General features: G+C 45.8%; 1 protein-coding gene and 1 pseudogene across 1 annotated transcript; both read left to right on the forward strand.

Annotated features, from left to right (window-relative positions):
* Nucleotides 1–6,192: 6,192 nt before the first annotated feature.
* Nucleotides 6,193–47,159, forward strand: E2f7 (E2F transcription factor 7). Its single transcript, XM_051139796.1, has 12 exons — nucleotides 6,193–6,338; nucleotides 13,668–13,946; nucleotides 18,669–18,837; nucleotides 25,117–25,407; nucleotides 26,868–27,026; nucleotides 28,336–28,470; nucleotides 37,777–37,962; nucleotides 38,478–38,547; nucleotides 40,444–40,927; nucleotides 42,207–42,456; nucleotides 44,191–44,615; nucleotides 46,809–47,159. The coding sequence occupies exons 1-12, from the start codon at nucleotides 6,246–6,248 to the stop codon at nucleotides 46,974–46,976; spliced, it is 2,709 nt and encodes a 902-aa protein (XP_050995753.1). The 5' UTR covers nucleotides 6,193–6,245; the 3' UTR covers nucleotides 46,977–47,159.
* On the forward strand, nucleotides 43,182–43,279 carry LOC127183817 (uncharacterized; annotated as a pseudogene).
* Nucleotides 47,160–72,089: the final 24,930 nt, after the last annotated feature.

A 72,089-nucleotide genomic window follows, 5' to 3' on the forward strand; every position in this document is an offset into this window, starting at 1 on the left:
CAGATGGTTGTGAGCCACCATGTGGTTGCTGGGAATTGAACTCAGGACGTCTGCAAGAGCAGTCTGAGCCATCTCTCCAGCCCTATTACTTTCTTTGTATTGTCCTGAGCCCGTCAGGGACGCATGCTCCTTATGTTGCGCACAGTCAGTCAGAAACAAATGTTTGCCTTCTCTGACCTGCTCCTAGTCAGAGAAGCTAAGGCACCAGGTTCTCAGGCCCATGAATGGCTGGTGACAAAGGCCTTTACATTTTTAAGATGTGTTCTCACTGTGTCGCCCCCAGATAACATGGAACTTGCTGTGTGCATCACGCCTGCCTCTGCCTCCCAAGTGCTGCGATTAAAGGCACGAGCCACCACGCCCGGCTCAAAGGCCATTTTAAACAGCAGTCCTCAGTTTAAGAAGAACAATTACCCCGGTCTAGTGATGCAGGCCTCTATCTCAGCTACCACAGAGGCTGCTAAAACAGGAAGGCTGCAATTTCAAGGCCATCAGGCTATAGACGAAGCTCATGTCCAACTTGGGCAACTTAGCAAGACCCTGTCTCAAAATTAAAATGTTGGGTCTGGAGAGATGGTTAAGAGCAGTGACTACTCTTCCAGAAAACCCAGGTTCGATTCCCCAGCACCCAAACGGTGGCTCACAACCATCTGTAAACTCCAGTTCCAGCAAGGCCAGTGCTTTTTCTGGACTCTGCAGGCACTAGGCATACAGCTGGTGCATAAACATGCACGCAAGCAAAACGCCCATACACACAAAATAAATGTTAAATGTCAGGAATGGAAGGTTGGTGGTGTATCTGAGTGGTGGAGTATTTTTCCAGCAGGCATGAGGCTCTGAGTTTAATCCCCTGTAGTGGGTACCAGGTTGGGAAGAGGAGGACTATTATACAGATGCATTGAGCGAGATTTGAGACTTGACAGGATGCAAAGCCAAGACCTCCCTGTGACTTGAAACCTGTGCTCCATCGCTCATGATAGTGAAAGAGGAGGCAACTGTAAGAGGAGGCTCATGCACTGACTGGACAACTCGGCGCCAGCTTGCTCTAGAGTCGGCCCTCATGAATTCTGTTTCCCTGCAGTGTATTCTTTCCGTAAGTTGTAATGAATACACTGTGTCTCTGATGATCTTGATGTTGAGGATTTAAATACAACAACAACAACGTAAAAGATAATTGTCAGGTTTGGGAAGGAACGCAGCAGTTCTCAACCTGTGGGTCTCGACCCCTTTGTGGGGGGCGCGTGTCAAACAACCCTTTTACAGGGCTCCTTTATGACCATCAGAAGATACAGATATTTACATTATGACTCATAACAGCAGCAAAATTAGTTTATGAAGCAGCAATGAAAATAACTTTATGGTTAGGAGGTCACCATACCACAAGGAACTGTATCCAAGGGTCACAGCATTAGGAAGGTTGAGAACTGCTAGAACGGAACGCGGTGTGACAGAGGACTGTCGTCGGCACCACCGACTGCAGGAACTCAGCTCCTCTGGCCCTCTCACCCTCCCTCTCACCCCTCTCACTCATCAAAGGTTTTCGCTCACAGCCACAACTCTTTCATCCATGACCCAGAAAGACCTCAAAACCCCTGCATCTGCCTCAGAGTAGCACATCAACCCAACTGCCGCTGTCACTGATGGGATCTGTGCATCTGCTTCTGAAGTACAGGATCAGAGGAATCCACCGGAACTGACAAAGAAGCGCGCAGCTGGCGTGAAGGGAAATCTAAGCATTGGGCGCCTTTAAATCCTCAATACGCAAACCCAACATGAGATCAAATGAATGGGGGGCAAGGTCGGGGGAGGGGGGGACACAAACACTTGGGGGTGGGGTTCAGGCATCTCCTGAAGTGAAGCTAAAGCACACACAAGTTTGAGGACTACAAGGTTGGCCTAACCCATAACGGTTAGCTGGGACTGGTGCCAGACATGTGGTTCTAGGTCTTTCTAGTCAGTGACTTTAAGACGGCCATGAAGTCGGACGTATCCGTTTTAGAGTGGTCCCAGGTTCCTCAGTCCTTCTTCCATTGTCAAGTAGTGTGTGTGTGTGTGTGTGTGTGTGTGTGTGTGTGTGTGTGTGTGTGTCCTCCCTCCTGGGATAGGGATGAACTTTAGCCCACTGCATAGGAAAAGGAATTACAACGGTGATGCTCTCCTCCTCCTTGGGCTTACTGTGATAGGCTGTCCGCTTTGCCAGCTGAGACTCACTTTAGCTCCCCGAGGCCATCACTCAAGTCCAACTTCCTGGATCTCCCAAGCTACAGGGAAGATCAGGACACACGCAGGAGCCATGTGTAGGGGCCTGTCACAGCCTGCTTCCCATCTGAACATCCAAGACACCGGAGAGTGGGAACTCGAGAACTTAAAAGGAGCCGTTCAATAAGTTTGTTAGAACAGTGTCTCTGAACATGTCTATCCAACTGTGATTTTCTTTTCCAATTGTTCTCTAAATCTGAGATCATTCTTACTTAAACGTATAAATCTAAAACTGCCTATCAAGTTTTTCTTAACTCAATAGAGGCCACTCTTGAAACTGATAGGAAGGCTATGCCACAAAACTCTGTAATCTCAACAAAACAAGCACATAAGTTTTGAAATATCAGAGAAACGAATGGACTTTGTTTTAATTTTAGTGTGTAGGTTTTGAACGGTGCCCCTGAAACTGTATATCTGTGTCCTAAACTCTGGAACCCATGGGCATTCCCTTATTTAGATGACTTTTTTTATTTTCATGATAAATAAAAGTACTTACGTTATATATATGGATGAACTTCAGGGTTTTGTTTTGGTTTTTTTTTTGTTTTTTTTTTTTTTTATTAATTTATTCTTGTTACATCTCAATGTTTATCCCATCCCTTGTATCCTCCCATTCCTCCCCCCCCCATTTTCCCATTATTCCCCTCCCCTATGACTGTTCCTGAGGGGGATTACGTCCCCCTATATATTCTCATAGGGTATCAAGTCTCTTCTTGGCTACTTGCTGTTCTTCCTCTGAGTGCCACCAGGTCTCCCCCTCCAGGGGACATGATTAAATGTGAGGCACCAGAGTACGTGAGAAAGTCGTATCACACTCTCCACTCAACTGTGGAGAATATTCTGACCATTGGCTAGATCTGGGAAGGGGTTTAAAGTTTACCTCCTGTATTGTCCTTGGCTGGTGCCTTAGTTTGAACGGGACCCCTGGGCCCAAATCTGCCTATCATATTGTTCTACTTGTACTTCAGGGTTTTTTTAAAGACAGCCATTTTGTGGTTAAACTACTACACAGTCATAAATAATTTATCTCCTCATCTAAATTCTCTCCATCTACATGAGGGGAAATGCTGTAAATTCCAGCTTTACTCTTTCCATTTCTCTATGCATCTGTCTATAAGGTAGATTTCAGTTCAATTTTTTTCTTTTGGTGCGTGTGGGTGTGTGTGGAGTTGGAGGATATTGGGAGATGTACATTTAAATACCAACCAGAGTAAAGACCCGAGGTAAACACCGGATATCTTTTTTTTCAATAGCTCTCCACGTTTTACTTATTTTTTCATTAATTCTTTTCTTTGAGACAGAGACTGTCACTGGCCTGAAGCTCTTCAACAGGGATAGCTTGAATGGCCAATGAGCTTCTAGAATTAGGCCTTCTGGAATGGGTCTCCACAGCCTGGGTTACAGTCCGCGTGTGCGCGGGCGCACACACACACACACACACACACACACACACACACACACACAATCACCGCGGGTGCTGGGATTCCCAGTTCAGCCCTCACACTTGCACTGCAAGCATTTTACCGATTTCCCCACCCCTCCTTGCTTGGACTTGGTCTTTTCCTTTATCTGGAGCTCACTGGTTAGGCGAGACCAGCTCAGCCCTCCAGCCCGAGGGAGCAGCCTGCTCTTGCCTGTGCTGGGAATACAAACAGGCCCCACCACACCCAACTTTGTAACATGGGATCAAATGCAGACTCCTACGTGGCAAGCACGTTCCTAGCTGAGTCATCCCTACGCTATTTGTCACTGATTTTGCAACTATGGTTTACTTGTCCATGCGCATTGTTCTATACACTTTCTAGTCTTTTCTAGGGTATGGCCTAGTGGCCATTTTTAGGTTGTACTTGCCAACAGCCTGGGGTTAAAAATGAAGGACTTAGTTGAACATTTTGAATTCCTCGAATGGCTCGCTGTACATAGCTGAGGGGTGAAGGGTTGAGCAGGGAAAGGCTAAGAACGAATAACGAGAATGATAGTTTTGCAATGAAGCTACTGGGGCGGGGAGACGCAGGTAGGCAAGTGTTAAAGAGAGTCATTCTAAAGCCCAGTTGAGGTTACCCTATAAAATACTCCTGGAAAAGTGTCGGATCAATACAAGAAACTCAACCAAGACCTTAGGAGACATGAATAAAAGCCATGTCCTCGAACAGGGGAAAAAAAGCATTAGGTAAAAAGAAAACCTGAGTAAATAGTGACTTTAACAAATGTTCTGTACTTATATAGGTGGTTGAAATTGCGTGCTAGATGAGTGAACTTTTAAAGTATCTTTTTAAATTTTCTGCAAATCCAAAACCGATTCTAAACATGAGTTTCGGGGGGTGGGGAGGTGGGGGCTAAGACAACGGTCTTTCCTTCAGTTCATAGTTTAAATAAGAAACCCAAGGAAGTGAAACATCTAATACAAACCAGCAATATTCCGGGGATATTCTTGACCGGTTCCCCCCGCCCCCCCGAAAGCTTGTCCTTAAACAAGAAACTACCTAATAGCAGGTCCCCGACCATCTGTAATGCTCTGAGAAGGAAACACCACGAAACCTTTACAAAAAGCCTTTTGGTGTGGCTCCCGGGACTAACGGGCGTGCCATCTGCTCGCGCAGCCCAGGTGGTAACCAGGGTTCACGTGTCAGCCGGCGGAGCCCAGCGCCAAGGAGCCGCCCTGGCAGGTCCAGGCAACTCTGCTCCCGCAGGTTGCTGGGGGCAGGGCGGCGGCCAGCAGCATCCCGCTCGCGCGCTCGTGCGGATCGTTCCCCCCCCCCCACGCACCTCCCCCCCCCCATCTGCCGATCGGGGACCCCCGCGTGGGTCGGTCTCCTACAACAAAAGGGCGCCCCGCCCTTGGAGAGCCCGCCCCGCCCAGGCTTCCCGCGTCCGCGCCCGCGTCCCCGCGGGAACCGCTCCCGCGTCGCCGCCTCCAGGTACCCGGAAGGGGAGGGGGCGAGGCGACAACAATCCGGCGGGCCAGGGGGCGGAAAGGCGCGGTGCCGAGCGCCAATACAGCCGGGGGCGGGGCTTCTGGCCGTGCCGCCTCGCCATTGGCGGGCACCGCCCCTCCGGCCGCCGCTCATTGGTGAACGCTCAAATTCGGTCTCAAGGCGCCAGAGGAGGTGTTTTAGCGGGGACCGCCGTCGTCCCGGGCTGGAGCTTCGCTAAGGCGGGTAGGAAACGCTGTCGCTACGCGGACACCGCGGGCTGAAGCCGAGGGTCTGCCAGCCGTACTCTGCCCTGCCCATGTCGCCAGCCAGCTGCTGAGAACTACACGCCCTGCCCGCCCGCGCATGCCACGCGTGCGGCTGCCGGTGTCCCCGGAGACGAAAAGCCTTCATCGCACAGCGGCAGTAAGGAAGCGTGCTGGCCCCACGGATGGGGAGGCGGGAATGGGGGAGAAGGGATACCCACTGGCCCGGGATCCGAGTGCCCTGGCGGTTGTGCAGGCTGCGGCGCTGGATGGAGGAGGCTGGTCCCTCCCCCCACGACCTAGAGGTTTCCCCGGGAAGAGTTTAACTTTAGAGTGTGCATAGATGCCCGGGAGGGGTTGCGTGCATCCCACAGGGGTTGGTCTCGAGATCGGGTTTCAGTCTACCCACTAGTTCAAACCCACTCAGAGTTGAATTCCTCCCCGTTCTTTGCGCCAAAATTAACTGACCTGGGAGACCCTGTAACTTTCTTTCTTGACGTTTGTCTAACAGCCTCCTTGCTGGCTAACTATTTTGCCCACTGCTTTTTCGTAAGGGATTAGAGTTTGGGCCAGGTTTTTTTTTTTTTTTTTTTTTTTTTTCCCAGCTTTCTTCCCATATTTTCAGTGATTTCAAAATATATTATAGTGTTTGTTCATGTGAGTTTTACTGAGGATTGCAGGATGTCTGCATTCTTGGAAAAGCCCAAGAACCCTCTGGGAAATGGAAGTTGGTGTTCACAAATGGCATGTTGTTGTTGTTGTTGAAAATAAATGTAAAATCGTTTTCTGATATACTTGTGTGTTCCAGATGGAGGTAAATTGTTTAACACTAAAAGACTTGATCAGCCCCAGGCAGGCCAGACTAGATTTTGCCGTTGAAGATGCAGAAAATGCACAAAAGGTAAGCACATAGAAATGCTTTCATCTCTAATTTATTTTGGACGATGATGCGTATCCTTGTTTTTATATTCAGCATAATTTTGATGGCCATCAGAGAAGAGTTTTTAAAGAATGGGGTCACCAGAACCATTGTCTGGTGTCATTAGTGTTGGAACCAGCCCCTGGAGTCAAAGATAGAGACAGGGGGCAGCAATCGAAAGTTTGTAATGCTCAGGGTTGCCAAGGGTAATTAAGCTAATGCTTTGTGGAATGTCTCCAGGAGCAGACTTTTGCAGTTACAAATACCGGATTTAATGTTAAAATGCTGGAAAATACCGTCTTCTTCCTAGTGAACCAAGTACGGAGTTCTCCCGAGAGTTACAGTCTCGCCTACTGTACAGGGGTCCATGTGACTGGCCCTCGCCAGCTATTCCGAGTAGTTTACAGCCCCACTGTTTCTTATATGCTAAACCACATTCTTCCTTTCTGCTCTTGTGTATTTTCAACACATTAACCCGCTAAGCTGGCCATGGCAGTATCTAAACCATGGTCTGCATCAGCACAGATATACAGTTCGGTAGATGTCCTGTTGGTAGGTTTAACAGTGAAATCTGGTCATTGTTTAAAGCAAAAGCAAACAGCTATAACAGACCAGTTTTAGAAACTTTAAATACAGGTCTATAGTAGAGGCTTCCTTGGGCACTGAACCTCTGGATTCCTGGTTTTAGTTTCATGCCAAGAACATACTTTCATCCACTACTTGACAGTGATTATTTTGTTAGAGGGAGAAATGCATATTAAAACATTATTAATTTGAAGAGGGTATTTTAAAAATTACCTAAAAATATGACTTTCTGTTTACATTCGGTTTTGGGTTTTAGGAGTTGCAGAGTAAAGCTTTTCTGTTTTCCTTTGTAATTTGGATGGTGTGTGTGTGTGTGTGTGTGTGTGTGTGTGTGTGCATGTTGTGTGTGTGCCTGTATATGACTGTGCGTACATGCATATGACTGTGCGCACCTGTGTGTGTGTGTGTATGTGTGTCCGCGCGCCTGCATGAGACTGTGTGCATACCTGCATATGACCATGTGCACCTGTGTGTGTGTGTGTGTAATATATAAAGTCTGCCCAGTCAGCTCTCCACTTCTCTTTCTGGTCAGTGACTTAACGGACACTTTCTCCAGGGACTGACCACTCCCCTCTCCTAGTTGGCCTCCGCGAGTGTTATTGAGGTTTCTTGTGGGGGTGCAGAGAAACTCAAGAGATTGGCAAAGTGGCAAAATAGCTGAACCAAAGTGAAGAAGAAGGGGCTTAACCAGAGAGGAGGCAAGAGATGAGGCCTGTGTGGTTTTGTAGGGATAGCAGGAGGCTCTTTGTCCTCTTCCCCATGGCTGCAGGATAGGGCTTTTCTGTGGATGGTAGGACCATGGGGTTCACGGTCACAGAGACCTGGGTTTGATTTCCTGCTTGGCCATTTACTAGCTATATGGCCCCAAATATATTTTTAAGGTCTTTCAGCAAATATTTGTGTTCCAAAGGCTGGAGATGAGGAGGTTTAATATCGCCTAACCTTTCTTAGCTCATTGGTTACCTCTATAAATCGGAGCCAGTGCACGGCTCCTCGCCCAATTGGGGTTTTGTTAAGTTGCCTAGCTTTATACATTCTTCATGTGGTACCAAATTAAATGACAGTCCAATCATAACTTACCCTTTGGTTACCTTGGTTACCTTAGAGGCTTTCAGAGACCCAGGTGTAAACGTGGCCAATGATATTAGGCTTACAGAATAGAGGAAGAAGAAATAGGCATTGGAAAGCTCTGGAGGTGGTGGATGTAAGACTTAGGTTAAACCTCACTGGGTAAAGAAATTCAAAACTACACTAAAACAGTGAGAGAGAACATGGCAGACAAAAGAAACAATATCTGGGGCTTTGAGAAACCCAGAGTGGCCAGCGAGGTGAGGCAGTTTCTTTTGAGGATCCTTCTGTGGGAAACCAGGAGGGGTCCCTGGGTCAACTTGTCCTTTAGAGGGCCTCTTTCTTGATGTACAGACAGCTCCTGATCACTCATGGCGAAACTCATTTTGGAAAAAGAACTTTATAACGTTATCACCATGTTGTACTGTTCTCAGTTCTGGTAAGCTAAACAGACGGACCAGTGCACTGAATGGTGACAAAAGCAGGAAATGGACAGTTTGGGACAGTAAAGGCCTAAGGCTGGAGCTGTTGAGAGGACTTTGTGAAATTGCTGATTCATGCATTGGGCTTGAAGGGAAGGCATGCTAAGTCCCTGGAATATGGGGAATATGGGAAACATGTGGGGCCTGACGGTGGATGCCTATAATTCAGCACACAGAGGCCGAGGCAGGATAATTATGAAACTAGAACTAACAGGCTCATACCACCAGGCCTGGCTTCCATGTGTGTTCTTTCAAGGCCATTCGTGTCTTTGGGGGGGGGGGTAGCTAAGGAAGGCGATGGATTCATCATGCAATATGCTTATGCCTGTGTGATTTATAGACAGGTGACTGTGCAAGAGGCGCCTGGTTGCCTGATTTTAGGATTCTTGAAAAGTCACAGCCTTGGACCCAAACCTGGAATTGTGGGCGTGTGGGTTGACTTTAAAGCCGAGCATATGAGATTGGGTGAAGCAGTCCAGAGGTAGTGAAGAGGGCCGGAAGTCTGGATGTGAACTCTTGCAGCTTGACAGAGTAGGGGAGGGAGCCTGATGAAGGAGATTGAGAAGTGACCGTCAGGAATTCAGAGAGCTTAAAAAAAAAAAAAAAAAAAGAATGAGTAGAGTCTCAGAAGCTGAAGTCTAGATGTTATAGCGCCAAGAACCATGGCCAACCTTAATGACGTCAGTGGAAGAGGCAAGGTGGCTTCAGCACCAGTTTGGTTTGGTGACCAAGAGGTGACCTGAGTGAACACCATGGATTGGACAGATTAATGGTTGTAGAAACTCTCAGAGGGTGACAGGAGGACAGTCTCAATGTGGATTGCTCTTTCTAGAAAGTGTGTTCTGGCAGGAAGTGGAGTTGTCAGCCAGTAGCCTGGAGACACGTCCTAACCTCGAGTCTTTGCAGCGGTGAGCCTTTACCAACAGGTGGGGTCTCAACATGGCATCAGAAGGAAGGTGATGCTCAGAGGAAGAGCTCAGGTGTGATTGGAGGACAGCTCTGAAGAAAACCAATGGGACAAGGTGTGAGCGCCTATGAAGAGGAAACTAGAGGGTGACCAGATACCAGCAAGGCTCTTGACAAAGCTGGTGTGACTTAAGATTGCATGTATATAAAATCATAACCCAAGTTTGGAACCAGGGTCTTTTAGCTTCCAAGCCGTCTCTGGCCGTGTACAGCGTATTCCCATACCCGTAGTACCAGTGCTTATTAATAATTATGATAAACATTTACATAGCATTTCACAGATGGCAGCGTTTATTGTCTGAGCTGCTGTGCCAGCATTGTTGCAGATTCCCTCCTTTACATCTTAGAGCGGTGAGGCCATTCCATGGCTTGCACCTGTCCGAGCTCTCTGCTGGCCAGGATGTTGCAGGTTAGATTTCCTCGTAAGCAGACCCCACTTGAGTGTTGAGTGCAAGAGACTTGTGGATGCCCAGACTTGTAGCAGCGGAAGGAAGAGAGTGGAAAGGAGCAGAATTAAACAGAGAAAGAAATGGAGTCATGATGGAATTCTGAGATTGCATTACAGAGACTTCAGAGCGACCAGCCAGTAAGGACACCAGATGTTGGCGTGCCGGGTGGAACTTTTACCAGTCATTGAGTTCAGTGTTGGCCTCACGGGAATGGGTGTGGTCCTGGGCTCATGGGTTCTCTTGAGCCAAGGCAATGCAACGAAGGGCGTGCACTATTGGCATTTCTTCCAACAGCTGGGAGAATGACTCATTCATTCCTGGAGAGACTTGGTTGCATCCAGCATCTACCATATGAGCAGGCGGCCTTACTAGAAAGCCTTGACAATTGGTCTGAACCCCGTGTTTTGTATATCTTGGAAACATGGAATGAATAGCCAGGTCTGTAACTATTCTAATCCGTTTCCGCTCTGTTGCACGGTGTCTAGAAGACAGTACAGACAGGTAGGTGGCGCAGTGTGTAAATAAGCCATAGCTCACCACCCCACCGCATCCCCAGGACCGCTCAACACAATTTGTGTGCCGTTTTTAAACTTTGATGTATAGTTGTTGTCTTAGTTGGGGTTTCTATTGCTGCAATAGAGCCATGACCAAAGAGCAGGTTGGGGAGGAAAGGGTTAATTTGGCCTATATTGCCATATCACTGTTTCATGACAGAAGGAATTCAGGAAGGAACTCAAACAGAGTAGGAACCTGAGGCAGGAATTGACGTGGAGGGGTGCTGCTTACTGGCTTGCTCCCCACGATTTGCTCAGCCTGCTTTCTTACAGTGCCCAGGACCACCAGCCCAGGGATGTCACCACCCAGGATGGGCTGGGCCCTCCCCCATCAGTCACTAACTGAGAAAATGCTCCCTCCTTCCAGATGACTAGTTTGTGTGTCAAGTTGACTTAAGACCAGCCGGCCCAGGTATAACTACAGTCCTAAGGCAGCCACATTACCCAACTTCACTCCTGCTTTCTCACATAAATGAAACTGCAAATACATCTGTGTATGAAGAAATTGTTCATTCTGAATCGCTCCCTCACTGCAGAAAAACCCCAGGACTCATTCCTGTGTGGACACGTACCCTGGAAACGGGAGGGAGGGAGGGAGGGTGGGTGGGTAAACCCATCTTCTCGTGAGCCTGGGACACACCTTGTGCCCTGAGGGTACCTTTTGGCAAGATGTAGAGTTCACTCAATCCCTGAAATACGGCATGTGGCACTGGCTTCATGGACTCATTACTGAGACAGGCAGACATCCAGGAAGCTGAGGAGAATCGCCCTGTTCTACAGGGCTAAGTGCCGGGGCAGATTGGAGAAGGGGGAAGGGCAATAGCTAAAGTTTATTGGGAGCTCACTGTGCACTTGTGAACTAGTCTGAACCTATGAAGTTGGTGGGGTTTTTTTGTTTTGTTTTGTTTTGTTTTTTGGGGAGGGGGTTGTTTGTTTGTTTTTTTGTTTTTTGAGACAGGGTATCTCTGTGTAGCCTTGGCTGTCCTGGACTCACTTTGTAGACCACGCTGGTCTTGAACTCACAGCCATCCACCTATCTCTGGCTCCCGAGTGCTGGGATTAAAGGCATGTGCCACCACCGCCAGGCTTTTTTTTTTTTTTTTTTTTTTTTTTTAAATCAACTTTGTTTTTCAGTTGGATAAATGGAAATGCAATGAGGGGAGGAGGAGGAACTTGCCTGAGATTCTGCATATATAACCACTCCCCCGGGCTGCCTCTCTAAGTACTACTGGGTACCTTCCTAAAACTTAAAAAGACATAGTTTCCTCCTTATTTGTACCCAGAATGAGCTCACTTGAAGATGCACCATTTTAGAAACTGCGTTCGGCTGCCTTTTACGTGCTCAGATTTTTACATGGGCTGCTGCTGCGTACGACTTCGAGCATCTCTTTTTAACCTCTGTACCGAAGGTTATATAAGTTCATCAGTAAAATGGAATAAGCAATAATAGTACCTGTGCCACAGAATTAGATGAGGAATTGATACAGGTCCAGCAGAGAGGGTGTGTTGTGTGGTGTGTGTATTACGCACTCAGTCATCGCCCTTGGGGGCTCACTTGCGGATGCTGTCAAAATGGCTCACTGACAGGGACTTGTTAGCAGAAATGAACAACTTTCCCAGGATCGTTGCCTGCTCGCCTCTGCTAAAGCTTGAGACCTGATCACCTCCACCACGCCCTCCGTGCACATCACGGTACAACAGAGTGTCACCATAGCTGGCTGGCAGCTTCTGACTGAGAGTTGGTTGGCTTGTATCTTAAGGATTTCCAATGCTATGAAGAGACACCGTTGACTATGGCAGCTCTTAAAAAGGAAAGCACTTAATGGGGCTGCCTTACAGTTCCCTGGTCCATTGTCACCGTGAACATGGTGGTGTGCAGACAGACATGGTGCTGAGAGTTCTCCAACCAGCTCCTCAGGCAGCAGGAAGAGTAACACTGGGCTTGGCTTGAGCCTCCAAGACCTCAAAGCCCACCCAGGTGACACACGTCTTCCAACAAGGCCACACCACCATAATGCCGCTCCCTGTGAGTCTCTGGGGGCGGGCCATCCCAGACACAAATACCGCTCTCTCCCTGGCTTCTACCTCTGTCCAGAGCGGGGATGTCTTAACCTCTGAGCAGCAAGACCTGGAGCATACAGTAGCTGTAGGGTGGTAGATACAGGACAGGAAAAGTGCATGTTGACCCCTTCCTCTTATTGCATGAGTCACTATTGACAGGAAGAGAATTCCACTGGAGAAAAGGGAAAATCTTTCAGGTTTTGAATGGTATAAAACAACAGTTGAAAGACATTTGCTTCCGTTATTTGGTGGGTCCAAATGTGGGCTTTTTTTTTTTTTTTAAATCATGGGCTTCCTTATAATTGTCTAAGGCGGTACTCAGGAAGTATGGCGTGGGGCAGCTGCTGCTTCACAAACTATTTCAAGATTGCACAAGTTGACGAGCAAAACCTTGGCACTGAGCACTTAAAAACCCTTGCGAGCAATCTGATACCACCTTTGGGGCACCTAGGCTTATGACCTACTGGAGATGTCACATGTTGCAGAGGCCATACGTTGATTGAAGCGACACACTGAAGTGGTAAGTCAGGAAATTCCACCCTGGTCCTATGAGGTCAAGGGTCACCCAGCAGTATATGGTACTCAGGAGATGTGAAACAGACTAAGCAAGCCAAAACCTGGTCCTTCGCTCTGAAGGGTTGAAGAAACACTGCTCAGAAAACATCAGGCGGCTCTCAGGTTAGCCTGCTCTAGCTAGCGTTTGGTTGGCTGCTCGCCCTTTAATTTGCCCTGTTACTGGTTGCTTCTGAACCTTGAACTACAAAGGCCTAGCTGTTCTCCACTGGGAAATGCAAACTTGTAAGTATAACTTTGAAAAATAAGTCCCTGTGAAGCCAGAAAAGACTCACTTGGCCTTCTTCACTTCCAACTATGACAAGCATCCGTTGGTGACAGATGCATTTGTGACTGCTCTAACACTTCATGACAAATACGTGTGAGCCGAGTAGCAGATATAAGGGGGCTCCCTGGAGCCACTGTCCAGTGCCCTTGTAGCTCTCTAGTTTCCGTGTATCCGATCTCACTTCTCTCCGACCTTGAACGTGAGGTCTGTTTTGGATTCCCAAACCTAAGTGGAACATACTCTGCACTCTTAACTGACACCTGCCCCTTCTTGGCCTTGCTCAAAGTTTTCTTTGCCTTAAATAGGAAAATATATTTGTTGACCGATCAAGGATGACTCCAAAGACTCCAATGAAAAATGAGCCAATAGATCTTTCAAAGCAAAGACTCTTTACTCCAGAAAGAAATCCTATTACTCCGGTAAAGCTGATCGCGAGGCAGCAGCAGGTGGAGCCGTGGACACCCACAGCCAACCTGAAGATGCTCATCAGTGCAGCCAGCCCAGACATAAGAGACCGAGAGAAGAAAAAGGGGCTGTTCAGGCCCATCGAGAACAAAGAGGATGCATTTGTGAACTCCCTGCAGGTAAGGGCAGTGCTCACGGGGCTCTTGGAAGACCCCAGAGACTTCCGTGATTATTAGAAAGTCATGATACGCGTCCAGGCAAACACGGTGTTAATTAAACATGCCATCTTTTTGTTAACAGCTGAATTTTCCACTCATTCTCATTTTCATAATTAATTTCTTTCCTCTCTTAACCAGACCGCATTTTTAAAATAATTTATTAGTAGTTTGATCCAATAAAGATACTTGGATTTTTTTTTTTTTTAAGCACTGCTATTTTGTTGTTGTTTGATTGGTTGCGTGTGTGTGCTGTCTTAATCACTATTCTATTGCTACGAAGAGATACTATAAGTGACCTTTTTTGGCTGCCAGCCAGCTATAGTGGTGCTCTGTTGTGCTATAATGTGCAGGAAAGGAGTGGAGGAGGTGGTTTTCATCTTTCTCTTGTAAAAGCAAGCATTTGATTGGGGCCTGGCTTACACTTTGAGAGGTTTGGTCCAGTATCACCATGGGGAGTAAGGAGGCACACAGGGCACTGGGGCAGTGACTCAGAGCTAAATCCAATCTGCCAGCCAATAGGGAGGCCCTGGGCCTGGTGTGGGCTTTTGAAATCATAAAGCCCACCCCCAGAGACACACTCCCTCCAAATCCTTTTCAAAGAGTGCCACTCCTTGACGACCAAGCATTCAAATATCTGAGGCTACGGAGGCCTCAGCCACCACGGCCTAATGATTCAACCCCAGGGCTCTGTACCTAGTAGACAAGCCCTCTGCCACCAGGCCACATGCCCAACTGCCATTGTAGATGGCTCTTAGGCCATCTTTAAATTACATACTCTATGAAGAAGCAGGGCCGCTCACCAAACAGCACATTCATCCTTTCTAGAAAGACCCAACAGCCATTTTCACTCCCTCCCAAACTTCCTCTGAGACCTCCCAAGAAAAATGACTTGCAAATCGGAGTCTTTCCAGCTACCCCCCCCCCCCCCCCCCCCCCCCCCCCCCCCCGCCATTTATGGTAGATTCGAGGCCACAGTCTCCGAAGCTGAGCTTCCTGTCTGTGTCTCAGTTAAGTGTGCGCCACTACGCCTGGCATGGTTTGCTTTTTCAGATCATTCACGTGTTTTCACAGTCACGGCTCTTCTTCCACTGCTACACAAAGATCCGCTGCGTGACTATGACAACGTGCCTCTTCTGTCTGTGGCCACTAAGGTGGTTTCAGCTATTTGGGGCGGAAACAAATATACAGCTTGTCTCTATCTTCTCGTGTGCTTGACTAACATTTCCCAGAGCGGTGGTTCTCAAAATACTACCTGGGAACAGCTTTCTTCGCAGAGGATCCGTGGCCATGTGTATCTGCTTGTCTGTATGTGTGTTGCATTGGTGCAGTGCCCACAGTGGCCAGAAGGGGGCATCAGATCCCCTGGAACTGGAGTTACAGGCAGCTATGGCCTGCTCCATGTCGGTACTGGGAATTGAAGCCAGATTCACTGCAGGTGCTCTTAAACACTGAGGTCTCTCTCTGCCACCCACCCCCCGCCCCTAAGTTACTTTCTTAATAACACTAAGATTTTTGCCAGTTACATTCCCATTCTCTTAAGTTTGCGTGATTACAAGATGTAGATGTTGTAACACACTAAATACAGAAGTAAGCATGGAATCTAGCTTTCTGTGACGCCATCACTGCAGAGGTTAGAAACTAGTATGTAAATCCTGACCTTTGACCTCAGCATCGTGCCATCTCTGCTCATTTTCTACTATATTCAATATCAACAGAAAGAACTCATATGCCGACCACCAACTCTAGTCCCTGTGACCAGGAGGCAGAAACAGACAGATCGCTGCGAGATCAGAGCCAGCCTGGTCTACAGAATGCATTCCAAGACAGAGAAACCCTGTCTCAAAAACAACAAAGCCCTGAAAGATCATCATCAAAATACTCAGATAAACAGAAAGCTCTCTGGGGTCCTCAGTAGTTTTTTAGGAACACAGATCGACCCTCTGAGCGCAAAGTCTGAGAATTAGCGTATTCACCATTAGTGGAAGCGCTGTCATTGGCCGTGCACAAATCCACAGGGAGTTTGGTGCCACAATGCTCCCAAGCGCCTGCCTGTTTCCACCAGGCATGGGAAGCATTGATCCATGTGTCCTCTGAAGCTGTCACTAAACACGAGTTCAGTTCCCAGCATCCACGTGGTGGCTCACAACCCTCTGTTAACTCCTTTCTAGAGGGATACAGTGCCCTCTTCTGGCTTCCATGGGTAGTGCGTGCACGCACATACACACAAGTAAATAAATATGGATGGCCTTTTTGGGGGTTTTTGTTGTTTGGGGGTTTCTTTGTTGTTGTTGTTGTTTCAAGACAGGGTTTCTCTGTAGCCTTGGCTGTCCTGGACTCACTTTGTAGACCAGGCTGGCCTCGAACTTACAGCGATCTGCCTGCCTCTGCCTCCCAAGTGCTGGGATTAAAGGCGTGCGCCACCACGCCCAGCCCTTGATAACCTTTTTATATCTCTTTAACCTTTGTCTAGCCCAGGATTAGAAACACATTCTCCTATGCTTTACTATAATTTGCTTTCTATACATCTTGGGTCCATTTGGAATTGCTTTTTATATGTGACATGAGTCAAGAACACAGCTTTTTCTTTCTGTATGTTTGTCTGTACAATTTTCAGGCCCTCTCCCTCTTTCAGCTGACAATGCGACATCTGGCATATGTCACAGTTACTTGTGTGTATTTCTATTTCAAGAGCCTTTCCTTTTCTTCTGGCCTACTTGTCTGCTCGAGGCCAGGACCATTTATTTTCCAATAGGCAAAGAACAAACTTTGCCATATACTTAAAATGCCTGGCCTGTTTCTGGCTCTTTCTTCCACGTATGCTTCAGACTGGTTGTCTTATTTTGCTTTTTCAGACACAGTGTCACTGTGAAGCCCTTGCCCACCTTGAACTCCCTGTAGATGGGGCTGGCCTCGAACTGATGGAGAAGTGCCTGCCTCTGCCTCCTGAGTGCTGGGGTTAAAGGCATGCGCCGCGCTGCCTGGCTCTGGAAGGGATATTTGTAGTGACTGGAGACGCATTCATTTCTCCATGGTGCCACGCCTCCCATCCGTGAACTTGGTGCATGTGCCCAATTCTAAGTGCTAACACGGTGGTTCTCAGCCTTCTTAACACTGTGACCCTTTAATACAATTTGTGTTATAGTGACCCCCAGCCATAAGATTTCTGTGTTGCTACCACATTACTAATTTCGCTATTGTTACGAATCATAATGCAAATATTTTTGGACATAGAAGTTTGTCAGAGGGGTCGCGACCCACAGGTTGAGATCCATTGCTGTAAGATCTTGAATATTAGCTAGATTTACTCCTAAAAACCGTAGCATTTGAACTGACTTTTCTCTTGTTGTACAGGAGTGCAACTTGGGTTGTTTGGGTTTTATTTCTTGCTTTTTTTTTTTTTTTTTAGTTTTTTTTCCCCTTGGTTTTTCAAAACAGAGTTTCTCTGTGTACAGCCTTGACTGTCCTGGAACTACTCTGTAGACCAGGCTGGCCTTGAGCTCATAGAAATCTGCCTGTCTCTGCCTCCCACATGCTGGAATGAAAGGTGTGCAGCTTGGGTTTAAAACATATCTTCTTTTTGGGGGGGGCGGGGGTGTTTCGAGACAGGGTCTCTCTATGTTAGCCATGGCTGTCCTGGACTCGCTTTGTAGACCAGGCTGGCCTCGAACTCACAGCGATGCGCCTGCCTCTGCCTCCAGAGTGCTGGGATTAAAGGCATGCGCCACCACGCCCGGCCAAAACATATCTTCTTGTATTCAATTATCTTGCTAATGCCTCTTGTTTTTTGTAATTTTTCACTTTTTTTTTTTTTTTTTTTTTTTTTTTTTTTTGAGTGATCCATCATACCCTTTTCAGAATGAAAAGGTTTCGTCTGTGCTTTCCAGGCCTTTGCCTCAGTTTCTCCTCACGCCCTAACATGTCCATGCATGCTACGGAAGGGCCCGTGACTCTGGGCATCCGTGCTTTCCTGGCTTTCAGGGAACACTTCCACGGTTTCTCAGCTAGCCAGATAGTACCTCTTGTATTGTCATGAATGTGCAACATGAAACTCGTCAAGAGCCTTTTCTGAATCTTTTGAGATTGACTTTTCTCCTTGGGTCTGTTTATTGAAAAGCCTTTGATTGGCAGTGGAGACCTGTTCAAGTGTGGGTAGAGCCCAGAGTGCTATTTGAGTATACTTAGAACAGGAAAAGACTTCGGCTCACTGGCCCTTAAGGAGGTTTGTCAGGATTTGGTCCGTCTTGAAATATACAACAGTGCAACGGGTCCCTGCATCTCAGGCTTTGTCACTGACTGTCACCCAGAGTCGCAGAAAACAGATTGTGACGCCGCAGTGGGTCCAAAATGAGGCCTGGGATGCTGCACCTCCAGCAAGTGCCTGCTGTTGCTGCTGCTCCCAGGTCCACACACATGTGAGAGGGAGGCAAGGCTGGAGCAAGCTGCCCAGCACATCATTCCTGCTTTACTTAAACTTGTATCCATGAGTCCCAGCCTCATGTTCAAAATGAGAAACAGTTCAGTCCAGAGAAGATAACAGGAAAAGCATTCAGAAAGACTAGAAGTTGTTTTCACTGGGATGTCGAATGGTGTGGCTTGGGACCACTTTGCCAAGGGCTCGCCAGCACCAGCAATTAAGGTGGTAACCGTGGCATCTCCCCCCTCCCTTCTGTCTGCCCTCTGTAGCTTGACGTCGTTGGCGACAGTGCTATGGACGACTACGAAAAGCAGAGGCCAAGCAGGAAACAGAAAAGTTTAGGGCTGCTCTGCCAGAAGTTTCTAGCGCGCTATCCAAGTTACCCCGTGTCAACTGAGAAAACCACCATCTCTCTAGATGAAGTCGCCCTCAGTCTTGGTACGTATTGTTCGATTATCCAACCACCTGCCGCCTGCCATCTGTGGCAGTGGGAAGCTGTTTACCCTGGGCAGGCCAGAGGCATCGCATAGCCTCTTTTATTAACAGAGGGGTCCTGTGAGAGGGTGAGGACAGCAGACCTCCCTCCCCACCAAACCTCCCTTCACTGTGCATAGAATTCAAGGAAGCCTAGACCTAAAGGACCAAGCAGAAACTCTGGGCTTTTAACCTACATGGGGATTGGGGCTGTAGCTCAGCGGTAGAGGAGCTGCTCAGGAAGTACAGAGTGGGTTTAACCATTACGTCATACAGGGAAGAGAATGTGTTTATTGTAGAAGGTAGTGTTTTTATACGTATATCACAGATCAATGTCATTTTAAATTCTTATTTCAGGATCTAAAAGTATAAACTGGGTATGATGGCACATGCCTATAATCCCAGTACTTGTGAGACAAGGGTTAGGAGGACTGTAAATTTGGGGCCAGCCTAGGTTACACAGTGAGGCACTATCTCATAAAATTACAGATACCTTGCTCTTTGTTTTTAATATGCTTCAGAGAGCTTGGAATTGGGATTATTATTTATATTAGTATAAGAAGCAAAAACTTGAGTATTGCTGTTAATTGTATCTCTCTACGGCCCAGGAGCCAATAACTGACACAAAGAGACTGAAATGTAATTCAAAGCTACAAGCACTACGCCGGGCAGAATCTAAACTGCTACTAATGTACTAGTAAACCAAAGTTAAACTGATCTAATCCTATCCCAAGCACTTGTCAATCTGATGGTCCTGGGCAGCTTCCCTCCACCAACTCCCTCAGTCAACTGTCCACTCCAGGCTCCTCCTCCTCTCCTCAAAGCCCCGCCTTCCACTTTCTGTCCTTCTGCCCAGCTGATTGGCTAAATAGCGCTTTATTGACAACTGCTACATCCACTCAAGGCATTCCACACAATTCCCCTTTTTAGTCTAATTTAAAAAATAACAACTTTTACCTATACATTTATATTATTACACCAATAAACAATACACACACACAAGACCACGAAACTATCATTGTATTCATGTTATACTCATAGCATTTTGCTGTCTTCAGCCCCATTAGAGACGTGAGAAGGAATAAAATTAATTGCCTGAGTAAACAGGAAGTGCAGTATAGCAACTTCCAAGATGAAAAAATGACAGGGATACTTTGCTGCCTGAACAGTCACTCAAAACTCTCTCACACGTTGGAGCATCATCTTCAGCCTTCTGGTCCAGTATATCTGACAGACATATTTGTGAAGCAGGGACTGTTGAGGACTTGCCCACCCTGTCTTGGCAGAGTTTGGCCGTCAGCTTCACCTGCATCCAAGCTTGCCCATTTCAAGCAGAGTTCTGTCTGTGACAGAAAGGGAGGAAATTTTTGCCCGGTGGCTGATTTGCCACATCTGAAGCCTTCTCCATAAGGGGGTTCCTCGATACTCATTACCTTCTTTGAGGCGGGCTGGGTGTTGCCAGGAGTCAACCTGTCTCATTTTTAAAGAATCCTCAAAACAGTTTAAAAAAATAAATCTTTAAATGCCATATTCTGAGGTCTCTGAGGTTTTTGAAGACCTTATCTAGATATTTTACCTTATCTATTTAGTGAACCTAGGATTTATATTCTTGATAAAATTGAGTAGTGCAATGAATTAAAAATAAACTTACTTTACATCAAAATATAAAATACTATACCAATGAATTAAAAATAATGTTGTGAGTAATTAGGCCCTAAGTTGAAGAGTAGATTCAATAATCTACCTTTTGTCCTATCGTCCCTATATATTTCTGTATTTTTCAGAGAGAAATCCCTGAGTCCAATCTCTCTGAATAAGACCAATAATAACATAACCAACTCCCAATGAAGATAAACATCCATAGCCTTACCCCAAACCTTACCCAACCCCCTCCCTTAAGGGAAATGGGACATCTTTCTCTTTTTAAGGCTTCTTCTGGCTGATTTGGGATGAATAATACCTATGTAGGGGCCCAAATAAAAATGGGAAAATGGTTAAATAAGCTAGAGATAATATTTGTGGACCTGTCTCTAAATGTTGAGAAATCCCAGGCTTAATAAAAATCCTGTGTGGGACAGTCTGAAATCCTGGACCAATTGGAATCAGGAGCTTTCTTCGAAGCTGTCCTGGGAACTGTTTTGTTCTGATGCCAAACAGCATCTGCAGCACTTGTGAATGGAACATGAGGAATGCAGCATGTCAGCATCTCAGCATGCTAGAGGATGCATCCTGTCAGGTCTGACCCAGCATCAGTGTCTGGTTCTTTTGTTCTGAAAACATAATTTCTCACAAGCATTATACAGTTCTAAAACTATAAATGCATGAGGTGTGCAGGATGCCAGAACAATCCATGCTGGTTCTGTAGTTTGAATTCTTGTATGTATAGACTGACTTAAGTTAGCAGTCTCCCTTTCATCCAGGTCTGTTTTATTTTGACCTCTTTCAAAGAAGAAGTATAATATTGCCATCACCAAAGAACATACAATCATTATTTAATTGAAATCAAAACAAGATTGTATAGTTCTAAATGTCCTTCTTTAGGCTCTGTGATGCCTTTATGGTAGGCTAGGCTGCTACCTGTCCCCCGAGAAAATGTATCTCGTTTTAGAGACAAGCCGGTTGCCCTGAGCAAAAGAAAAGGCATTAAGCTTTAAATAAACTTATGCATACCCTAGGCATCTTGTGCCTGGGTTTTCACACTTACATAAACTCCCATTTTAGAGTTTATGCATACCATAGGCATCTTGTACCTGCGTCTCACCCCTTCTCTCTACAGGAGGTGGACACTTCCACCTTTTAGACTAAATGAGCAAGAACATGACACTTGAAAAAGGCCTACACCATAGCCTTTACAGCAAACCTGTCAGGATAGAAAATACACAGCTGGACCAGCCTCCTGACAAAGAGGGATGCACATGTTCACGTGGCAGGAGCGTGTGTGCCTGAGATGCCCACACAGCTGTAAATATGTATACCATTGCTTTGGAAGAGCGACCCCTAGTGGACAGGGACTACATTGGGTTTCAGGAAGATTGAACTGTTGAAAGTCATTAAACAGAAATCACGCTAACCTGGAGGCATAGGGGTATCCACTTAAAAACAGGAAGCTTTACCTGTGGGGAAATATTTGAAGGGATAAGCTAAATGAACAGTTAATAGCTTGTGTCTCATAGCTGTCTCTTCTGTAGCCCAGAGAAACGTGTCAGAATCGTGGGCTGTCGGGCTGAGCTTTTTGAGCTGAGAAGGCTCTGACTGTTGGAAAATGAGACATTGAAGAGACCGTGGGTTCTGCTGGGAAGACCATGGGCTAGGCTTTGGGGCAGATAGGGCCCGGCTCTGAACTTTGAGATGCTAACGTTTTCTCGCCTGTAACATAGTTGAGCTAATAAGAGTAACGTGCTTGGGGAGGGGTCCTGGCAGGGGTCTCAGAAACCAGTCTTGCAGAAAACGAGGGTTAACTGCCAGACCATCCAGAGCATAAAATCTCCCCCAGCCCTGCACGCCTGCCATGTATTCAATTTCCAGGTAGAAATTTTGTACTGGTTTTAGTGCAGAACACAAAAGTGAGACATTTGAGGCAAAATGTACCGTCCTGGGGCAGATGAAAGCTCTTATTCACCCAACCTATATATCACTCCATGTTATAGCTGTCTGGAACCAGACTCCAGAGTTTTCACAACAGCCTCCCAATACCCTATGACCACATAGACCTGCCAGTAAAACGAGCTGCCATCTCCTCTCATGTGAGATTGAAAACTAGTGTCTCTCCCTAGGAGCTGGTTTTCTCCATGACCATCTCGTGGCCTCGAGCCTGAACCCCTTGTCCCCTCCTAATTTCTAATGCTACCATATATCTAAAGATGTGCAGGCTTTCAAGCTCATTTCCAGAGTCTGCCGCCATGTAGATTGGGCTCCGGGTTTAATGAGTAATCATCTAAAGACTCGGAAATAACCTTAGTCACTAGAAAACAGAACAACCTTTGGTTCTTACACTGACCGGAATAACATTCTCGGTCAGTTCCTAGGGAAGTAGACTAAAGAAAATAGAGCAGGAATCATTAAGTCTTTGTGTGATACAACTAGGACCACGAGTAGACTTAGTAAGGTCACCTCAGTACAAAGGAAAAGGGTAGAATGCCAGGGGAAACCTCCCTCACAGCAAGCCCCAGGGCAGCCTCTAAGTCTTGAGGATGGAACTTTAGGGGCCCACCCCCACACACAGCGGAACCTGGGCAGGATTGAGATGCTGGGCATGGTAGAATTGATAATGGGTTAAGCTGACAAGTTGCCATCACGTTTGCTATTTACCGAAACAACCTACCAGGCGCCTGTTGGCACAGCCTTATCTTCCTCTCAAAGCAAGCCGAATGTCTTTCCTTTTCCTTCTCGGGACTCCCGGCCACTAGGTGGAGACTGAACAGCTTATCACCAAGCACAAAACAACACAACAGCCAGGCATATGGCCAGCCCCAGGGTGTCTCAGTTGCCTTCACTTGGCATTTCTAATGGGAAGGTTTATGGGATGGCACAGGCTAAGCAGGAGGTGTTATTATGTGGAAACAGGCTGGAGTAAAGAACCAGACAGCTCTGGATAAGAGGTGCCTGCCAGTACCTTCCAGCAGGGCAGCTGACGCTGAGCCTGGGGTGGGAGGCAAGCTGTTCAGGGTCATGAGTGGCAGCGTTCTGATTGACCGTGAAATTTCCCTTTGTGTGTGTGATAGAGCTCCCTTTGGGTCTAGAGTGTTGTTGATTATTTGGTGTCTTTCTCACATTCTATCTCTAAGGAGCCCAAAGCTACCTTCACTGAGGCTATCTCTGGCAAATGACACAAACAGAGCATCTTTATAGCCATTGGGTTTTCTACAGAGTACCTAGAGGCTTTTTGCGTGGGTACTTAGATGAGGGCAAAGCGAACAGTAGGCCCAGGGCCTGTTACCCAACAGCATGAGTCATGAACCAGAGATGTTTAAAATCTGCCTCTATTGTAACTCTTTATGTTAGTGGGGGCTTTAGGTAGCTCCAAGTGGTGTAACATAGATATCAAATTAGCATCTGTTGAGGACCCTTTTCAGTAATGCTCTTAATAATTATTTTATAAGGTTCGTACTATGAAAAGGTTTAGTGACTTCCTGGGGCAGGCCACTTATAAGGGATAGAGGTGAGGATTCCTCTCCAGGCAGTCTGATTCTAGGACATTCCATAGTTAATCAGCATACATATTTTCTGTAATTAGAAGGGAACTCCTACTTACAGGCGTGCAGGGAAAGGGGTGGTGAATTTCACGGCAGGCCTGCCCTGGGCTTTGGGCTGCCCTTTGGGCTGCTTGTTGGCAGACAGTGACTGAGAGGGCAAGAACAGTTAGTACAAACCACTGCAGACAGAGGATATGTGGTCCTCCAGCAACACCAGAAGGGAGCCCAAACCCTTGAATCTGGGGGTTCCAGTTTAAAACAGAAGGCGATATTTATCATCCATTTACCTTACCAGACTGGTCAGAGTTACTGTATTAATTGTTACATCATTCACACTCCCAAGAAAGGACAGTACTGTCCGGTGAGGAGATAGTTATGACAAAGCCTGTTTTATAGTTCTGTGGTAGTCCTTGCTGTCAGTGTGACAAGATTTGTCCTATGGGGTAGGATCCCAAACTGACTAAAAAGAGAAGGCAGAGCAAGCTGAACGCCAGCTTCGCCTCCTTCTGTTTCCTGAGTGAGTGTAGTAGCTGCCTCTTGACCGCCACCGTGGTAAGCTGTCTCCTCAAACCATAAGTCAGAAGAAGCCCTTTCTTACGTTGCTTCTGTCAAACGTTTTGTCATAACAAGAAGACAGGCAGCTAATACAAGCCCACCAGTTAGGAGTGTGGGTCACCACCAGCCAGCTACCGTGTCCAGTAGGCACGCTGTTCGTCTTACTGCATTCTGCCATAGTGCGTGAGCAGTGTGCTTATCAACAGGTCTAAAGAACGGGTGCTGTGCTGTCACTGCCACACAGAAGGTAGCCTGGCCATCTTAAGAGTATGCCACCCTAGATGTGTTTGAAGGTTGGATCCCAAGAAGGAAAAAAAAAAAAAAAAAAACAGGGTCTCTTTGAGTCTTCTTCCTCTGACGGCCTTCCTGATTAGCCACAGTCGCTGGGTGGGCATTAACTGGCACGGCGAGCACATAGTTCACGTCCCAGGCCCTTCCGGAGCTGAGACTCAGAAATGTCCGTTTACATGGTGCCCTTTGGCTTCTTCGCAAACAGGTGTCGAAAGGAGGCGCATCTATGACATTGTGAACGTGCTAGAGTCCCTGCATCTGGTCAGCCGGGTGGCTAAGAATCAGTACGGTTGGCACGGTCGGCACAGCCTACCCAAAACCCTGAGGACGCTGCAGAGGCTGGGAGAGGAGCAGAAATACGAAGAGCAGATGGCCTGCCTCCAACAGAAGGAGCTGGACCTGGTGGAGTATAGGTTCGGAGAACGCAGGAAGGATGGGTCTCCGGATCCCCAAGATCAACACCTACTCGATTTTTCTGAACCCGACTACCCCTCCTGTGAGTCTGTTATAAACTTGGGAATAATGGCAAAAGGAAGTGATTGTCTCTGACTGAGAGACTGACTACTAAGATGTGAGGTGCCAGAGTGACTGACTGCCCTGAGGGGAGATGCTCTCTTACCCTACTGAGGAAAGGCAGAGGGCTCCCGGCGGGGCTGCCCACTCCACCTTACCCGTGGCCGTTCTCCTAGTTAGAGCATGTGAGCCACACGTAGGCACATACTGCTTGCCTCTGAGACCTCACACTGAAGACATTTTCTTCTTAAAGCATTTCATTCAATTACTTGTTAGAGTAAATTACTAAGGAAAATAGCCCCAGTAGCTGAATCTGTTAAGAAAGATGGACAAGCCCTGCTTCCCCTTGGTGTCATTTAATTGTCTTGCTTTTTTTTTTCCCCCCATCTTGTTCTTCCTTTACCTCAACTTATTTGTCCTCGTCTTCGCACTGCAAACACTGGTACGCCATCAGTCCCACATCCTCCGTGTTGTGAGGATGGTACATACAGGCATCACTCACTACCTTGCCCTGTTAGACACTGAAGGAAGGGTAGGATGGTTTTCTTTAGAGCCACAGCTTTGTGCCTTTTAGCTCCGCCCCATGAGGAAGCACTTACCCATGTAGCCAGAGGAGAGAGGCATGTATCTGACTGTACCTGGCTTCCATGGGAGCACAGAAATAATCAGTATCCTATTTGTATAAAGGCAGGCACCTACTCTGTTAGGGTACATGCTAGCCACTGTGATAACAGAGAAAAATGGGATTCTTGGGCAAGAGAGGTAGCTAAGGACCTGAATTCAGGTCCCCACTATACAAAGTCAGGCACGATGGTGTGTGCCTGTGATCTTAGCACTGGGAAGGCAGAAGATGAGGGGCTCCCTGGGGCTCCCTGGCCAGCCAGTCTCACTGAATAAGTGAGGTCCAGGTTCTGTGAGAGACCCTGCCTCAAAAAATAAGATGGATAAGCAATTGAAGAAATATGAATATTGACCTCTGGGCTCCTCACACCCCCCTCCACAGGACCATGAACATAGACCACCCATGCACATCAACACAGACACACAGAGTTCTAGCTTTTGAGAGGTGAGTCAGAATTCAGACAACAATTCCGGATCCCTGCCTGTCTCCTTTTATCTGCCTGCATTAATCTTTTCAAAAAAGTTGCTTAAGGAGAACGGCCATGTGGCTTCTATCACGTGGTGTAAGCATGAAGCGTTAGGAGTGGGTAAAAAGCCACATCTTGGGGTCTGCGCCCACTGCAGTTATTTTCCAAGATGCAGGAAAATCCTTCCGACTCCTTTACGGGCTTATTTTTGTGATGTGCGTCCAGTGGGCTTCTTTCTGCCTGTTACCGGATGACCATTCCATATGCTGCCATTGTGAGAGCACTCTGGAAAACTGGGAGCAAAGTGTTTCTTGTGATAAACCTGTTTTGATGACTTTTTTTCCCTATTTTTTAGCATCTGTAAACAGTCGAAAAGATAAATCTCTAAGGATTATGAGCCAGAAGTTTGTCATGCTGTTCCTCGTCTCCAAAACCAAGATTGTTACCCTAGACGTGGCTGCCAAGATCCTCATAGAAGAAAGCCAAGATACCCCGGATCACAGTAAATTCAAAAGTAAGAGCCCTCACCTAATGCGTGCATCAGCACAAGAGGAGATTGCCTCTACGCTTAATATATACGGAGAGGGTTTTCTTGATGGTGGTGGTTTTGGAGAAATGTGCTCAGAAAAGCCCTCTGTGTCAGAAGAGGTCACTCACCAAACAGACACCCCTACACGCACACACCAATCCAAGGCAGAAGCCTTTTTCTCCGCAGTTACAGTGGACTCAGAATGAGAGGCTGAACGCACCCCAGGCCAGGGAGGGCGTGATGACTTTGCATTTCTCTTTGGTGATACTCCTGTCAGCGACTGAATGTCTGAGTCTTCTTTCCCCTTTTCTCCCCATACCCCGCCTACTTCTCTGAAGGGTGGAGATGAGAGTTGTCTACAGGTAAGTGCTAGAGAAATGGCTAGGGTTGGGGGCAGAGGGGGAGGGGACAGGGCTGCTCGGAAGGGAGAGAGTCTCTAGGTGTCACACCCACGCACCTTCCTTTGCCTTAGAGCTCTGCTCGCAAGCTATGCCCTGGTGAGGAGCCATGAGCTTGTCTCCTCCAGTTGCCTTTTGGGTTTTTTGCTAGAATAATAGCCACCCCATGGGTGAGATGGTTAAGAGAAATGCCAGCCCTGGCAGGCGCCGTGACATCAAGTAGACGCCTGACTCTTTATTCATTTCTTGAATAGAAAAGCAGGCGCGCCATCTCATCCTCCTTTTTTAACATGGCTTCTGAGTCGCCCCTTTCATACGTGCATATTCCAGAGGTTTCTCCAAAATGCTTTCAGAGGCAGAGTACGCCCCTCACAGCTCTCCCCATTGGCCAGGCTTTCAGGTGAGCAGCTGCCGCTCGCCATGGCTGTACCTCCTGGCCTTGAGTCTTGGGTGTCCTGTGTCCCCAGGAGTGTGGCATCACTGAGAGCCTGGGGGATCCCTGTTGTTTTCACAGACCAGCTGCCTGGGAGGAAGGTGCCACCACCTCTTGCTGGGGGATACTCAGGGCAAGCCTTTGCTGTCCACAAAGCAGAATTATATTTCCTAAGCCTCTAATTATAGCCTGTTTCCCCTGTATTTTTGCTATTGTCAGCAGAGGATACATGAGACATGACCTTGTGGGAGGGGCAAGGACACATCGTCCTCCCCTTACATTCTGTGTGTCTGCAGATGCTTTGGGTACATAGATCCTGAGTGATAGCATGGCAGAGCCACCAGTCTCCGACCACCTGTCCTCTGGAGGCTTTGTGTGGTAGCCAAGGAATAGTCCCTGTCAGAAACGAAAACGCATTGGCATTACACATGGCATGACCAGAGTTGTGTTTTATATCTTTAAGCAAAGGTACGACGGCTCTATGACATAGCCAATGTTTTGACCAGCTTGGCTCTGATAAAGAAAGTACACGTGACGGAAGAGCGAGGCCGGAAACCAGCCTTCAAATGGATCGGGCCCGTGGACTTCAGCCCCAGTGGTAAGGAGCCGCGGTCTTGATAGGGCCTGCTGTATAATTCCTTTTCCTAATTAGACATCTAGACAGCCAAATTAACCTTTTCCATTCTCCGTGTCACAGCGAACGCTAGACTAACAACCTCACTCTTGGAACAATAATTCATATTATCCAGGAAACATAGGTGCTGGTTGCCTCATACACATCAGAAAGGGACGTTAAAGTATACCTGTTTATGAATTTTTATTTTGTTCTAGAACTTTTTTCTGAAAGTTTAGGACTAAAAATTTAAAGTGACACTTCTGAACTTGGGTTAGTTCTACGTAAACAAAATAAACCATTGTTTTTTCAGGAAAACTCCAAATAACATTAAAAAAAACTATAATCAACTGCTCACAAACCTAGTGTGACATACAGTAGCTTCTAAATCTAGTGGGGACATACTAAAAACCTTTTATGTATTTAGTTAAAAGGCTAAATATACCATGATTTTGCTAAACTATGATCAAAGAGTTTTGCCTTGTGCTTTTTTCACAGTTAACATCTGTGCAGTCAGGGGCTGGGTCTCCTTTGAAAGGTACTTTGTATGTAGCTATGCTGTCTGGACACAGCCATTAAGATTATTTTTAGATTTATTTATTTATTATGTTTACAGTGCTCTGCCTGCATGTACACCTGCAGCCAGAAGAGGGCATCAGATCACATTATAGATGGTTGTGAGCCACCATGTGGTTGCTGGAAATTGAACTCATGACTCCTGGAAGAGCAGTCAGTGTTCTTAACCACTGAGCCATCTCTGCAGCCCCAAGATTATTTTTAAACTACCCTTTCGATATTGGTGTTACTGGCCCAAATTAGTGCCATTTAACTAGGACTTATAAAAGATATAGCTCTCTGCCTCCCTGATAACATATTAGGATCTCAATAAAAACCACTTAAAATCAAGTATAACTACTTCAACCCAGCAAGTAAGTGGGAAGTGCAGACCAACTACTGTACTGTATGCCATGAGAGGTTTAAGCTGTTGCAGGGTGGGGCGCAGTCTGTGCCTACAAGAAATAAAAGACTTCATCGTTTTTTGTTATGTTTTTTGCTTCTGTACTTTGGCTTCTCCTCACCTGGGAAGCCGCCTCCTTTTTGGCATTAAAAAAAATGGTCACGTGATCCTTAATGGTGGGCATGCGTTCTGAGATACGGGCCATAAAGCACTGCCATCATTATGTGAAAAAACCTGAGAGTCGACCTACACAAAGACAAAAGGTCACTCGACAATAGAATCATCTAGGAGCAGTGTCACATAAATGCTCTGCCTGACCCGAGCATCTTGTGAGGCATATGAGTATGTTGTCTCAGCCTTCGAGATCTGGCTCGAATGCCAAGCTCATGTTGTTTTCCCTGGTCACCTAGAGAAAGAGCATTTCCTCTGGACAGCTACAAGTGTGGAAATCAGTGTTGCGGGATGCCCTTGCCCTATACATCCAGGGGTAGATCTGTCACCCACTGGAGTTGGACGGTGAGCCTCTACCAAAGGCGTAGAATTAGCACCGAGTTTGAGACGAGGCGGTACTGCCTCTGTAGGAATGCAGACCATACAAGTTAAGTTATGATGGATTCAGTTTGGGGAAATTTGGGAGAATAGCATACTTGAGAATAAATCTGGACCACGCTGGGGAGATTAGCCAGCCTGATTTAAGATGAGACCACGGGGTAGAAAATGAGGTACACTATAATGACCTGGGGACACACTCTTGGACGGCCTCTGAGGCTGAGCCAAGAAAGTCATAGTGGCTGGCTGGAACAAGTGACAAGGAGTCCCTGAGCAGAGAGATTATGGAGACAGAAAGACTGCAACGCAGAGACGCTGTTGAACAGATCTCATCAGTAGAGGCGTGAGCTTCTGTTGAGAAGCCAAGGAGTTAGGATTCCTGCACAGTTTGTGACCCACAGCTGCTAGAACTCCGTTCTGCTGCAGGAAGGACGGCTTGGAATCAGGTCAGGAATTGCAAATTTGATCCTCTACCCTTCAGCAACCCGTATTATTCCTTTTCTGCCCTCCAGCTCTATTACTGATGCTGTCACATATCCTCGGCCACGCCTAGGAAATCCATGATTTCCTCCTCACCCCTTAAGGTTCTCACATTTTGCCTTTATAACGGTCTCCTTCCTTTTATTGTATGTGGGTGTTCTCTTTTTAATTTTATTGGAGTCTCACTGGGGTGCACTAAATGGCACAGACTTGCAACTTGATACGTTTTGTGTACTTAACTTCCTCACAAGTGCCCCGCCCTTCATTTCCTCTCTGCCCGCTCATCCCTAGATGCTCTCCTGCCACTCAAGGTCTGTGGGTGTGTCCTAGAATTATGAGTGAATTATTAGGTTGACCTTCATTATTCACTGATTCCATATTTGTAAATCCGCATGCCCACTAAAATTTGCCGCTCGAAAACGAGTGCTTGTGGCATTTTTAGGCATTTTAGGAAAAACCAACAAAAAAAAGAAAAGGATAAAAAATTGAGTTTCCCCTTGTACTCATTCCTAGATGTGGTTCTACAGGCTTCCTGTTACAGTGTTCCGGTCCTTAGTGTTGTGTGTTCACGTGCCCGTGCTTCCTGTTAGTGATTCTGCTACTTAAAATGGCTCCCTAGACTGACATCAGCAAGATGGCTGAGTGTAGACTCCTGCTGTGCTTTCTCCCTCAACAAAGAAGCAAAGTAAGGAAAAGCAGAGCAGTGACCTCCCTGGAGCGTGGTGGGGTCAGATGTGCAGCAGAGCGCCAAGGGAGATCGCAATAGGCATGTAAAGGTTTGAGTCAAAAGAGCACAGCATCTGCAGCCGGTCTCCAGCTTAACCCTGAGTCAGGCAGTGGTTCTCACACTTCCTAATGCCGAGACCCTTTAATACAGTTCCTCATCTTGTGCTGACCCCACCACCACCACCACCAAGTTAGTTATTCTCATTGCTACTTCATAACTGTAACCTTGCTCCTTGTTATGACTAGTAATGAAATTGACCCAAAGGGGTTGTGACCCACAGCTGGAGAACTGCTAATGAAGGGGAAAGCGAGCAGGAGGGACCCACTCCACTCACACCACGGACAGCTGAAACGTATTAGAAAAGCTTTCAGCCCATCACAGGCCCTAAGAAAGAGTCCAGCTATCTTTAAAACTGAATTCACATAGCCAGGGTACTGTTCCTAAAGAGTGCAGCCCAGCTCAGCCTTGTGAACCAGCCTGGTAGTCCCTCCCAGTCCCGGGAAGTACCTGAGCAACCCACCCTAAGTAGCTCAGTTTACAGAAGTCTCTGTGAAACCGGTAGCTCTTTCTAACTTCTTGTGGCCCTAGAACCACCTGAACATCCATGTCAGCCCACCCTAGCTACAGGAAGCATCCTGGCAACCAGCTCGTGGCTGAAGCCCTCAGTGTCACAGTGCCAGTAAATGTCTGGGAAGCCTGACTTGCAGAGGACCATCTGGAAAGAGTGGCCCACCCCTCCATGACCTTAACAGCAGCCACCCGCCCTGGTTGGCCCAAACCAGTGAGACTTCTGGAAAACAGTTCTGTGGCTCTCCTCATTCTCTGGCCCCAAGTATGGACTAGGCAAAAACTGTCCTCAGTTTCCTCCCAAGGAAGCTCTAAGAAGCAGACTGGACCCCACCTACCTATCTGCAGGCCAGGAAACAGCTGGACAGCTAGTCCTGAGCACATTGACTTCCATAGGGCCTGTGAATCTGCCGTGCAGCCCTCAGACACCCACGGGAGCACTCACAAGCTGCATCCATTCATAGTGTTCAAATTCTAGCAGGCACCTTGCTCCTCAGCGTGCTCTCCTGCACTCCTCTGGACTCACAGGGACCGCATTACCTCTACAACGGAACAGATGGACACCCCACATCCAGATATACTGCAGAGCTGCCAGCCAACCTGCTCCCCCTAGAGCCTCTTCTCAGCTGCCAGTGTGTCCTCGCATGTTCTGCAACACAGACCTCTGAGACCTGCACATGTGTTGCAGGTGTTGATTACAACGGAAGAAGTTGCGTGACTAAAGCATCTGCCTGGAGCCTAAGCCTGTCCGTATACTGCCATTGACCATATTGCCAGGAGAAAGCCTTCCGACAGAAGCAAGGCACCCTATAAAACTGGTAGTCAGCGTTTCGGCCAGCTGGACGGGCATCCAAGTGAACACATGAGGCATTTTATAAAACGTAATGGAACCACATCATAAATCCAGCAATGGGCTCCAAAGAAAAGGAACTTAATTACCTGACAGAATTCAGCAGCAGAATTCCAAGAAAGTTAATGGGCTATGCAAGTATATTGATGGTTCCATGCAATTAGGAAATTAGATTTATTGTGTGAATGAGAAACATAGCAAGGAATTGGAGATCAAGTAAAAACCAAAGAGAAATTTCTTTTACATACATATTTTTTTTTTTTTCAAATCCTAAAAGGAAAAATAAATGTTAGCCGAGAATACTATTTCCAAGAAAGTAATCCTTGAGAAATGAGGCCAAAATCTAATGCAGAAACAGTTTAAATTCACCCCCACCAGGCCAGCCTCACAGACTTGTAAGAAAACCCTCAGGCTGGTGAGGTGACTCAGCAGGTAAAGGCACCTGCTGCCAAGCCTGACAGTTTGTGCCTGAGCCCTAGAACTCAGCCCAAAAGTAGAAAGAGGAAACCAACTTGCCCAAGTTTTCTGACCGCCCCATGCATTCCGTACACACACTCACATATGCTATTGGAAAATAAAGAAAATGTTTAAATGCGTAAAGTAGTCTGAACACTAGAAGCAAAAAAACTGTATCACGAGACTATAAAACATGCCGGCAGAACAGAGTCACCAAAGAGAGAGTCAGACCTTATTAATGTAGAAAACCAAACCTCGGAGAGGTTGATGCTCAGAGCAACAGAAAATAATGAACAATGATAAAAGTGTGTCTTCCCAGTGATGGCAGCACGCACACAGGTTACACCCCTGTAAAACATAAAGGCTGCTGGAGGATCCAATGACAGTGATGATAGGCTGTCTATCTAACAAAGTCAAGGAGTAGCAAAAATATACCATGCAGGTGGAGACTAAAGTAAGGAGTAGCTGTGTTTACATCAGATAAAATAAGCTTTGTATCACAGATGATAAAAAGCAGTAGGTATTTAATCATAAGAGGATCGGCTCAACCAGGAATTTAAATTGTGTTTATATATGCAGCCATTACTGAAGCACCCAGTAACTAAAGCCAGCCTCACTAGACTCCAAAGGAGCGATGGGCTGTGGTGCAATAGTAGTGGTGCCTGGCTCAAAGCCCAGCATTTGAGAGGCTTCAGAAATGGGTGATCTCTGAATTCAAAGCTACCCTGGTCTACAAGGTGGGTTTCAGGCTTCACCGCTTTCAGCAATGAGTATGTCAACTAGAGTTTAAATATCAACAAAGGAACACCCAAATGGAACTATACCGTTAGAGTAAATTAGACCAGCAGACACTTAGAGGGCTTTTCATCTGACAACTACACAGAACGCATCCTCATCCGCATGAAGAACCTTCTCTGAGGTCATGTGCCAGGCCCCAAACCAAGGTTCAACAATTTGAATGAATGAATGTAGTATCATCTCTGACCACAAAGGAATAAAGCTAGAAGTCAACAAAAGAACGTTGTGAATTGTACAAATGTAGAAATTAAACAGCACTTCTCTTGAGCATTCAATGAAAAGGTCAAAGGGGATGTTTAAAAAAAAAAAAAACACTTTAAGTACAACATGAAAGCCCGTGGGATAGAGCAGAAGTCCTAGGAAGCAAGTTTACAGCAATTAAACACCTACATTTAACAAAAACAGGTTTCAAGTAAACAACTTCATACCTCAGGTGAAAGATGGAAGGAGCTGAACAGGCGTCTTAAGTCTGTCACCATTATTGCTCGGCACAGTATTGGAAGTTTTACAACCATCGGGACAAAGACATAAGAAAAGAACGCATAGTCAAATAATCTGTTTCCAAACAGCATAGCTTCGGGAGGAGAACCTAGACACCGCACAAAACCTGTTAGAAGCGACAAGTGGATTCAGAAAAATTGCAGATATAGACCAACATACAGCATTTAGTTAACAGGAGAGAAGAAAGCAGTCCTGTTCACAGCAGATAAAACTCCTTCAAGCAAATTTAACAAAACGGTTGATGTGTCTACAGAAGAAACTGCCAACCTGGTAAAAAAGAATTAAACACAACTTCTCAAAATGTTGAGGAACTGGTTGTGCCTTTAATAGCAGCACTTGGGAAGCAAAGACAGGTGGATCTCTATGAGTTCTAAGCCAGCATGGTCTACATACTGAATTCCAGGATAGCCAGGACTACATAGAAACCAAAAACAAAATGGCGAGGGGAAAGTTGTAGAATCACAGAAGACCCCAAAGAGCTAGAGCAACTCTGAGCCCAAAGCCAGCAAACAAGAAGCATCACAATACCTTGACTCCAGAACATTCGACAGAATGTAGAATCCAAACCAAATGCTGCGGGCAAGGATGCAAACACAAACCCAGCCAAGCGAGTAACAAACCAAGAAGTCAGTCCTGTTGACAGCCAACTATTATGACAAACATGACAAGGACGAGCACATATTAAAGAAACTCTCTTCAGTAAATGGTGCTAAGAAAATGATACATTCCCATAAGACTCTAGAGCCCCATCTCATTAACAAACAAACACCAAGTAAGCAGTTATGATGTATGACTCTTCTAGAAGAAAACAGGTTTGCTTCAGGATGTTAATCTGGACATGAATTTTTTTTGGTTTGGTTTGGGTTTTTTTGTTTGTTTTTGGTTTTGGTACAATTCCAAAAGCATAGTTAACAAATAACATTGGAAAATAAGATTACAACAAACTTTTAAAAAAAAACCCTCTATACAGCAAATCATGGTGAGGAAGCACTCTACAGAATGGGAGGAGATACCAGGTGGTGGTGGCGCACATCTTTAATCCCAGCACTCGGGAGGCAGAGGCAGGCAGATCGCTGTGAGTTCGAGGCCAGCCTGGTCTACACAGCGAGTCCAGGACAGCCAAGGCTACACAGAGAAACCCTGTCTCAAAAACAAAAACAGAATGGGAGGAGAGAGCTCTCTGACACAGAAATAATATTCAGAGTATAAAATGAATTTAAACAGCAGGAAGGGGGGATGGGTACAAATGGTTCCACAACCTAATAGACATTCTCAAGTGAGGAGGACACAAATGCCCTCCAAGGGTGAGGAAACGCTCAATGTCATTAGTCACATGGAAAATGGAAGTGAAAACAAAACCACAGGGAAATTGTCTTGCTCAAATGGCTGTTTATCAAATAGACCAAATGCACACACTTTGGATATGGAGTATAGCCGTAGGAGGAAACAATATGGAGGGTCTCAGAAACGAAAGCTGTCGTCCGGCAGCCCCACTAGTAGCCAAGAGAACTGTCACCTGGCAGTCATCCGTGTCATCCGGCAGTCCCACTAGTAGCCAAGAGAACTGAGATCAGTCTGTTGAGAAGGTATCTGCGCTCACAGCTGTTATAGCACTATTCACAGTAGCCAAAGTGTGCGCTCAACCTAAGTTGATCTATTTATCTCTCTATCAGCAGATAAGTGGAGAAAATGTTGCCTTTGTGAACAGAAGACCAGACCATTCGTTCATTTTCCCACTGCTGAGCCAACACGGTCTTGTTGCTCTAGACAGTGCACACACACACACATACACACACACACCTCCCCTGCAATGAGGAGGTTTTCCTCTCCTTGTGCTGGCCCTGTGTGAGCTACAGAAGGCTCTCCCTTCTGGGCACGTCTTTCCCTGACCTCACATAGTGTTCTGAATTCCCATACTGCACTGCGTGCTCTGGGGAGCCCCTCGCAGGCCTCCAGCTTTCTGTCTGCTCATCTGTCCTCTTTGGTATTCTACCTTGTGAACTCTAGCTGCCGTGGTGCTTAAGTTCTCCCAGCTGCACCCTCAGCTTGGGGAGACTATCAAGCTCCTGCACCCCAACCTAGAAATATCCTCCAGGCAGTTCAGTTAGGACGGTCAAAGCTCGCTTGATTTCGTTTCTGCTCTAAGAGGTCACGTGGTCTTCCCAGCTCCCAAGAGCCGCCAGTGTATGCATTTCTGCTCAGTGCTTTATTTAATTCAGGAGAGGAGGCAGATGTGGTCCCTGGGGCTGGCTTGACCCATTTTTCTTTTTTGCTTTATTTCCTGATTTTATAGAAGGAACATATATTGGGTTACATGGAAGGGAGAGCCATACAATTCTTACTTTAGGTTCGACCTCAAAGTTGCACTGAGTGAAAGTGCATTTTTCTGAAAGCCTAGCTAGACTTGAAATCAGATTTCTATTTAAAATATGTATGCTTAGCTTGTAAGAAATAAACACAGACAAGTCAGGAATGATGATCCAGACCGAGGGGATGGCTGCCTGGGTTACGGAAATTTCCATCGTGACTTCACACTAGAACCTTGAAACATAACATGGTCTATAGGCCCAGCGTCCCATTACTGTTCTCACTGTTCCTCAGCGCGTCAGCCCTGGTGTCTGCTGACTTTATTCCTTCGGTCACTTGGTAACCAAGCCTCTACTTGCATAAGAGAAATAATAAAGCTGAGTGGGGAGTGGAGACCTGTTCTGTATTACCCTGGAGCTTCGGCGAGACAGGCTGAGCTCGATTCATCTTGACAGTGAATCTCAAAATGCAGATGTGGAGCTGAATGGGCTCAGGTTTCCTGTTGCTGTTGGACCCTGACCGAGCATTAAAGTGCCAGGCCTGTTCTAATTCGGGTTGAAGAACATCTTGCTCCACTTTGGTTGCAGTTGGAATAATTTTAGGATACATATGGGTTCATTCTCTCTTTATAGTTAGCCACTTTTCTTCTTCCAGGACATGGAAAGAAACTGGGATTTGAGATACCTCGTAGAATTCTTTTGATTGTCTTAATTATTATCTAGGGTAATTCCAATTCAGTTATAAGTTCAAAGCCATCTCTTATTTTTATTTATTTATTTTGTTTTGTGTGCATTGGTGTTTTGCCTACATGTGTGTCTGCGTGAGGGTGTCAGATCCCCTGGAGCTGTAGTTACAGGCAGTTGTGAGCTGCCGTGGGGGTGCTGTGTGGGTGCTGGGAATTGAACCCGCGTTCTCTGAAAGAGCAGCCAGTGCTCTTAACCACTGAGCCATCTCTCCAGTACCCCCAGAACCATAACATTAAAAAAATGTTGTAGCTGTGTAACAGCACTGCACTTCTCTCTCTCTCTCTCTCTCTCTCTCTCTCTCTCTCTCTCTCTCTCTCTCTCTCTCTCTCTCTCTCTCTCTCTCTCTCTCCAGACGAAGAACTATTGGATGTCTCTGCATCTGTCTTACCGGAACTGAAGAAAGAAACATATGGCCAGATCCGAGTGTGTGCAAAACAGAGGCTGGCGCGGTACGGTTCTTTTAACATGGTTCAGACATCTGAGAAGATACAGAGGAAAGTGAGTTCGGAGCCCAGCAGCCCACAGGGAGGAAAACAAGGTGCGTGCCCTTGCTTACCCCGTGGAATCAGTCACCATGGAATAATAGCAGCCTTGGCCATTCATGGGCATTTTCAAGTAGCTCTCCACACCGTGCCTTCCCCCCCACTCCCCCCCAACAGCCAACTTTTCACTTGCCTGAAGTCAAACAATTATTGGCTGCAAAAAAAAAGACACGCTGACTTCACAGTGTGTGAGCATGGCCCCACGCCTGGAATTGATCCAGTTAGCCTTGATCCATTGGCGTGCCATGCTTGGCCCCTTTGCCAGATCACGGGAATTTGTGACAGGAGAAACGGCACTTGTTTTTTTGTTGTTGTTGTTTTTGTTTGTTTGTTTTCTCACTTATTCCTAATGAGGCCTGAAATCATCATCAACGGCTACCTTCTGGAACTGCCCTTTTTGAAACAAAACCAGAGCAGATTTGAGGTGGCCTGCATAGTCCCTACGCTGCGAGGCATGGTCTCTGTGGCGTGTATCCTCACACAGTTTGCTAACCTTTCTCTTCTCTTCCAGGGTCAGCCTTTTCCCTAGAAATTGGAAGCCTGGCAGCCATCTACAGACAGAAAGTAGAAGACGAGTCTCAGTAAGTGTGTTCTCTGTTTCTTACTGTCAATTTTGGCTACACTGAAGTTGATCCGTCGCAAGATGGGTTGTTTTTTTTTTTTAAACCACTCTTTTTATGAGGGAGTCACACATCTTTTTCCTTTGTGTCCAACACTGAGATAATTTCCTCAGTGACACAAATGCCTGAAAACTGTCTCCTACAAAACAGAGGCACCTGGGAAGAGCCCGCCTGTACTGAGGGTGCTTTCTCACCGCCGTGGCTCATTTATTTAATAAACACCGGTGCTCTTGAATCAGCTACCATGCTTATCAGCCTGTGTACTAGCCATCATCCCAGAGGCTGAGACATTTATCTTGACTGTGGAGGAAGGAACTTGCCAAGTTCATATCGCGCATGCGTGGCAGCTATTGAACCCCTCTGACTTAAACATGGGGTGGGATTTTGAAGTCAAATATATCTTAAAGGATCTAGACAGTGCACTAAAAAGGGATGAGAGGGGTTTTTGATGACAGGCATGGAAAGAGACACGATGGATCTGAGGAGAGGCACAGAACACTCATTAGTATGGTTGTCATTGGTTCAGAAAGGGTAGTTAGTGAAATATCATTCATAAGAAGCATTTGGGCACGGGGAGCAACGTGCAGATGGAGACCAAGTCTAATGATAAGTTCCATCCCTGGGACCCCCATAGTACAAAGAGGGCCCCAGTTCCCAAAAGCTGCCCTCTGACCATCGCACACGCCCCATGACATCTGCACACACACACACACACACACACGTACAAAAATAATTTTTAAAAAGTCTCTCAAAAAGTAAAGGCTATAGGTCCGACTGGCAAAACTTTTGAAAGTCAAGAGTGTTTTGTTGCACCAATACAAAGAACTACTGTAGGCTCGGTGGAGACCCGCCTCGCTGTGATAGCACTTAGGGATGGAGGCAGCAGAGGCATGTCAGCTGAACACAGAAAGACAGTAAGCTGGGAGACGGTGACTCGGTGACACAGGAAGGCCTGCTCGCGTAGTCAGAGGGGTCAGGTCACACTGCAGTGCCTGGAGGAGATGGAGAGGTTGACGTCAGCGGCTGGCAGGTGCGTCCCTGGTTGAGGGTCTCACTGCGGCCTGGTGACTTTCAGAGCTCAGTCACTTGCTCAGGGAGGTCGTGGTTGGAGAGAGGAACTCATCTTTGCCAAACTGATCCTGGGTAAAGTGGGTGGCGGTGATTTGCGCGGGCAGCACAAATCCGCATCCTCTACTTACCAGAGGTTAATCTAGTTCATAATGTGGACGAGGTGCATTAACATTGAATATTTGGATTTTTTTTAATATATAGAGGCCCCCCAAACACTTAAAACGGGGCTTAATTTTGAATGAGGTCTGCCTGAGCAGAGAAGAATAACAGAGTACAAGTTGACCTCCTCGCTGCCCACTTTGTTTCACACCGACTTCTAGGCAAACATGAGTGTGCCAGACTCCCCTGCACCCATACTCTCTCCCAGCAACTGGGAGCCCAGCCTTTGCCATCAGACAGACCAGCAATGAGGCCCAGCTTCACGTCTTTAGAACAACAGTGGGAGAAGTAACCTCTGGGCTTGGCCTGGGCTTTCCTCATTAACAAACAGGAATGCGAGGACCTATGACTGTAATAGTTTACGCGTGCCTCATCCTCAGTAACCATTCGCTGTGGAAGAGCCAGTGTGGGCAGACACTGGGAGCCCCAACAGCTCTTCCTACACTGGCACGTCACACTGTCCCTAGCCACCCACCCAGAGTTTCCCAGTCTGCCTCTGTGTGACTACAGGGCAATATTAGAGCATCCTCTGAGCAGTCTTGCCTCACTTCCGACTTGGAGCAGAGAATCGGGCGCTGGGGTAACGCTCAGTGACTTGGTGGTCCTCACTGTTTCTTTTTATCCCAGGGGAGAAGCCTTTGCCAGTAAGAGAGCAGTGCCTCCAGCAAGCAGCTCGGACCCCGCCCTCCCTGTCGACTCCGAATACTGTGTTAATAAGCCTTTCGCCCACCCAGGATTTTCTGTCGCTCCAGCAGATTCGCAGGCCTTCACCACACAGAATGGTCTGACGGGACAAGTAGGTGTCCCACTTCCTTCTGCAGCCTCTGATGCTGAGGGCTTAAAGCCATCTCTGCTTGCTGGTCAGCCTCTGGTCTATGTGCCCTCCACCTCACTGTTCATGCTGTGTGGGAGCCTGCAAGAGGGACTGTCCCCAGAGTCAAGATCAGAGGAGGATGGCAGTGGCTCAGAAGTCCCAGCTGACCTGTCCCTGGCACCCTCAGCTCAGAAGCGCCTGTGTGAGGAGAGGAATCTTCAGGAGGAGGAGGAGCCTGCCATGAAAAGACAAAGTCAGGAATTTGAAGACAGCCCCTTAGCCCTGGTCATGCCCAAGGTAAGGGAGTGTGTGTAAATGTGTCTGTGCCATCTCATGTCAAGTAGTAGAATAGTAGAATAGGAATATATTTCATGTGTTCCTCATCCCTCTTCCCCTCAAAAAAAAAAAAAAAAAATTACCTTAATACTGTAAGAAAAGTGATTTTTAGTTTGTTTTTTTTTTTTTAAAGTCACACTTCTTATAAAATGCCAAAAAAAAAAAAAAGTCAGTACAAGGTAGCAATCACTCTTAACATGTCTATTTATTTCTTTCTTTATTTATTTTTATGAACCTGAAAAAACAAGTTTGCAATCATTACAGTAATCCTTTGGGCTCTGGAAACAGTGGGTTCCTGAGCCAGGAATGTGGGTGCCCCTCAAGGGCCAGGACTCAAGTGGGTCTGCCCTCTTCACTGCCCACTAGTCAGTTCCTCAGCTACAGAATGAACAGAACAGGAAGATGAGCTGCCTGCCTTTCCCACTTAGTAGCCCCGCACAAGTGAGCGAGATGTGACCAGTGTGACTGGGAGGACCCCAGTGCCTCCGGCACAGCCGCTTGTGGTGGGTCGGCCAGGCGCCCGCGCTGCATGAAAATTCCTCCATTGATCAAGCGCTGTTCCCTTCTACCTTTCTCTTGCCAAAATTGGCTTTTCTAGCTTTATACAGAGCCCAGCATTAAGTGGGGGGGGGGGGTCGCAGGGGGCAATAGATTTGAATCGATGGGAGAAATAAGCGGGTGAAGGAGAGAATAACCAGAGTGCATTGTGTACATGCACGAAATGGTCAAGGAACTTAGGAAAAAATAAATCAAATTAAGAAAAAAAAACAAACAAACAAAACTGAAGGAGGAAAAAATATGTAAGACTTGACAAGCATGTGTCTTAGACAACCAAAGGTGCCTCTGAGCCAGCCCATCTGTCATGCAGGGTATGTTTTGTCCTTACAGATTGACGCAAAAGGCATGAGACCCACAGGTTGAGAACCCCTGCCTAGAAGGCTGTGGTGCCAACACTCCCTACGGATTACCAATACACAGGCTTTTCCCTCAGAGTCTGACTGCCGTGGCCAGCTCGGCATTGCCGTAATCTCTATCATGTCTGTATTTAGGAGTCATAAGGCTACACATGCACACCCACTCACTACTGTACCTATAAACAGTAAAAGCCACTGAGCCATTAATCCAAGCGGCCCGTGGCTCTTTTCTTGTCTATGTGGTAGATATTTTACAGAAACTCTTCTCAAATTGACTGCTGGAATTTTTACTTGGCTTCTCTGCTTTCTGGTTTGGTTGTGCTTAGAAACCCTCAAATTCCACAGACCTCACCTGCCCTGTGACCCTGAGAAATGGGAGATCTACACCCCTGGAAGACGCCTGCGCAAAGGGGCCACTCCCTGCTGCAGAAGTTTCAAGAAACTTTGCAAGCTGCTACATCGCTTCTGACTGTGCAAACGCATCAAGAAATGCAGACACTGAAAACCCTTCAAATAGCAATGAACTCACCAAGGACCCCGCCCTGCCACAGTATCTCTATGTGCAGTCCCCAGCAGGTAAGGGGCATTTATGCCATGCACTGGCCTTCCAGGTCTGCCTGTGTCACCTGACCAGACAGAGCAGTTCACTGATGATGTACCTGTCTCACTCCAGCCTCCTTAAATGAAGGGCGAGACTGATATCCTCCATTCGCCAACTACAGGGGAAATACAATACGGGGTAGGTGGGGTTGACAACGAAACCACACATTTAAAAGACAAGTTTATTTTTCAATTCAAGTGAAGCTGGCGCTGGCTCAGAATCACAGTGTGAGTGTGCCGGCAATGGTGCACAGTTAGCATCCCGATTTTCAGTGTCGAGATGTACCGAGCACGTCGTCATCTCCAATAAGAGGGCTTGATACTTAAAATCACTTACTACCTGCGTCAACCCAAAACAAGTACTCAGCTCCTCTCGCTGATAAAGAGTAGCAACAGCGCCTACTTCACTGGAGTGCTGAGAAAATCAAATGGCATTTAATAAGTTGAGAGAACCTAGAGAGCCAGTGTCAGCACTTACCGAGGCTCGGGAGGTTGTGTTGCTACTTTGGATAAACTGAATCAGAGTTGAAAACCCATTTCGATATGTCCTGTGTACATGAAGTTGTTTTCTCGGTGTTAAAAGGATAGAACTTGAGATCGGCTTTAAAAAGGGAAGCTTCATTTTGGCTCCTGGGTCGGGAAGACGTGGCAAAGCAGCACAAGATGGCTGGTTATACCGTGCCTGAGGTCAAGACCCAGAGAGCTGCTCGCATATACTAAATAACGTGGGAACGATACAGAGATTAGCATGGCCCCTGTGCAAAATGGCATCCAAATTCGTGAAGTGTTCCACATTTTTTTTTTAAAAAGGACCCAGAGAGGGTTGAATGTGGTTGCTCAGTAGTTTATCTTCTTTTCATGGTCCAGGACAACCCACCACCCATGCCATCTCCACCTACCTGGCCCTGGGACTGCAAGTGTGCCCCAGCATACGTGGCATTCTAGCTTTACAGAGCTCGGATTCAGGTCTTTGTGTCTGAAGCAGTTTCCCAAGTGAACTATCTTCCCCGGGCCCCATTATCTGTACTTTTCAGTACTGACAAAGTAGTATTAATATTGTCATGACTGCTTATGATTATTGAAGAAAATACAAATATTTAATTCTAAGCTCATAATGAAAAAAATAGGGTTTTCCCACTAAGGTTTCATTTTCCCCTTCATTTTGGATTCAGTGCAACTCCTACGGGAGGCTGGGGAGATGGCTCATTGAATAAAGTGTTTGCTGAGCCAGCATGAGGACCTCAGTTCGAATCCCCAGAGCCCACATAAAGCGAGGCGTAGCAGTAGCTGTGTCCATAGTCCCTGCATCCCTATGAAGAAACGGGAAGCTCTTGGGACGGCTAGCCTGCTCTGTGCAGTAGTAAACAGACTGACACAAAGTAGAAGGTGAGAGCACAGCACCCAAAGTGCTCCTCTCATCCACACATTCACACACGAATGCACACATCCACAGGGGAAAAAAAATTAAAACAAATCCTCTGTAGGCACTGACCACAAGACCCTGCAGGTACATGGTGACATGCAGTCTTAGCACCCATGTAATGTCCCCATGTCAGCTGGAAGAGCACCGCAAGGATGTTCACCATCATCGAGGAGAAGGTGACATCATTCACTGATTTATCGTGGACTCCTTTGTAGGCGCCATGAGGGGTGTGAACATCAATGGAATCTTACGTTGTGATTTTCACTTTTGTTTTTCTTCTGTCTCAGGGTTGAATGGTTTCAACATGCTCTTACCAGGCGGTCAGCCCCCCCATGCTATGGGGCCATCCCCAGGTCAGCTGCCACCCTTCGGTGTCCCCTGCATGTTCTTACCGTCTCCAAGCTTGGGCCCCTTTCCGGTCCTCTATTCTCCTGCACTTCCGCAGCGGCCCGTTTCCTCAGCTCCCGGCGCTCTCCCGAACACCGGGCCCGTGAATTTCAGCTTGTCCAACCTGGGATCTGCAGCTCACGTTCTCCTCGGCCCTGCAGCCATGGTCAGTCCAAAGTCGTCCACCCTCCCTTCTGCCGATCCCCAGCTTCAACGTCAGCCATCTGTAAACTTGAGTCCAGTGATGCCAGGCTCACACGGCATCATCCACCCCGAGTCCCCCGGTTACATGAGACACCCGGTATCCATGTTAAAAGTAGAACAGGTGAGACCCGAGGCTCCGTTGTTCTGTCCTGGGGTAAGCCTCTGTATAGTTAGCTTTCCTCTCGGTCACTTGATGGATCCAAAAGAGGTATTACACATCAAGGTTTTACCTGGTTTGCAGTGTAAACCGAATGTTAACTGCTCCTTCCAGCAAGCTCCAAGACAAGCGATGTCATGTGTGACGACAAACCTTTTCAGTCACCATCCCACTTGGCATTAGGCGTAGTTCCAGGAGCTCTTCATACTTGGACTGTCACCCTGACCTGGCATCCATCTCTTTAGGCTGCTTGAGGAGACCATCCTAGGTGTAATTACCCAGCTGTAGGACAGCACACTCATTTCTACCACCGATTCCTCTCAGCAGCCATCACTTCTTAAGGCACGCCGCCTGGCAGCTAAGGTTACACACACAAAGAATCAGTGCCCACGTGACCAGCTCTACGTTTGTCTCTCAGATTCTTTCTGTAGTCCAGTCAACAAAAGTCTGTTCCATTCTTACAAGACACAGTGTTCAGAGGCTCAAATGTTTGCTAGATGTTTCAACAATCATACTCATTTTTAGACACGATTTTGGTTGCTTCAGTTTTTGCAGTGCTGGCAATCAAACCTAGGCAACAAGCTGGGCAAGTGCTGTGCCGCTGGCAAATAGCCCGTGCCTGAACATAACGCTTTTTAAGAAAAATAATGTTTTAACCCAGCACAGAGGCACACGCCTGTAATCCCGGCACTCAGAGAGGCAGAGGTAGGCAGATCTCTGTGAGTTCAAGGCCAGCCTGGTCTACAAAGCGAGTCCAGGACAGCCAAGACTACACAGAGAAACCTTGTCTCAAAAAACCCAGAAAAGTTTTATTAAATCTTTATAAGAATTTCATTCAGTATATTTTTATTATATTCATTCTCCTTCACCCAACTCCTCCTAGGTCTTTTCCTACCTCCCTCCTCATCCAACTTTGTTTTCTTTCTCTAGTCTTCCTAAACCCTTTGAGTCCAGCTTGTGTTGGCCAACCACTCCTGGGCATGGGGCCTGCCTCAGAGTGTGGTCAGTGTACCTGGTGTCCCAGTAACGGACACTGACTTTCTCATCACCAGCAAGTGCCAGGAGCCCTTCGGCTAGTAGTAGGATATTGTGCCCACCTCCCTTCTGTGCTGCTTTTTTTTTTTAATAAAAATATAATTACGTCATTTTCCACCTTCTCATTCCAACCTCTAACTTTTTTTCTATACATACACCCCACACTCTTAAGTTCATGGCCTCTATTTAACTGTTACATATATGCTATTCCCAATAATGTATATAATATACATGCATACGTGTGTATACATAATTTTCTTGGTCCTTATAAAGCTGCTTGTGTATGTAGTTTCAGGCTGACCACGGGTGTTGGATAACCAGTTTGGAGGCGTTTCCCTGGGAAAGACCGTTTGTTGTCACTCTCATCCTCTGTACTTCCCTGTGGTCCTGTGTCTGGCTTGAGTTTGCACAGCTCTTGTGTATGCTGTCCCAGCGTGCACATCTGTCCCATCAGCATCATGCTGCCTGATTGCTAGTGAGGAGCCAGGGACTGATCTGGGCAGGGAATAGATCATCGGCAGAATCCTGTTCCCTTCCATTTTAGGACACATGGAGAGGATGGGTATTGCCAGGAAGGACCACAGACATGCTTTGCCTCTTCATATTTTCCAGCGTAGAAGACAACCCCCAATCTTAACTCTTAACTTTTCCAGTTAAAATATAGAGTTTGCAGCCTCAGTCTGCTGCACAGGGTGTGTGTTGGAAGAGGGGTGGTCTTATATGGTGAATATATTCCAACTGGACAAGTTAAAATTGGGAGTCATCTTATATGCCAGAAAATACGGTACTCTACCAGTACTTCTAAAGTACATCTAATTTTTCTAACACTGTGAAGTTGCTATTCATCCCCCATGGGGATGCAGAAACTGAGGGACACAGGTGAAATAATTTGTCTAGTGTCACCCAGCTTTGATGGCAGAACCGAGGCCCTGGCCTCTAAACCCGGGCCACATTTGTAACATTTTGGGTGGGCTGCTCTTCTGTACCCGAGAAAGTGACACACTGTGCTAAGGGTTGAGTGAGTGGGAAGCTGGGAAGCAGCTTTGTGACACCCAGCAGCACAAAATTCCCATCCCAGGGCTTGAAATGTCATTAACCCTCCGTTTTTTTCTTTCCTGTTAGTCGCCTGCACCGGCGACTCCAGAGAGCATCCAACGGAGACATCGGGAGATGTTTTTCAAGACTCCTGGCAGCCTCGGAGACCCTGGCTTTAGAACAGAAAGAAACCAATGCCGAAACACTAGCTCAGCCCAGAGGAGACTGGAGATCTCTAGCAGCGGGCCTGACTAGCCTGATGCTTCAGTGGGTGGGGCAGCCTCAGCCCCTGAAGTTCCCTGTGTCCCAGACAAACGTCCTAAGAGGAACACAGGCCATCCCGGTCCTCAGCCTGTGTCCTTGCTGTGTCACATCCACTGGTCCTGCAAACTTCTCAATATCATGAGTCATCTATTTTCCTGGAAGTGATTGTTACTAATTATGCATTGAACAGCAGCTAGAGTCCAGGCTCCGCGCAGCGTCACAGCAGTCGTTCTGTGCCGCTGTTAACGGGCTGATGAAGAATCGTCTGATTTCTGGAAGCCAGTCCTAACTGGCTGCTAGAGCCCTGTGGGATTTCGGGGGTGGGGGTGGGCTGCCTAGCACTTAGCCAGGGCCCCTATTGGAATGTGCATTCCCACCAGCCCTGAGCAAGTCTGTGACGAGAACTTCCTGCAGCCTAAACATGCCACTGCTTCCTCAGGCTCCGGGAAGCTGCCTTCCTATGGTGTTATTTATTTGTCCCTGAAGTGGGGGGTAATGCACAAAGTTTACAACATCGTCCTAACACATTTTTTTTCAGGGTATCACGACTTGAATGTTTATCTTTCTTTTTAATAATTTGCCCTGCACTTATTCTACAACTTCTTAATAATGTGGATAAATGTATATAGGTGACAGATGTCAAGACCAAAATTACTGTGAACCCTACACCTAGCTATTAATGAACTCTGCTGACCACATCTGGGGGGTGTGGAAAGGAAAACTGAAGTTTTCTAGGTGCCTTGTGGCTGTTTCTGAAGTCATTACGAGCAGCGAGGTTTTACTGTTTGTTAAAAACAATCCTACTGCACGCCACCCCCTTGGCTCCATGCCCTGCGTTTTTCAATTGCAGTGTTCACTGTAAGGTGCCAGGGGTGCGCTCCTCACGGTTGCTGTTTGTGATGAGACAGATCAAGATGACAGAAAGGGACGGAGAATCTTGGAACCGGGGCCAGAGTTTTGGTTGGATTATGACGCATGCTGGCACAGAAACATGTAGAGCAATAGGTCGTTCTTTGATTCTTTCACTCCTTTCCTCATGTTAGAGGGAGGATGAGCACATTTTTAGGAGTATTCAAAAGCCCTGTGGTCCCCCACCCTCATGACAGATACAGTGAGCGCGGGGGGGTGGGGGGGGTCAAACAAATACAGGCCTGGAAAGTGTCGCTCGGAGCCCTGCATGCGCCTCGTTGCTTTAGGGTTCTTTACGTTCTACATGGATGAGTATTTTTACCTCACTCTTGCCTTTTCAAAGTAAACCTCTTTCCTTCTCTGCTTCCTTTTTCTCTTTAAGCTTCTTAGACTTAGAGTCTTAATATAAGGCTATTATTTTTTCCTTTGTATTTTTGTACCCTGTGAAATACTATGTAAAATAAAAAATAATAATTTAAGAGACTCTGGGAGTCTGATCAAAGTAGCTTTATATTAACTACAGGATACCTTTAGCCTTACCACCCCCAACACTAGCATTTGAAAACTTGACTTGGGTAGCCTTTTAACACATTCGCTACTTTTCCAATTCTTCACCAACACTAATCTTATAAAGTTGCAAAATGGCGTTGCTCCCCTTTTTTAAAAAAATGTTTTTTCTTGAGTTAGGTTAAAAATGGCATGTTGGCTTTGACTCTGACCCCACACTGCTGGTTCCTTGCTGGAACATGACAGCGACCCCTTTTTAGGAGTTCACTGAACATGCAGCCAAGGGAGGCTGCGGTGGGTGCTAGCACCTAAAACCTCACCCTTCTGAGCTCCCACAAAGCGCTTTCACCAAGAAGTCCCCATTTCGAATAGAAACTGTTTCCTTCTCTCCTCCCTGGATAGTCTCCGTTTACTTTAAACCTGCTGCTGTCCTTTGTCCTGATAGCTGTTCTGTTTGTGAAGAAACCTCAGAGAATTTATGATTCTTGGGTGGTGTCAGGAAGCAATTCCATCAATGGAGAACAAAAGCCACTTCTGTATTAGGGTCCCACTTGGTGTGACGTTTTGAAACTGTAGAGCTGGACCTGAGTGCCTGGCAGGAATGGGGGGAACGGGGTTGGGGGGAGCAGTCTAGAGTCTATTGTCTACTTTTGTGCGAGAAGTAATAACTGATAGTGGAGGCATGAGCTCTGAGTCGGCGCTGAGGGGGCGTGCTGCCTCAAAGCATGCAGGCCAGGGTTTTCAAAGTCCTTCCTTTCTGGTACACGAGTTGGGGGTATAACTTTTATACTTGAACCTGCCTACCAAGTTTACATTGCTCAACGTAAGGTGCTATTTCTGTACTTAAGTAACTTTAATGTAAAGCTGCTTTCTGCCTATTTTATTGCACTGCTAGGCTTAAGTAGGTTTTGATTTTTTTTTTTTTTTTTTTTTTTTTTTAATTGCTGTTTGCCGATTTGTTTTCATGGCTTTGGGTTCTGCGCTTTCCTAGCGGCTATATTACCGGTAGCTGTCTACTTGTAACTTTACTACGTGTAAACCAATCTTTTTCCCTTTTAGAAAAATACTAAGCTTTATAAAGTAGCAAGGAGAATAAATGCATTTAGTAAGAAATCTTAGTTATGTTGCTTTCTTAAAAAAAAAAACATTTTCACTTTGTGTGTGTGTGTGTGAATGTGTGCATGTGCTGGGAGTTGTATGCCGTGGCCCATGGGTGGAGGTCAAGGGACAGTTTGTAGGAGGAGTCAGTTCTCTAAATTGTTGGTCCAGGGATCAAATCAGATGGTCAGCCTTGATAGCAAGCACCTTTGCCTGCCAAGCCATCTCACAGCCCTGTATATTTCCTGGTGGGTTTTCTTTGCTATGGTTTATTGCTAACAATCTTACAGTAAGTTGTCTGAAAGCTTGGGAGGGTTGGGAACATGCTGTTGGCCTTGTGTCTGCAGTCCAGCTGGAAGTTTGGAGCTCACAGAGGAGTGGCATTCAACGTTGCAGTCAAAAGTGTGAGAGCATCTTCCCAGCTCCCACTATCCATGAGGTCAATGGTGTCTCAGTCTAACACATGATCGCTTTCCCCCATACCAGAGCCCGTCATTAACATGGGTACCACCTAACTTTCAAGACTGAGAGGGTGTGGTCCATGGTACACAGCTCTGTGCCATATTGTTAGGCGGGACAGGCAGCTACCTGAGCTGGTTTTACTCTGAACTGGGTTTGGCCTCTGAAGCTCAGTGACCCCAGCAATGTGTTTTTCTCCAGCCATTGTTACACACACACACACACAGCCTCTGGTTTCTCTGCAGTCCACACAATCCAGCCAATAGGCTGGCCAGACCCTGTAGCCCACATCCAGTGGCCAACCAAACTCCATCCTGGCCTACCATCTCCCCAGGCATGTCAATTACTAAAATCAGCTTCCTGCTTCAGGAGGGGCTGGAGGCAAGCAGCAGGGAACACCTCCCCTCCCCTCATTCCCTGTAGGTGGACGTGTGTACGCGTGTACAGCTGAGATTCTCTCACTAAATCTATTTCTAATTCTGTTTCCTCAAGCTTTTCACAACCTTGAGGGTGAGGGAACTCAAACCTCCATCTGCTCTGCAGAGCTGAAATGCCACATTTGTCTTAACTGTTGCTCCAACCACACTTTAATACCCTGTTATAATATCCTTCCAGTTGCTCAGGATGTCTGCATCACCAGACAACCACTAAAGCACTTAAGTATTTCATACTCAACAAAGTAGCTCTGGTGGTTAATTTGTTTGGGTATTAATGGTTTTCTCCCCCCATCTAAATCCATTCATATATGTAGGCTCGTGGTAACCTTTCATTTTGGTAGCTCTTGGAAACAAGTACTCTGAAGAGCTCGGGGGTTAATGGGTTAAAAATGAGACGTGGGAAGCACTGATAGAATTTAGTGGATTTATCTGGGGGGAAAAGTGTGTGCCTATATAAATGCGTTGGGGCAGAGGTCAGCATCTGGTGTTTTCCTCTATCACTTCCCACATGCTTTTGGGGGGGGGCGTGTTCTCAGCGAGCCCCCACGGTCCCCTGTCTCTGCTATCTACCCTGTACCCAGTTTTTATGTGGGGTGCCAGGGATTTGAACTCTGGTCCTCATGCTTGCACACCAAGCTCTTTACCCACTGAGCCATGTCCCTAGCCTCCCAGCTCACTCTTCAATACAAGATTATAGACTGAAGTTAGTAAGTGTACTTAAAAACTGGCACAAATATGAAAACAATTTTCATGGCATTTTATAAAGAAACTAATCTGAGAAGCCATGAATTAATCCCGCAAGCCCTCTAAAACTAGCTTAGCACTTAGATTCCTAGGGAGCAGAAGCCATACATGATATAACTGTGTACACTATGACTGTCTCAAAGGTTTAGCTCCAAAACACTGGTGTAATAGGGAGCTGCCATAAAATTATATAAAATAATAGCAAAGCTTTAGAGAGCTATTTCATTGCATGGCTTCAGTGACATGACAGTTACCTAAAGTAACAGTACAGAGTGCCCTCATTTTATTACAGAAGAGTGGACTACACCACGTTGCTATTCCTTATAAAGTGAAGTCGGTTATGATGGTGCTGCCTTTGACTTCCAGTCGCATCCTGGACAGCAATCTGTCACTCACTGATGCTTTTCAGCCTCTCACTGCTTCCAACTTGCCTTGCCAGCCATGCGCATTACCCTGTACTGACTGTCGGCACTCATTTCTACACACACACACACACACACACACACACACACACACACACACACACACCTCTAGTTCTTATCCCATGGATTCAAAATCTGGCAACTACATTACTGAGGCTCCACTGCTGCCAGGTACTTGATATGATTTGACAGATATACTCAGACAAGCCTGGTAGACAGAAGGGATGCTGGGGCCGCTCCACTCACTGCAGAAGCAACCCATGAGAGAGGAATGCATTTGGACAAAAAAAACTTTTGAAAAGAGTAAAGTAGCAAAGTGATTGGTCAGTGGGCATGACAGACATCTGCTTGTAGGTAGTGATCTGTGGGCAAAACAGCAAAAACGTACTTTAAGATGTATCACTCAGAGTTACTATAGCTTATCACAGTAACTGGAGTTTGAACTGTGTTGTTGAAGAATTGGTGGTGCCTAACTAGGCCATGAGGCTGGCATGCCTGTATATCACAAATTCGCTGACTGGAATTAACTTTCTATTTTAAACCCATGTTTTATCTGGAGACTTGTTAGTTGAGGATCTTGACCAATGGGGTCCTGACTCTACACAATCTCTCCACCACTGTAGAAGCTCCTGGGAGACTCTCAGTGGCATTTAAATGTAACTTACCGTATTTTTTAAACCATAAGATGCACTTCCCCCCCCCCCAAAAAAATGGGGGCGGATTAGGGTGTGCCTTATGGTCTGATTGCTGTTTTTACTGTTTTTCTTGTTTTACTGCTCCAAAAACTGGGTGCGTCTTATGGTCAGGTGCATCTTATAGTCCGAAAAATACCGCAAACAGGAAGGGTCCAGGTGCATCGCTCACAGTGAGAGGTAGGAAGAGCCAGATGTGTGACGATTCCTCTGGGCCTGCCTTGCTCCCTGCATCGGTTTTTCTCACTAGCCACGCAACAGTTACAGCCCCACACAAGTCAAATTCAGCTGAAAAGTAAATGCAGCTGTTTGGAACTTCCTCCACTCTGGCTTCCTTAGAGGTCTCTCCTCAGCTCTCACAGATCCAGACTGGCAATACGCATCTTCTGTAGTTTAAATACGGCTCCCTCATTCACGGGGCCCCACTCTGAGATGAAGAGCTGTGAACAGTTAATGACTGCTGAGAGGGAGAATCAGCCTTCCCAGGGATGAGTCCCATAATTGTATTTTCAGTACCAAGCGGCCAGCCCTAAAACGTATGTATATAAGCAATCCTAAATAGTTGTGTCTTCATAGTTTGTAATGTAACAATAATAATGAAAGAAAAAGACCATGACTTTGAAAGGGAGAGAGTGAGGGGGCCTGGGAGAGGTTGGAGGAAGAAAGGGAGGGGGAGAGGAGATTGGTAAAAATATATTCTAACTAAAAATAAAATCAAATTTAAAACATATATAGTTTTCCCCAGGGTCCGTGTGCTAACACTTTGATGCTGAGGGCAGCACCATTGTCACATGGTGCCATCTTTGGAAGGTGTGACCTAGTGAGAGATCCTTGTGTCGTTGGGAGGCTACGCCCTTGAAAGAATAAGCTCCCGGCCACCACTTCTTTCCCTCTGCTCCACAGCTTGCACTGTGACCTTTAGCTTCATCACTCCCATCACCACCACTGTCTGCTGCCCTCACCAAAAGTGAGCCACGCCTTTGAGTCTATAAAACTACGAGCTCAATAAACTTTGTGCATTTATAAGCTAGCTACCTTGAGTATTTTATCACGGTAATGAACAGCTGACTACAACAACACTTACTTTAGGCTCCAGGTAGGTCCGGACAAGATTAGCTTTCCTATTAAACAACACTGTTCATGGGACAGAAGCATATGGGCCCTGTAAGCAGAGATGGATCCCTGAACAAACTTCAGGCTCAGTTAAAAATGGAAGATACAGAAACTCGATGCTGGCCAGCACCAGGGATTTCACTCTCTCCTTTTTCCCTTCCCTGAAGTGACAGCCCAGCAAACCACAGGAAAGGGTAAGCAGGCTGCCAGTCTCTACCCAGACAAATTGCCACTGACCAAGGTATACACACGTGCCCTTTTGCTCTCTGGCCCCTGTGCTCCCTTTTTACATCACTGTGAATTCTGTGGGTGGCAAGGCCAACTCTATGGCATACCCCTGGGCCGTCTTCATCCAGACCCCGGGGATGCCCCAGGTTTTCTGTCTCCCAGTTACTTTCACCAACACTGGCATCCCCTAAGAAAACAAGTACTTTACACACAGCCCAGGGATCACGTGACTCTACCTCTGGTGGGGTTTTTGTTTGTGTTTTTTAGCCACAAAAAGGATTTCAGGTAAGAAGACCCATGATCCTATGTCCTGCAAAGTCTGTCCTTTGGGGCCGCCATCAATACTTCAGCCTGGTATGTGAAAGCAATTGGTTTTTTTCAACCCACGAGGCCGTTTGGTGAGTGATCTAATCGTTTCAAGGGCAGGCATCTCAGAGGCACATAAACAAACTAATGCATAAAGATGTTACCGCAAACCCATGAAAACAAAATTGAAAGTCTCAACAACCTAGATAAATTGGAGCGAGTCACATAATGCACTACCGCTGAATAAATGAAATATCCAGGGGGAATCACAGGGCCATGTGGACACATCTGAAAATACCTAGTAATGAGAGGAAATGATACAAAGATTAGGTTTTACAATATTTTAAATTAAATTTAAATTTAAAGCACTTTTGCAGCAAATATGCAAAAAGATACAGCGCACACACACCCACATGTGCATGGACACACACACACACACACACACAAACATGCTGGCAACAATGGTTTATCCCAGACAGGAAGAGCTTGGGGGGCAGGGGGCAGGAGGTCTTCAACTGCATCTGAAATACCATTTCTGTAAAAGCGACAGGAGCCAAAGCCAGTTTGATGAATGGCAGCCATCAGTTTGCTATAGCAAGTCCCTGGGCCTGTACTTTTCTGTATGATGGAATGTTTTATAAAAATTACAATCTTTAACATAGAATTTTAGATACCCCTTTGTTGACTGGGCTGCAGAGGGCACCTATGTTTGGGCTTTTCACAGAACCACTGTTACCGGGTTGGCCCAAGTGTCTGCTGCTGCAGCTTCCTGCGGGAATGTTTATACATCCTCAGACACGGTTCTGAGAGGCCGCAGATTACTTGTTCCTCAGAAATATGGGAAGAAGTGATGCATGTTCCCTTGGAGGAGAAGTTTTAAGATAGTGCTCATGGTTTTTTGTTTGTTTGTTTGGGTTTTTTGTTTGTTTGTTTGTTTGTTTTTTCGGTCTGTGTTTCACCCTTAGCCAGGAAACCAGATGTCCTAGATCAGGGTCGTTCAGCCATGCGGGGTCTGGAACGAGAAACAGATCAATGGCCAGGCCAGCCTGGAGGGAGCATATAGCTGAGCAGACCGAAAACACATTTTCAAGCTTCTGGGACTGGGGGTTGCCTGCTACCTCTAATTTATGGTTTTTCTGGCTCACACAATTTCAAAGCATAATAGTAAACACAGCTTCCAACACAGCACAATTGCTGTGATTTTTGTTTTATTTTTTGTTTTTTGGTTTCTGGGTTTTTTAAAGAAAAAGGGTTCAGGATGACTGAATTGCCAACATCTTTTTTTTTTTTTTTTAATTCATAAGACATTAAAAGTAAGAGACCTGATAGGCTGTGATCTTATGGTGGGGAATAAGGTCCCCTTCTGTCACAGACCTAAGGGAGGGGAATAGGATGAAAGAGGGAGGGAGGGGGAACGGGAAGATACAAGTGAGGGGATAACAATTGAGATGTAATATGAATAAATTACTTAAATAAAAATCTTAAAAAAGAAAAAGAAAAGAAAAAAGAACTCAGTAAATTCAACATTGAGAATGTATGTGTGTGTGCATGGCGTGTGCACTTGTGTACATATGGTGTATGCAGATGTCTGTAGCTGCGTGTGCCTATGTACGATGAGGTTAGAATAGGCTGTCTGGTGCCCTGCTCTACAGCTCACCACACTTCATTCTCCCGAGAAAGGGCTTCTTGCTGAATCTGGAGCTAGGCTGGCTGCCACCAAGCTCCAGGGAGGCTTCTGCCACCCACCATCCACCCCCCTCCCCCGACAGCACAGAAGTTACAGGAGGTGTGGCCAGTCCGTGAGGGCTGGGGATTCGAACTCAGGTCCTCACACTGGCACAACAAATACACCATCTTCTCAGCCCCCGATGTAGGAAACTTTATTAATGCCCCTACCACCTTCTGGACAGCTTCAGCACAGTCTGGCTTGGCATGAGCACACTTTTGAAAGTGCTAATGTACAAAGCATTTTCTTTATACCATCAAAGTCCATTTCTATTCCTGTCTAAAAGCTGTTTGCCTGGGTAACTTCTGGTGAGATGTTCCGTCTCTCCCTTCCCGATCTCTACGTCCTTTCCCCCATAACAAAAGTACAAACTATCTCGAGTGCACTGGGAGGTGTACTGCCTGGGTATGGGGACCACAGGGTCCCCTGGCATGGAGTTGACTGCCGAGCCACTATGCTGAGAGCCGGTCAGTTCATCAACAAGTGAGATCAAATACTTTTCCAGGCCCCGGGTGCTCTAATTATTTTACTGTCAACATCTTGAAGTACAACCCAACCTGTTGCCCATTGATGGAAAAGAGAAAATTATTAAAAGTACAAAGTCCTTTGAGGCAAGGAACTGAAAATCATCTTTTCAAACTGGGTTTAACAATGCCTCTTAAGGTTTCTTGCATTCCTATTACTTTTTCCGGAGTTGATACTTCTTAAAGCTTATACACAGGAGATATAATAGATATGAAAAGTGTCGGTGCTGGTCGCCCTCACACTAACAAGTGCTTGTCACAGACATGTAAAACAATTTTTTAAAAAATCTCAAAACAAAACATTAGTTGTGAATGATCACCATTTTAAATACATTTGAGTTTTTAATGAGTAATAAAAATGTACATAATCAAAGCCTCATGGTCAGGCAAAAAAAGTAAAACTTTAGGGAAATGTATGCATAGATTCTACAAACACACCATTATGTGTATAACATGAGGCATTTGAGACATCTCTGTACAAATGTCGTCTGTTGGGGACATGAGAGTCACACATCAGCTCAAGGAGGAAAGAGCAGTAAGTAAAAATTACTCACCTAAAACTACTTGCCGTATGCTTTTAAAATAGCTAATGCATATCAGGCCACTATTCTATTTGCATTGCACTGTATATACAAGAAGAGTAATGTCATTTTATCTTAATATTTATGAATGTTAATACTCATAAACCACAGGAGAGTATCTTCCCTATGGGAACTTATCAAAGTTACTCTTAGGGATAATTAAGCAAATCTTTCTAAGAAGACAGCCCTGCCACCTCCTCCTAGTCCCCACGGGTTCCCATCACTGTCCACAAGGTGGCGGTAACGTCCACAAAGCCTGACAGATCTCCAAAGCCAGATGCTTCCAAACCATTTCTTTCCCTTGCAACCAATCTGTTAAATAAACAGTTTATGTCGCCCTTGAATTATAATGACATATCTAGAATGAATAACGGCTGAATCTCAAAGTATTTCATTAAATTTCCCTGTCTGTCATGTGACGAACTAATTCTATAAATGCCAGGGCTTTTCTCATCCACCTGGACCGGATCTGGATGTTAAATTCATTTTATATACCTCTCTGCCTTTTCCTTCCCCGGCACTGATACACTGGGCTCACTCCCCGACTCCAGTTGCTAAGCAACTAAAAGATCTTTGTTTTTCTTAAACATCAACCATTAGCTGCCTTTATTTTCTCTAACCAGAACATGGCTGCAGCCCAGATTCCCTCCTCTTTCTAAAAATCTCAAGGCAGGACGCTTATGAACTTACGCTAATAGCATGGTAAATCACATCACAGTGGATAAAAGTGGATAAAGGCAAGAAAAGAAAAGGCAGGACACGCCCTCGCCACTCGGCATGTAGTATTCAATCATCACACTAACGGCCCATTTTGGCCTGAACAAGATTGCAAATTTTTACTGAGCACTTATTATATGCAAGGTACTCTGCTGAATGTATTTTTTTAATGTTAAAAAAAATCTTATTTAACACTCCTCTATATGTTCTGAAGGCTATTCTACCTCCAGCAGAGAACATCACTAAAGAAGAGGAGCGGCATTTTTGAGGAAGGGAAATGGAAACACAAAGGGAATAAGCCATCTTGGGCATCCCAAATGAGCATCGGTACGGCCATCTTAGGCATCAACGGGAGCATGCCCATATGCTTCTTTAAAGCCGGGTCTCCTCACTATGCAGCCCTCGCTGGCACGGAATTCCTGACCCTTCTGCCTCTACTTCCAAGACACTGAAGTATAAATGTAGCAATGCCGGGAGGTAAATGTATTATACTTTAAATTTCTTTCATTTTTATTTTACGTGTATGGGTGATTGGCTTGCATGTATGCTTGTGCATGCCTAAGAAGGCCAGAAGGAGGCACAGACCCCCCAAGAATGGAGTTACAGATGGTCCAGTTTCAGGGGACCAGAGGGTCCTCTGAAAGAGCAGCAAGTGCTCTTAATTACTGAGCCATCTCTCCAGCCTGTGTATATATATATATATATATATATATATATATATATATATATATATATATATATATATTTTTTTTTTTTTTTTTTTTTTTTTTTTTTTTTTTTGATTTGTGGTTGTTCAAGACAGGGTTCTCTGTGTGGCCCTGGCTGCCCTGATATTCTCTGTATAGACCAGGCAAGCTGCAAACTCAGAGATCTGCCTGCCTCTGCCTCCCAAGTGCTGGGATTAAAAAGTGGGTGTCACCATGCTTGGCCTTTTGTTGTTGTGGGGGATTTTGTTTGTTTTGTTTTGTTTTGTTTTAATATTTCAGAATGGAGAGATGGTTCCCAGAGGGATTAAAGTATTCATCCTTCAGAGAATCAGAAAGTGGCAAAAATATATTGTGTCACAGTGACATCAACACAGCACAGGGCTCATCCTTGGACTCCAACTGTCTCAGACCCTCCTGTTGCTCTGCATCATTGTCCGACATGTACATACGGCCTGAGAATTTCTACACTAACACTGGCATGTGGCAGCCCCTGCAGGAATGGACAGAGCGGCTGTGCTTTGGGTTACTACGACGTGGGAAGATAGAGCCCTCATTTGGACCTTGCTTTCCCCTCCGTTAGAGTGAAGGTAAACGGTAGTATCCTCGAGGGCATGACTTGAAGATTCGCACTGTGTGTTAATTAAATTAATTGACTGTACCCCCAAATGTTTCCCCCTTATTCACGTCACCCCTCTCAGAGGGGCAAATTGTGGCATGCCGGCTCTACCATCCTCAGCACAACACCTTCATTCTCACCCACGTAAGGCAGGGTGGGAGGCGGAAGTGGGAAAGGATGTTTAAAGTCAGGCCTGGAGGCGGGACACTTTGCTATCACTCATACACCTAACCAGCCAGAAGCTCAGACAAATAAATATAGGCGCCCGGCAGAAGTCTTCAAAACTGCAAGTGCCTGGCAGTTTAATTGGGTTAAGGTTAAACACGGCACACGCTGTTGTCTTGAGATTAAACCTGGCATCTGCCCTAAGCGGTTCCGTATAGTAATTCATTTAAGCCCCACAACAACCCTTTAGGGGTGGTACTGTTATTTATAGCTATGTGTAGACAGACGAACCGAGACAAGAGATAAACCATCTTCAAGGGGGGTTGAACATCGTCTGATTGAAATGCTCAGATACACACACTGTAGGGTTGGACTTGAATGCCGGGGAGAGGATTACATGGCCCAGAAGTCTGTGGCAGTAGGAGGTCCTCAGTGGTGCAGTACAGGACTAGTTAGAGGTGAAGGGAAACTAGTTATGACCCAGCCCCTGTCGCAAAGTTCACAGAGGTCTGTAGGCAGTTGTCTTGACTTCAGATCTCTTACATCGTCATCTGTAAAACCGAGGTGCTGTTTCCATCGATGTGCTCGGAAAAGGCAGGGTACATAAAATTCCCATAGGCTGACCCTGTCAGAGCCCAGAGATCTGCACCTCAAGTCATTCGGATGGGATCTGTCCTTGGGTGGCTTTGGTGAACTGAACTGTGTGCTATGTCTGTGCAGAACTGGGGCATGGTCTTGGCCCAGGACTGACGGGCCCAGGTGTCACCTCCTGTCTGTTTCAGTGTTGCTGACACAAACTGGGGTCAGAGGAAGGGATCTCAGCTCTCACTCGATACTGCAGGGGCAATGGAGCCCATCAGTGTTCTGGGGCTGTTTGGGGGGTCCACACTGTGTATAAGAGAAAAACAAGACCAGAACGCAGAGTGACGTTTCCCGCCATTCTCCTTTGCAAAGCCCTAAAAGGACCAAATAGGCTTTTTCCTAGTCAGAGTTTGACAGAAGAGGCCTTGAAGCCTTGTTCTTGCTTTTTTTTGTTTTGTTTTGTTTTGTTTTTCGAGACAGGGTTTCTCTGTGTAGCCCTGGCTGTCCTAGACTCGCTTTGTAAGCCAGGCTGACCTCGAACTCACAGCGATCTGCCTGCCCCTCTGTCTCCCGAGTGCTGGGATTCAAGGCGTGTGCCACCACACCCCACCTATCTGCGCCACCACGCCCGGCCTATTGTTCTTGTTCTAATGTAGTCTTTCTACCTATTTCCTTACTCCTCGATGCCAAGTTCCTTTACTGGGAATAACCTTTCACCTTTATAGTGTAATGCGGAACCCCAAAACTAAATGAGTAGATGAGGCGATGTTTAGTTTGAATGTGTTTCAGCAAAGAGTCACTAACGAGCCTTTCCTCGCTTTGATAAGGCGGAGTAGTGAGGGAACTGGAGGTCTCACACTGATTAAACCAAGAGAAGTCTGTAAGGGTGAGAAAAACACTAACAATCAAACACTTCAGCAAGAATGTAAGCAGGAGCCGGATATGGTGGCACACGCCTTTAATCCCAGCACTCAGGAGGCAGATGCTGGTGGATTGCTGTGAGTTCGACAAAGTGAATCCAGGACAGCCAGAACTATAAGAGAAACCCTGTCTCAGAAAGAAAGAAAGAAAGAAAGAAAGAAAGAAAGAAAGAAAGAAAGAAAGAAAGAAAGTGAGCAGGAAACACTATCCCGTGTCTAGCATGGCGTGCTGCTCCTGGGAGCTCTATAGAAGGCAACTTTGTCACACAAGCAAGCACAGGAGTTCTTTTCTTACTTAATGCACTTTCCTTGATTTAATTTTCTTTCAGCTGTTTTACATTCAGTTTGTAATGGAGGCAAGGATTGTATCATAGCATGATGTCTGGCTATAAAAACCAAGTTTAAAAATAGAGCCCTAAACTGGGCGTGGTCATACCGGCCTGTAATCCCAGCAGGCAGTCAGATCTCTGTGAGTTGAAGGCTAGCCTGGTCTATAAAGCGAATCCAGGACAGCCAGAGCTACCCAGAGAAATCGTGTCTCAAAAAAACAAATAAATAAATTGAGCCCAGCCTTTTTTTTTTTTTTTTTTTAAAGACAGTGGCCCTCTGTGTTAGCCTTGGCAGTCCTTGATGCACTTTGTAGACCAGGCTGGCCTTGAACTCAAAGCGATCCACCTACCTCTGACTCCTGAGTGCTGGGATTAAAGGCATGTGCCACCATGCCCCGCCCAGTCTATCTTTTTTGTCTTTGTTTTGTTTTTTGAAACCGACTTTGTCTGTGTAGCCTTGCCTGTCCTGGACTCACTTGGCTGGCCTCAAACTCACAGAGAACCACCTACCTCTGCATCTGCCTCCCAGAGTTCTGGGAAATAACGGTATGCACCACTGCGTCCAGCTCCCAGGCTATTTTATAACTAAACATTATGAATATATTTCCGATCTGATGTGACAACCTTTAAACTACCACAGAACTATGCGAAAGAAAATTCACGAAGGATACCACCTTCCTCAGAATATGCTAGGAAACAAAACACAGAGTTAGGAACTTAGATTTTAAAGGAAAACAAGAACTCTCTGGCCCCAGGAGGCTCAACACGAAGTTGGGAATTAGACTCACGAGGTTAGGATCCATGCGGCCCTTTGTACATGTTTTACAGGTAAGACTATTGGGGCTCAGAGAGATGAAAACTTTATCTCAGGTCACATACCTACGTCACAGTTTCAGAGTACGAATCTAGCCCAATACCACCACCTCTCCAAGCTTGTGCTTCACAAACATGGACACACTGGAAAGAAATGTGTAAAAAAATACAGATTACCTTGATTGAGTAGGACACATAATGTGTGGAGGGTGACGGAAAATGCAAATGAACCTATCAGGAAAAAATCATGGCAAAAAGTCTAAGGCAACACTGGACTGCGGAGTGTGTGTGTATGTGTGTGTATGTGTGTGTATGTGTGTGTATGTGTGTGTGTATCTGTTTATGTGAGTGTGTGTCTGTATGTGTATGTCTGTGTATATCTGTATTTGTGTGTGTCTGTGTGTGTATGTATGTGCATGTCTGTGTTTGTGTGTGTCTCTGTGTGTGTCTGTGTGTGTGCCTGTGTATCTGTGTGTATGTGTGTATATGTGTCTGTGTCTGTATGTGTGCCTGTGTGTGTGTGTATGTGTGTGTATGTGTGTGTGTATGTGTGCCTGTGTGTCTGTGTGTGTGTGTCTGTGTATGTGCTTGTGTGTCTGTGTGTGTGTATAGTGACAAGAGAAAGCTTCCATGAAGGAGTGATGGAGCTGTATCAGGACAAGAAATCACACAGCAGAGAGAGAAATGGAAATGTTCTGTGTCTTCTTCTGAGAGTCGGGAGTAGTAAAAACCTATTTCTAGTTGTCAATATGTGAACACTTATTTATTAACTTCACTGCTGTAATGTGAAGAAAACCTCAGAATATATAAACACACACACACACACACACATACACACACACACATACACACACACATACACACACACACATACACACATACACACACATACACACACACACATATACACACGTGTGAAAGGGGAGGGTTCCACTGTCTTTGTTTACAAAAGCAGGCTGCAGGTTGAATTCACCTTCAAGATATACTTTGCTACCAGGCGTGGTGGCACACACCTTTAATCCCAGCACTTGGGAGGCAGAGGCAGGCGGATCATTGTGAGTTCGAGGCCAGCCTGGTCTACAAAGTGAGTGTAGGACAGCCAAAGCTACACAGAGAAACCCTGTCTCGAAAAACAAAACCAAAACATAACAAAAAGACATACTTTGCTAAGCCTAACTACAGCGTTGAGAAATTACTAAATAAAAATACTTTTTAAAGAGGGTGCTACCTAAGCTTCTGTGAACTTTGATAGAGATTCCAGTATAACTTTGGTTTATTCACAATTCCGAAGCCGTCGCTAACATTTCTCGTGATTATAAGCAATGCTTTGGATAGTTTCCACCTTCCCTTTCCCATCAAATGCTGGGAAGCATTGAGTCAGGAGGACAAGGTTTAGGTGTGCCAGGTATACTGGAGGTAACGTGCTAGCTGAGTGTCGCTGTGAACACAGTGTGGTCTGTAGGATTTTACTATGACATGAATGGGAAAGTTGTCACAGGAAATGCCGTAAAAGTCATACAGTGACATCCAAGCAGTGCCAATTTAGTCAAGCAAAAAAAAAAAAAATGTGCACTAGAGTGCAATTTCATGTTACAGGAGATTTTCATGAACTTGGAAGTCAAATCATAACCATATGGACTAGACCCAAGAGGAACCAAAGGGATTTTATTTGATTTGATACCTAAAAATGTGCAATAAGAGCAAGCATGCCTGAGTGAGTGAGTAATCAGCACTCTTATTGTGTTACAAAGTCCATTACAAAACACACTAAAATGAAACAAGGTAAGAATGCTTGGACAGCGTTAGCCATGTGGTGGCATTTGCAGGGTGGGGACTCTGGTCTTTGGAAAGTGACACACAGCGGACACAGGTGGGAGACGCATACAGAGAAGATAAAATGGAAGACGATAAAGAGCGTTGAACTCTCCTTGCCTACTGTAGTCTGTAAGATGAATGCTGAAGGCCAAGAAACAAGCAAAGCACAGAATTTAGGAAAAGGTACAGTCTCCTCAGGGTAGCAGGGGGTGGAGGTGGGAGGACAGTACATGCACCTCTTTGAGGTTGTGTCTGGTTGTGAAGGATCCTCCAGTCTCCAAGATAAGTACAGTGGACGGCAGCTTCATGTGCCTACTCATTATTAGGTGTCCCAGAGCCACAGAAAGGCTGTCATTACTGGAGCTGATGGGGCTAATTCTAGTGTCAAACGCTATGTTCATCGAAAAGAGGATCTGAGAATTACTCTCTCTCTTCAGTACCCAAGAATACAGAAATATTCTTTCTCTGGGCATCCTGGCACTGACGAGCGGGCAGCACAAACCTTGAATTTAGTTTCCACCCCCTTGATCCCCAGAAGTTGGAAGCACGTGTTCCAACACGGGCAGGGAATGAATGCTGCTTTTATAGGATTGATGAATTAATAAACATAATACTGAAAACACCAAAGTGTCTGCCTTAGGTCAAAAGGAAGAATGGTGGGGCGCGGAAAGCTAACCCAATCCAGGTGCAAGGAGAGAGGATGGGGTGTCCTGCACATGCTACTGTTCTCGCTGAAGGAATGTTCCATAAAGAGGAAGGATTAAAAAAAAGCCAGGCGGTGGTGGTACATGCCTTTAATCCCAGCACTTGGGAGGCTGAGGCAGGTGGATCTCTGTCAGTTTGAGGCCAGCCTGGTCTACAAAGTGAGTCTAGGACAGCCAAGGCTACACAGAGAAACCTTGTCTCAAAACAAAAACAAATAAAATAAAATAAAATAAAATAAAAAGAGGAAAGATAAGAGCAGTGATGCAGGGACAAGAAGGAGCCCAGGGAGCCAGCAGGGGTACCCTGAGCATCTGCTGGAACACCCCAGCCCCACTGGCTGCTGTACTGTTGTTGTGACTGTACTATTGTCACAGGGTCTACTCGTTGTACTGAGCACGTTGTAGTCACAGTCATGAGTCATTTAGTCCTGACGTAACCTTAGCACGATTCTCGTGCCCGCACGCTAACTGGTCCACGAAGACCCAGGGAGATGAAATGACTTACTGGTGTTGGAACAGGAGGCCGTGCTCACTCACTTCTTCCTCCATCACCCTTCACGCACGCTTTCTTCCTGAAGGTGGTGACGTGAGGCCATCGCAGACAAAAATCACACAATGGACTCCAACATATAATGGTTCTGACATAATGAAGGATGGTCTATCGTTTGCTGTGGTATTCAGTATCCTTACCAAGCTGACACGCCCTCCTCGAACTCTCTAGCATTATGCCCACACCCTGCACACAACTGGAATCCCAAGTCCTTGCTTTCAGTAACTGTAGAGCACTTCTGTCTCAAAACTAAAGGTAGGGGTGGGGAGGGGGTGACAGGGGATAATTGGCTTTAATTCTTCACTTTTAAAAGCCAAGGTTATTATAACCTAGCTAAGCATATCCAAAGTTATTCACATATAAAATGAAACTGTCAAGTCTTTCTCCATCTCCCTTCTGAGTCAGGTCTAAAGGCAGGCAGGCAGCCACGGAGGAATTGTTTAGGACACACAGCCTGCTGGCAGGCGGTCCCGGCACATACTTTCTGACACAGCTCAAAAGTCTAGCTTGAATAACTTTTTTTTTTATTTCCAAAGGAGACCTTTAAAAATACTCCCCTTTAGCGAGTAACCACAGGAGAGGCTATACTTTAAAAAAAAACAAGCTGAAATCGAGAAGATGGTTTTTTGAAAATACTGTTTTACTTTTTATAAGTCAGAAACCATATGGAACCTCTACCCTCACATAGATCATAAATGACTTTGCCTGCCTTTCTGGAAACCTGACCCTCCAGACTCCAAGCTCAGCAGCATCTGGGGATGAGCTTCTGTCTGGGACGGATCCTGCCGAGACAGGGTCATCACCCAGGACCACCTTCGTCAGGAAGGAAGAGAGCTTGTGAAGACAGAGGCCATTGACATCATATTTTGACCCATCATGTCTTGTCCTGATCTTACCTCCCCAAACCCTAACAACGCACCTAGTGCCGGCCTAGGAAGGCCTTCCTCTCGTGTCCTTTGTTTGTGAGGGTTGCATGTCACATTTACACAGCAGGCAAGCGGATAAGAGCATGAGGCATCTTGGCCACATGCATCACTTGGTCATGTGGCTTAATCTGTCCCAGCTATCTGTCCAATATTAATGTTATGAGGGGATAGCTGGAGTGAAAAGACTGTCATTTTTTTCACTGTCTGGGAAAATAGACAGAGAGAGAGAGAAGAAGAAGAAGAAGAAGAAGAAGAAGAAGAAGAAGAAGAAGAAGAAGAAGAAGAAGAAGAAGAAGAAGAAAAGGAGGGGGAACCTTCTGAGAACTCAGACATTTTCACGCATTGACTAAGCTCCCCTGGAAATTCAAAGTAGTTTGCACACTGCACTTTAATAATAAAGCACTACCTCTCTAATGAGCTCCATTGAAGGTTTTAGACACTTTCTTCCTTGCCAGCTTGAGTAGAAGGGAGTACTGGCATTGCCTAGCTGGGGCTTTTGTTTTCTTTTAACTCACCTCTCTTATACTTTATTTTTCTCACCTCTAAACTGAGGAAATTAGCAAATATGACTAATTGACTTTGAGAGGTAAATTGTGATATTCTAGAGAATTTACATAGCAGAACATGACAGTCTGGAAATACTTTGAATATTTCTCCATGCTGTGTTTGAGAGAGCCAGTTATTCTGTAGCTACTGACAACACAGAAAAGAGGAAACCAAAATTACAGGTAGCGTAGCTACTGGTTATTGAGGCTGGCAGGACAGCTGAGTAAGAAAAGGGGCTTGCCGCAAAGGCTGATGACCAAAGTTCAATCCCCAGGGCATGCATGATGGAAGGAGAAAACAGACTCCCAAAGGTTGTCCTACTACCTCCACACACACCATGGAATGCGTGCCCTCCACCCACATTAAACAAGTAATACTATATAATCTTTAAAACTTCTTAGGAGGCTGCGATAGGAGGATTGGGAGTTTAAGGCCAAGCCCAGGCTACGTGGTGAGATCATGTCTCGAAAGCAAAACAACAACAACAAAACAAAACCAAAATCAACAGTAATAAAGCCCACCTTACTTGTCCACACTGATTTCAGCTGTATTATATATTGTCATTTATATTTAGGACCATATGTGAGAAATGTCTCTATAGAAGAAAGGATTACAGGAAAGGACACACTGGAAAAGGGCAAGGAAGTACCGTAACATTTATTGAACACTGACTGTATGCATGGTAAGGCGTGGTCACAGGAGCCTGCCCCTCGGCAGAGAGTGCTGGTGCTTTCTGAATTCCAGATGTGTCTCTGTCTAAGCCTGCGCTGGCCCTCTCAGTCAAGGCACATCTGGAGCTTTGGGGTCCACTCGATGTGGGGGCAGGGGTGGGTCCTGCGTTGTTTATTAAAGATCTACAGCACTCCATCCAGATGATTACTGGAAGGCGTTGGCCTTTGGTTAATGGGAGCTTTCAGTGTCTGACAAAGGAGATTATTGAACACTGAAAGACTTAGAAACGTTCCTAATCAAAGCCATCTAGGAACACGGTGCACATTAAAATGAGTAAATGTCACCAGGCCAAAATAATCACTGCTTGAGCAAAAGCTTACACTTCATATCAACATTTTGGAAGAGCTTTGAGAACATCAAAACACACCAAACAACCCATTTAGCATTTCTTCCTGCTCCCTCAAAGTGTAGTCAGTCAATAGGGTGAAAAATTAATTCCTCAGACAGAACATCTAGATGATGGATGACGCTCTTGTCTTCATTTTTTTCTTCCACTGAACTCTTTTTTTAATTTGTTTTGATTTTTCACTTTTGTTTGTTTTTAAGAGTGTATATAATGTTGGAGCTCTGTCATGGCCCTGGTGGCAATGTGTAATGGTACAGCTGCTATAGGAAAATGTAGGACGTTTCCTTAAAAAAAAAAAAAAAAAAGGTCCTACTTTTGGATATTTGTTCCTCTCCTCTTCAGCTCCTTCCAGTAGAGGGGAAAATAATGATTATAATATATGAAATATCTTTAAAAGAGAAATTTATACAGAGGCAGATACTTCCTTCCCCCACTCCCCCAAATCTTTATTTTAAATTGCACATTTTAAGCTGGTTAAAGGTGGTGATACACACCTTTAACCCCAGCATTTGGGAGGCAGAGACAGGAAGATCTCTGAGTTAGAGGCTGGCCTGATGTACAGACAGACAGCCAAGGCTACACAGAGAAACCCTGTCTCAAAAAACCTAAATAAATAAATTGCACATTTTATTTTGTTCCATTGATCTGTGTGTCTATGCCATTAGTTTACAGCCTTGACTATTCTGGATGGGACTTTGTACACTAGAAGTACTCAAATAGAAATGTCACAATGGACGTTCCTGCCTCGCTCCCACTCTCAGGGAAAGCTTTCGTAACTCCCTGTTCAATGCGATGCCTGTGGTAGTGGCTGCTCACTGAGAATGTGACATGGGAAGTATTTGACACATTGCCCCATCTAATTTCTAGCACAGAATAAACTCAATTATCATCCTCATCTATTATTCAGAAAGCTGAGATTTGGGCAATTTAAACTCAGATCACAGAGCTGAAGAGCAGCAAAGACTACAGAATTGCCCTGGGATGGACCATGTTTTAATAATGGATATAAATAGCCTTGACCTAGAGGCTGTTCTAGATAGAGCCCTAGGGTGCTGATATGCAGACCTTAAAGTGTGAAATTAAGCACAAAATAGATAAACTGCCTCCAAGAACATAGTCCCACACCCACACTCTTTATATATAGCAGTATTCAGTAACGGCCACTTCAAAATGTAAAAGCTGAGGTATCCAATGATGATGACGACGACGACGACGATGACAAGGCAATGACAATGACAAGGCAATGATGATGGCAACGAAGACACAGGTTCATAATCCTTGTCTATAACTGTATGATCCCTAAAGTTTTAAAATAGTGACAAACTCAGCCCCCAGTTAGCGTGAGACTGGCTATCATAATATACTGTGTATATATGTTGACGTGTCACTGCAGAAACATCAAAGTATTTTATTTTAGGGTGCTGTGGATATTATAGCTGTCACAGTTTTTCACCTTATTTCTGTTTTGAAATACAAAATAAACCCCTCTGAATAAGGAAATACTTGTGACTTTAGAGATTTCAGCCAGGAATTGGGGGACTATAATGTGATTAATTTGTACTGATAACCTCTAACGTCCAAGGAGCTATTCTAAGCACTTTATATTTGTTAAATCCCTTGACTCAATTAGCATAATTATAGTGTTTCCAAAAGCTAGGCAGAAAGGAGCTGCAATCCAAGAGCCGCTACAGGAAAAAAAAAAAAAAAAAAAAAGCTAAACTAAACAAACACACAAGGAGACAAGTGTGGTAACAACTGGAGAGCTTTGGTTTTTCTTCCTGAGTCATTTGACCTGATAGTCTCAAGAGTTTGTGCTCATTGCAAAAAACAAGCCTCAGATGGGTCTGTAGCACATGGCAGCTGGATTTCAAGGTTTTTGTTTGTTTTGTGTTTTGTTTTGTTTTTTGTTTTTTCAAGACAGGGTTTCTCTGTGTAGCCTTGGCTGTCCTTGACCCACTTTGTAGACCAGGCTGGCCTCGAATTCACAGCAATCCACCTGCCTCTGCCTCCCGAGTGCTGGGATTATAGGCGTGCACCACCACGCCTGGCTGGATTTCAAGTTCTTAACCTTCCTCCTGAGGAGGGTCCTATGCACACACTCGCTGCCGGAAGCAAGGAAAAAGAAAGTGTGTGTGTGTGTGTGTGTGTGTGTGTGAGTAAAATCAAAATGACATTTCAGTGAATAATCATATCATTAGACAAACTCTAGTCTGTAACTCTACCCAGTTGCTTCTTGAATAACAAATACATATTAGGATATAAAAATAACTTGTACAAATATATATACATATATTTTTGAGACAAGATTTCACACTATGTAGTCCTGAGCTTCACCTTCCTCTGCCTCGAGGGTGCTGAGGTTAAAAGTGTGTGCTGCCATACCCACGAAAGAAATGTTTATGTAGAGGGAGAGACCACTTTTCTACAGAGTGCTAATATGTATTGACTTCTAAGGATAAATGGCTAAGAAGAGAAATCACATTTAATAATCACTGTAATCCCTTTTTCTGCTTCCTGCTGCACAGGTCTAAATCAAATCAATGGGAAACTGATGTTCATGTCCAGCTTGAATAGCAAAATACAGCCAGTTAGCCTAATATCCCACGTTACTGCTGGTGGCCATTATGTAGAAAAGGAAGGATGAACAGACCTCAGTTAGGTGACATATTACCAAACCACACTGATTACAAGCTCACAGGCTTGACATCTCCAGATAACATATGTCTTCAATTTACAGATCTGTGCGGGCAAAGATAAATTTTAAAACCGAAAAAAAAAAAAAAAGTCACTTCCCTTTCTCCGTAACAGTATAAAAGATAGGTAATTTATCGTAATTGAGAGAGGAGGTAGTATTGTCTTTATACATCTAATTCTTTAGAACTAAAACGAATCCAAGGTGAGGTTCATCACTGTCACCGAATCCTCAACATGGTTTATACAAACAAAGGATGCAGTGTGCTCGAAGACGCAAGGACAAAGTATCTGCTGGAGTTATGACAAGAAACACAGATTTCCTGTTCAGTACATCAAAAGCAACCACTAACCCATATCTTCTAGTTCTTCACTCATTTGTGTCCTTACTACAAATTCTTATTTCTAGTGTAGAAAAGGAAGTACCAGAATGAACCCTGACCCCCCCCAACCCACGTGCGAACAAAGAGGTATATCCAGTATACAAGATCCAGATGTTGCGTCACTGAATTCAGTTCAGGCAAATCATGCGGGGCCTTTGGAAAGCATCATATTACCTGTTGTTATGCTAGATTCCCCTGAATCAGACTCCCGCATGAAGATCTGTATGCAGGAACTGCTCTATTGGGAGATGGGTAAGGGTTTGGCGGAGCAAAGAAAAAAATGAAGGCCAGAAGGCTGGATCCGGAAGACTCTCGGAAGAGAGAGTGGTTTCGGTCTGAAGCTACAAGAAATCTCTGAGAGCTGCGTCCTGCTCCTTGTGTTCTAAAATAAGGAAGCTACACTCTAGTCTCCCAAGGTGATCGCTCATTATCTCAACATCACCCTAAAGTAGCGGATCTCAACCTATGGGTCTCGACCCCTTTGGGGTCAAATGACCCTTTCACTGGGGTCACCTAAGACCATCAGAAAATGCATATATGTACATTACAACTCATAAAAGTAGCAAAATTCCAGTTACAGGGTAGCAATTGACATAGTTTATGGTTGGGGATCACCGCAATGTGAGGAAGTGTATTAGAGAGTCACAGCATTGGGAAGATTGAGAACCACTGCCCTCGAAGATCACAGGATCCTGCAAGTCTCTGTGTCTGTGCGCTCAGCAGCTCCAGTAGGCTGAAACTGCTGTTTGGAAGAGTCAGGTCAGGACTGTTAGAAGAATCATTACACTAAAGCTGGTGTTTAGAAACAAAGAAAGGAGGCCAGAGAAGCTGAGCCAGGGGCAGCAGGGTCCGCTCTCAGGAAATGTGGAAGAGTGACATCAGTCAAATGGCAGGAGAGGACACTGTAACATCTTGCTCCTGGTACAACCAGCAGTTTGAGCTGTTGCCGTGGTTTGATTTAGACCCATTGCTTTAGGAAGCGGATAAGTAAAGAAAGGAAATAAACACCCAATTAAATATTTATTTCCTTTGTCATCCATCCTCAGGAACCAGTAAATAATTATTTAGTAATTAATAACACTGGATTCACATACAAAATAACCTTCAAGGGTTGGAAAGATGGCTCAGTGGTTAAGAGCACTGTCTGCTCTTCCAGAGGTCCTGAGTTCAATTCCCAGCAACCATCTATACTGGGATCTCATGCAATGTACATGCAGATAGAGCATTCATGTACATAAAATAAATAAATCTTTTAAAAAAAATACCTTCAAAGAGCTAAGAGACTCAGGTGAGAGATAATGAATACAATAAATAAAGCGTAGTGAAGAGGAGGTAGAGAGCAGTGTTGCACCGCCTGCAGCAGCCCCACCCTCACCCCAGCCAGTGTCCCAGCAGCACAGCAGAGAAGACACCCTCCCACCCAGGAAAGAAGACTGAAGTGAGCATTTGACATTGCTGTGAGCTGGGCCTTTTGCGTGGTCTCCTATGGCTCCAGGCACTGGAAAAACATACAACCAGAAGCCCTATGCCAACCAGGTGCCAGGCTCTCTCTCACAGACCTCACCCAGAGACGACTCAGACTCCAGCCCCACCATGACGCTAGGCTAGCAGCCACAGACTCCAGCTTTAAGACAGTCCCTATCACCCTGGAAACTCTCCTGGCTCCGTGGACCCAGAAACCAAGATCCAAACAAGTTCCAGATACTAACTAGCCAGTCCTATGGCCATAGGTTTTAGTGAGATCAGAAACCAAGTCTACCCTAACAGACAAATAGTCAAGACCACCTTGAAAAATCCCAATGTCGTTGTGGCCATG

The sequence above is a fragment of the Acomys russatus genome, chromosome 31 (assembly GCF_903995435.1).
Source record: "Acomys russatus chromosome 31, mAcoRus1.1, whole genome shotgun sequence".
Taxonomy (NCBI): Eukaryota; Metazoa; Chordata; class Mammalia; order Rodentia; family Muridae; genus Acomys; species Acomys russatus.

Excerpts from the sequence above, each read along its gene's own strand:
- E2f7 (XM_051139796.1), top strand. The coding sequence starts at position 6,246 with ATGGAGGTAAATTGTTTAACACTAAAAGACTTGATCAGCCCCAGGCAG. Across the intron at positions 25,408-26,867 it reads TGAACCCGACTACCCCTCCT|CATCTGTAAACAGTCGAAAA; the intron begins GTGAGTCTGTTA and ends CCTATTTTTTAG. Across the intron at positions 37,963-38,477 it reads CCCACAGGGAGGAAAACAAG|GGTCAGCCTTTTCCCTAGAA; the intron begins GTGCGTGCCCTT and ends CTTCTCTTCCAG.